General features: G+C 39.9%; 1 protein-coding gene across 1 annotated transcript; it reads right to left on the bottom strand.

Moving 5' to 3' along the window:
* Positions 1-40,393: 40,393 nt before the first annotated feature.
* Positions 40,394-41,994, bottom strand: LOC141787817 (uncharacterized; the record flags this gene model as incomplete). Its single annotated transcript, XM_074666495.1, has 1 exon — positions 40,394-41,994. A coding segment is annotated over one exon (1,572 nt), but the record flags the coding sequence as incomplete, so codon positions are not given.
* Positions 41,995-72,089: the final 30,095 nt, after the last annotated feature.

Raw genomic sequence — 72,089 nt, 5'->3', positions numbered from 1 at the left:
TTAGATGTAAGGATCAGCTTTCTCTGAATTAAGAGTACCAAGGAATCAACATCATAAATCAAGTTTGTAATTCATGTTTTATTTTACAAATTGTGAAAACATACACAAAAAAAAAGGTCGTGCCCGATGAAGCTGTATGAATCGTATTAGAATATCCTGGATAACATAAGGAAAACAGGAAAAAATAAATATATTTGTATTCTTGGAGTCTGTTAATGTCATAGAATTTTTTGTCTCCGTTTAATTGTGGTTGGAAGATATCTCTTCGATGCGATAAGGAGGATCTGTTTAGACTGGACTACCTTGCCACATTCTGGCCTGGTGTCTCACACACACTGTTGTGAAGACGTGACTTTAAGCAACAAATGCGTTTGTTTTGGAATTTCAGGGCTTGGTCACACTGGCCATCCAAACTGTGCCATCCTTCAGCACAATAGCTCATCCTCTATCACTCTCACATTTATCTTTCTTCTGTTCTTCTGTCCTTTTTCTGTCTGACAGTTGGGCTCCTGTGTCCACCATCACTACAAAATGAATCACAGAAAATAGTATTCAGGAGAGAAAAACACAAATCTCTCTTTTCCCTTCTAAACTTCGTCAGCTGGCGTGGTGTTATCAGAGACTTGGATGTGCTGCTTAACCAGATCAGGAAGACAAGAAGTAGCATTTCAAAATAACCCATATTGGAGCTGATAATCTCATTTTAAAATGTGGATTATAACCAGTGGATGTCTGCATAAGTCCCAGCACTATGTTTTTTATGCACAAAAGGTAGATCTTGGGAAGCTAGCTAAACTTTTAGCTACTTTTTTACTTGTTAAATGCATCAAATTAGCTAACAAATTTCCATGTGCCTTTCATGCTTTAACCTGATTTGTTTTGTCTCCCACCTCAGCGCAGGAATCTCTGCACTGGTTTTATTTGTTCTGATCCTGGATCACATGATGCTGAACTCACATGGGTTTGAAACATAATGTTCATGTTTCTCAGTTTGTATGTTATTCCACTTTCTGTGACCTTCATGTTTGTGCGGCTGAAGCTGGAGGCTGCACTTAGAGAGGAAGTCTGCACCCTGATGATAAAACTGCTTTCTACTCCAAACAAACTCAAAATATTCAGGAGAATGCATATGTGTTCTTTGCTGACCTTGGGAATAAATTTGTTTGGTTGTCATTTCATATTTTGGACATCACAGTTAATAAGTGCCTCCATTCTGATTAGTCAAATTATGCCAAGATTGCATTTCTGCTGGCAATTTGATGGATGATTTAAATTGTCTCCAGGACTCTGCATTTTCTCTGAGCTGGAATGTGTTCTCGGATAATAAGATTTATTTAAATCGATTTCGTGTTTATTTCTCTTGAGATTTACTGTTTTGTTTGTCTAATAAATCCACTCCTACAACTTTGTACGTGCACAAGCAGAAGAAGATTAACACTTACAGTGAGACTCTCAGAGATTACAACGGACAAGAGGGTGGTCATCAGATAGAAGACAAAAAAGGGTATCAGAGATTTGGACAAAAACACCTTAAATCGACTTGATAAAGGTTGTTTTTTTTCTATTTTTGTTTTGATCTATATTCTAAGAAGGTCCTGTGTTGAAGCAGTTTGTTTGAGCTTAGTTTTCATAAACCATTTGTGAACATAAGGTCCCTGTAAACGAATGGGGGCTGATTCTAACTAAGAGATGTCCCTTTAAATTAAAAAAACAAAAACAAAAAAAAACATAGATAAATTCACTCAGAGATCTTTAAGTAAAAGGGTGGAAATCTCAAATATATGCAGGTAATGCCACACTTTAAAGACAGTCAAAAAGGAAGAGACACGACTCAGTGGATGACAGAAATCCAGCAATCATAACTGTGACAAGCATGAAACAAGCTCTGTAAATGTCTAAGAGAGATGAAAAAAATATGACAGTTTGTACTTCATCAGTGTGGCATGCAGAAAACCATTTAACAGGCATTTATGCTGCGTTCATGTCACACTGGATTAGCTGTGAATAAAACCTGCTGACTGGGAATGGGAAGTAATTACAAGTGGTAGAATAAGTCTGAAATCTTCAGTGGCTTTAATATTTTCTTTCTACTTGAATTCAAACAAGGGATCAGACATTAAAGACAGTTTTATGGGGCCAGAGGTTCGAGAGGGGGTTGTTTGATATGTAACAAGGGTAATAAGGAAGAAATAACAATGAGTAGACTTTTAAATTAGATTTTCCTCATAGGATCAGGTGGGTAATAAAAAAACCCACATAGCTCCTCAGTAATATAACTGAAAATTTCAAGAAATTATGAGTAATAGATACTGGCTGCATTTACATGCAGTCAATATTCAGGTTTAGATCAATATCCCGGTGTCATTTGAAATAACCTGTTAACATGTGTCAGCAAACAGGATGACTCCTTTTTACATGGTATCCCGATCAATACAGCGATGCACAGACAACATCTTCATGCACAAACAACATCATAATGTAAGGTGAGTCATTTCCACTTCTTCTTACTGGATCCATAGCAACAGCAACAACAAGAACAACAGCAGCAGCATGGTGGACTTCCTATACTCAAAAGACCAAGGTTGTTTCTTAAATCACTCTCTTATTCCCTAATACCTACTCACTATAGTGAATTGGACATAGTGGACTATATAGTCCACTCATTCAGCAAAATAAAACCAATGTTTCTGTGACAGTGACGCAATTACTCTTGCATTGTTTTTTTTCAAACACTGCAAAATGGCATTGATTTCAGTGATAACTCATATAATGCTATACGTATTTTCCACAACAACCAAATATAATAATTTTATGTATAAAACTCTATTTTTTAAATGAATACATAAATACCAACCATGTATTTAAACCTCAACTTATGTGGTATTTGAGAATTGCAGGGTCCACTGAATGCATCACCTGCGATTGACAGTTCAGCGGCTAACGACTGTGCTGCTTGTTTCTGTGCTCGGAGTCGTGAAACGTCTGAAAGTTAAACAGGGAGCTAAGTGTTATTCCTTGAAAGTATGTGATGTTGTTTTATGTCATTAGTGATCAGTAATCATGTAGTACTGCAATGCATGATGGTTCATATTGACCATATAGTGTGCATCTCAAAGGGAATGCTGCTTTGTTTACATGGCCATTGCACAACGGGGTTATTGGTAGTATTCCAAATATCAAATGGGTAACTGACTACATGTAAACGTAGCCATTGTGTCTCTAACGACAAAGACCACTCACTGGAGAAAAAGCCCTTTTATGTGGCCTCTACTGTGATAAATCTGATAACATAACACAAAAAGTCTTGAAGATCTAAAAATGATTACTCTTTGAATTTAAAATCTAGCTGTTTGTACATTAATGTATACATTTCTAAATTCATGGATATTCTTACAATTATTGAATGCGTTTAAGCTTCAATTGATGCTCCTTTTTTGACTGAAACTGTGTATTTTCTTCTCCTCCTCAGTCACACTTAGCTGGCTGTTCACCAATGAGTTTGTTTCTCCTAAAAAAAAAAGAAGCTTTCTCTTGCCAAAGTTACCAGGTGCTTTACTCATGGTGGATTAATGTTCAATCTGCGTTAATAACAAAGCAAAGAGCCTGGTGTAGACTTGTTTTTTCTGAGAAGTGTCTTTCAATATCTTTGTTTATGATTTGGCAATACTTCTTATAAAAATTAATCCTCCGATTTTACACAAGAAGTGTGATTACGCTCATAATTACCAACTTTGGCAGACAATATGGAAGAAAATACAAGCTAAATAACATTGCCAAAAATGTAGCTCCACCATCTTTTGACAGCTGGCTTTTTAATTGACACAGAGTCCACAGAGGTTGTATTTCCTTTATGTTCATTCATTTTTAGTGTTTTTTCCAAAAGAAAGTCTGCAGTATGCTAAAAATAGCCAACTGATATCAGATTGATTTGGGACAATGCAAAGCTAATTCTGTTCGTCTTCTTTTTCTGTTTATTGTGGGTGCGATTACATTTTTGGTTCATTACTGCACCAAAATATTTAAAGTCCATCTGAATCACTTGTAAACTTTTTTTAAACCATAAGTTGATGCTATAGAAGCTTTTTGTCAGCTTCCCCTTTCCAAATCTAAAAACCAACAAAGCATTTTAATTAAACAGGTATAGTACATTCCTAGGTAGTGTGTAGAAGGCGGTTAAGAAACCATCCAGTGTGAGTTAGACTGGTCTGTTGCATACTGAGAATTTTCCTTGAATTATTAGGACGGCAGCAGACATTTACCCACAGCAGATTTTTTTTTTTTTTTTCATGAACTGCCTACTTCATATGCAAATCAGTCAGCACTGCTGATATAGGTGGTTTCAAAAACAGCCAGTCTTTCAGATGCTGCTCCTTGTGTTTTCCTGCCATGATTGTGCTCACCTGTGCCTCGTTATCCTCTGACTGCCTCTGTGTTCTTCCTTATGTTGTCAGTCTGTTGTTTTGTTCCCTTGCATCTCCTTGAGGCCTTGGACACATGTGGCCAGGTGAAAAAAAAAAAAAAAATCCCCTCGCATTTGTTTTTAAAAATTCGTCCACATGTAACTAGGCAGACTGGTCGATAAGTGCGGTTCAAGTCATGCCAAACCCTACGTGGCAGTGTCCTTCAGCTGGAATGTTTGAAAACCAAAAACTCAGTTTCCTGGTGTATACATGAAACCCTAAATCTGGAGTTTTCCAAAATCTTCACTTTGGCTGGAGTTTCTGGAAAACATTTTCCTTGGTGACATCATTTGGCGAAGTGCCTGTTTTCTATGGCTGCCTCCTGCAGTAGCTCACTCTTCTTTGTCCGTTTCTTATGATTTTTTCATCTCTTTTTCATCATCTTTGTATTTGGAGTGGATCATTATTTTGTATGGTTCATTGTTGGTCATGGACACCAAACTTTTTGTGGCGTCAGTGATATTTTTACTACTTTTTCTCCTGTGTTTGTCTGGAGATCCTACATGTAACCATGGCTGCATTGTTTACATGTGAAAATAGCTGTTAGCAGCCTGTAGCATGACAATGCTTACTAGTGTAAGGCCTGATGTCTTCCCACAAGGTGAGGAGAAGGAGGTGAGGATGACGTGTTGGTTCTCGGGTGTGAGCTGGGAGGTGACTACGTGGACCTGTCCTTCCATCTATCGTTGTTGGGAACGTGGGATCTATCTCCGGTGGGAGAGGGGCTGCAGGAGGGCAGAGTGGCATCGTGCTGTTCAAAGACGTGGCTGACGGAGCTGACATCGGACGCCGGCGCCACATTGGAGAGCTTCGCCTGCTGTGGGCAGACAGGATCCAGGAGACAGAGACTGAACAGACTGCTGGGGAGGCTCAGACCTGGATCCTGTGGAGGTGGAGACTGGCTGGGCTGGAGAGTGGTGGACGGGCTGTCGTCATCTATTGTCTTGTGGACCTTTTTGCACTTTCTATACACTTTCTTGCTTTTGTTTTCTTGATTGCTGCTGTGACTTCAATTTCGTTGTACTTTTTACAATAAAAATAAAGTTCTATTCTATTCAAACTGCGGTTTTGTGTGGACTCTGATACAACCGGTTTCATGTGGACATGGCCTGAGTTTTTCTCAGTGTTTGACCATTTCCTGCCGTGTTTGACTTTTGTCTTTTCCTTCCCCTTTAAAACTTCTTATCTGTGCACCATTCTGAACTGTCATTACTCACCGATCACACGCCCCTGTGTGAGCTTTCACTGTTTGATGTATTTACCCGTTGGGTTCAGTCATTAATGTCTCATTGATTCACTTAAGTTGGAATTTTCTTATGGATCAATATGTATAACAAGCATCAGATATTTTCATTTGCAGATGTATGCTTTCTAAAGCTGAATCACTCATTTGCTGATGAAAGAGCTAAAAGCCAAGACAGCTCTCTAGATGAAAATAAAATTCAGAAAACTAGCAAAAAAAAAGGACAACACTAAATTCAGTCTAAATGGAGCTTCAAATGGATTTCCATTTCACCTGGGAGTCACAACACTTCCTGTATTTTGTTTGCTGTCACTCTCTTGAGTCTATTTTTAGAAAAAAAAAAAGAAAGAAAAAAAGAGAATATCTGCTGGAGTTGATTCGTATGTCTGAGCGACAAAATCCTAGATGAAACTATCGCTGAGCGCTTCAAAAGTTTAACACATGAATGCCTTCAAGCTGCAGTGATGAAACGCCGTTCCTTTCTTCGACATGAATGCACTACACCATTACTGACAGACAGAGATGTGACTAAACAGCATGCATTTCCATACAGATTGCATTTGTTTCCGCTCAGCTGCCACAGAGTGAGCAGCTCTGTTATGTAGAGGATAACAGGATGGAGCTCATTTCCAGGTACCTGAACGCCATCTTCAGCTATCTTACTACACATCTCTGTGATACGTGACTCATTTGACCATGTAGAGATGCCTTTCCGTTGTGTGTACATAATCACCTGGCATCACATGTGAGAGCGTGAGATACAAGCCGCTGGAGCTCTGAGAACAGTTGACCTCTCACATCCTCCTGCTCAAAGTAATTGTGGCTGTTCCAATGTTCCAACATCTGACAGTTTTATGTTTACCCTTGAAAATGTTTGCATGCCAAACTGGACTGTGAATAAGCTGAAATATAGAAAACAATGCTTTATGCTTTGTCAGACAAAAAAATTACATTTCTGTCATTCATACTTCAAGAGAATCCAAACCCAGTCCACACTTCTGTATAAAGTTTGTTTTAAAACAGCACAAGCTGAACAAAGAGATGCGCATCAGATCATGAAATACAGCATAAAAAAATTTCACACTTGGACGGTTACAAAAATAATGAGACAATAAAATAATAAAAAGTGTTAACACCAGAGGCAAAGAAAAAGGATTTACAAAGAGAAGCTTTATTCAGAGCCAAAAGCCAACATCTTGAAGTTTTGTCTGAGAATTGAATTAAAACCAGGCAGTGAGGAGGGCAGTCGATCATAAGGAAGACCGTCCGAATCCCAGAGCTGCAGTGAGAAGAAGATTCAATCTTTTTTTCTTAGCCTTGTTAGTCAAGATTTTTGGTAATTTTGTTTCCCCTCTCAGTAACGGTCATGTTTCAGCTTCGGCCAAAGATGGATCAGGAAGACATGGGATAACACTTTGTTAGAATCAGGGTCAGAACAGGTTCAGTACGCTGACAAGGAGAATCCTCGGGCAGTAGTACAGCCTGTGAGGCTTGGGCTGTCAATGAGGAATCAAAAAAAGGTCAGCACACAAGGAATCAAAACTTGAACAACCCTGGAACAACTCAGCATAAACACTAGAGAGTGTACATAACTAGACAAATGTGAAACATGTTTGGGAAGAACCTGGTGAACAGTGGTGAAGGAAAAAATCACAGAAGCTGAAAAAGACAAGAGACAAGAGTTACTACAATTAAACAGGAAGTAAGCCTGAAAGAAAGTACGAAATTGGGCCTGTATGCATGACAAGCCATGAGCCAATGGACAGTTTGTACTAATGGTGAAAAAAAAAAGTTGATTAGCGGTATGCATGAGCAAGGTTGACAGACCAAAGAGCTTTTGCTTAAATGGAGGCAGACCCCACCATTACAGCCGCTTACAGCAGGATTACAGCACCTGTGGGGCTGTTCAAAGGCAGACATCATGCAATACGTTACAGTTTGATGACAAAACATGCCAAGACAGTGGACAATTCTTGGCAAAGGTGGCAGTGTGTAGCCATACGTCAACCATAGATTAAGGAGACACATTCTTTCAGTGAACAGATGAGATGAAGGAGACAAGTGAAGTCTCAAACCGGCAAGGCTCGCTGCCGTCAGTTTTATAAGTTTGAGTCACTTTTTGATTTAATGCGTCTAGGCCCTTCCAAGATGTGTGTGATGAAATGTTGGAGTTCATAAACTGCTTTAATAGTTATTCATCAAGGTACTGGGGCATTACTGCAGCTCTTGTTTTGCAAAACCGCTTTCATATTACTGATTTTATTATTGAGGTTTTCTACTGTGTGCTCAGAAACACCCCACACATTTTCTCTGTTTAAGATCCCCAAACTTTCTCTTTCTCTTTACTTACATGATTGACCCATGGCTAACAGCTGTTTGTGTATTCTTGTAACAAAATTTTCCATTTCGCTGGCTAAAAAAACTTTTCCTGATCATCTCTCAGTCACACTGCTTGCCAAGTTTATTGCTGTTTGTGAGTGGTAGACATGTGCAGTTCGAGTTTGTTTGATGGGGTTTTCCAGGAGGTCCCCCTGAATTATGACGTAATCTGCATCTGCATCTCTTTCATGCTGTAATTAGTTAACTGGTCAATTATTTGCAGTCGTGCATGGGGCTAACGCTGCAGCCAAACGGGCCGTTCCATAACGGAACGTTAGGACTCATGGTCCCGTTTGTTTAATGACTGAACGTGCATTTGGGTCCTGGTGATACTGATAATGATCCCCAAAGGATACAAACAGTTGTGGTAGCAACACAAACACAAGGTTGGAAAGAAGGTTGAAAAGTCACAAGCAGAGTAGAAAAAGTAAATAAGACGTTTTTAGCACTGGAGTATTAAAAAGTGACAGTTAGGGGATGCAATGAAGAAAACAGCAAACCTACACGCCAGAGTGACATGTTATGTTGATCCAACAACCCATTACATTTTCTGCACATCTTTTCCTGAAGAAGAGATAATTCAAAATCTGTTTTGATTTAAGGAGGTCTATTTAATGCATTAGGAGAATTGCTTTTTTTCTTTTTTCAATTTATTTGTTTAATTAAATCTAAAAGAAGAACATACACAGGGGTCTAAAAATAGTCAAGTCAGGTGTTTGTATATTCAGAGGACATTTGCAGTCTATCATTCTACAGATAGCTTTATAGTCCAGTTATCAAAGTGGCGGTAAAGAGGTAGGTTACGGTTAAGATGGATCGGACGGGATGTGGAAAAAAAGCCCCCAGGCTACTTCACTTCCCTTTGTAGGTGTTCCAGGTCAGACCATCAGGGAAGAAACCCTCAGGGCTGATCCAGAGCCAGCACCTGATGGACCTGATGTCCTCAGGACAAGCTGGAGGAAGCTTCAGAGCTTAGAAAGATGTTTGGACTTCTGTGGTATTTCTATCCATCTCTCCTTTCATGTTCAACAGCCTGTCACACAACACAGCATCAACTGTGTCAGGGATGTTTTTGTTGTTTTTGTTAGTTTCTTTTTAAGCTCACTATTTGCCTGATGTCATCATAATTATCACCACAAGACAAAGCCATGGAAACTGCACACACAGCATTATCTGACAGCCTGTGCTTGTGTTGGAAGCTGGAAAAATGTTTGAGCAAATGAATGTGTGCATTGTTGGCATAGGCTAAGTTGTAATGGGGAGACAAGTTGGTGAGGGGATCTCCAAAACCTCAGCTCCTGTGAGTGCTCTTTGGTGAGTACCCACCAAAAGTGGTCCCAGTAAAACAGCTCAAATTGCCAAATGCTAAGAGCATCACACTTGGTTGCATGTGTAGCTGCAGACTAGACAAGATGTCCATCCTGACCCCTGTCCACAGCCAAGAACACTTGCAGTGAGCATGTGTGCACTCGACCAGAGAGCAGCAGAAGTGGGTGACTCAGTGAAGTAAGACAGTGTTGATTTGGTCTCCAAACTCCCCAGATGTCAGTCCTACCGAGCATCTGTGGGATGTGCACAACAACCAAGAACAATACAGGGAGGCCTGAGCTCGCAGCTCACAGGGCTTAAAGGATCTTCAGCTAAGTCTTGGTGCCAGATACCTCAGCACACCTTCTGAGGTCTGAGGAGTCTCATCGGGTCAGGGCCCAAACAGCAGATGCCACATGATACCAGGCAGGTAGTCATAATACTCCAGCTGACCAGTGTGTGTTTGTTTGTGAGAGAGAGCAAAGGGAAGCTTGATTCGAATTCTGTGTGTGTCATGAACGCTTGACCAATAAAGCAGGTGGTTCTGACTCACAAAACCTAGATGAAAAATAGATCTGAAGAACGCTGAAACAATTTCTTCAATATTATATGCTCCCCTTCTTTTCAGAGATGACTCACATTTTGATATCTAATTCTGCCACTGTCTTTTTCTCCTTGGGCATCTCACCTAATCTGTCTGCTCCATGCAGCTGCTCTAATTAAGTCTACATCACTGCAGTGTTTCAGACGACTAAGACTCATCCTCCCTGTCTGAGTTTCAAAAGGCACATCACTCCCTGACCTGTGCAGAAAAAAGGGAAAACAACTGGATAAGTGATGCATAATAAGAAGTGATGGTTGTTGTGATGGTTCATTTCCTTACTTCACTTCCACACATTCATTCTAATTATGGAGAAGCTGTTTCACCTTCTCCTCCGTAAGGGTTTTTTGGTGTCAGGCTTCCTGTCGGAGCTGCCTCCTCATGATAAAACAGGGACGGGGGCCAACATTCCTCATTGCCAGAGAGGCAGCAGATTTATCAGATGACACACGCTGAGCCAAACAACTGCAAACACACTGCCAAGTTAGCTCTAACAAGTGCTTGTGGACACATTAGCTTAGCTTTATCACACTATTCAGAGCTTTAATGCCACAAGGCAGACCCAGGATCCATTCTATGTAAAGAATGCGGTTTCGTTATTAGTTCTAACAGGAATATATAAATTAAAGAGAGCTTTGCCTCAAAAATAATAGCTTAGGATGCTTGTTTTGGGACACAATGGCTCTCCTGCTATAAAAGCTGGGCAGGCTTTAGCCCCTTGCCAAGCTTTGGCTAAAAACAGTATGAAAATAGCCTGGCTGCTCCGGAGCTGGCCTTTGAGAAGGGGTTATATGAGGCCATGCAATTAGTTGGTTTTGTTAATTTGGAAGCTGAAAAAAACATGTTCATTTTCTGCAGGCAGTAGACCAGTTTAATTTTCTGCATCTGGAGCAAACATGACTTTTGGTTGAACCCAAAAGAGAGGATTAAAAACAGGACTTGAGGAGCTTCTAGTTTGTGGTTTTCTAACTTTTATTTGAGCTATCTATCTATAATTCAGAAAAAATAAGTATAGCCTTATCATGTACCTCGTTTTATGATCAGAAATTAAGTCACAGATGTTAAAGTTACTAGACAAAATATGAAAATAGTGTACTAAAAAGAGAAATAAAAGGCCAAAGAAGCCAAAACATGTGTTGCTGATCTGTAAAAAGTAATAATGATGTATCTCAAAGTATTTTTAATACAGTATGTCACTGTATTGGCATGTTATTATAAAATCTCAATTATGTGTTAAAGCTGCACTGAGAACTCATATCAACATGACTCATCTATTTATCCAGCACATTATAGTTTTGAATACCAACATCTCTCTGCATTTCTGACTGCTCCACAGACAGAAAAATCAATTTTCCAGTTTTACTCCTTAAATACCAAAAGCTCTCTTCAAACGCAGAAATGACGAGATAATTCAAAAACAAACGGGATTATTGAGATTGATTTAAATTTCTGCCGTGTAGATTTTTAATCAAAAGTTGACTCAGGAGAACAAACATGGAGGCCTGTAATTTTTTAATTAAGCACAAAGATGAGGGAACAGGATCGCTGAATTACTCCAGAGTTATTACTAAACATTTACCAACAAATCAGAGTTTCATTTGCACACCAGACACTATGCAATGATATATGTTCATATATTCATAGCACAAAAGGTAAGGTGTTTCATGTTTGGTAAATGATTTCGTAGCTGTAACACTGTTTCTCAGCAATAATAAAAAAGTATGTTTGTTTAGGCACTCAAACATCATCACTGTTTCAGTCAGTTTCATTTCCAGCTCCTCACAGAGGCTCTCAGGAATTGTAATATTTTCTAACTTAACAATGAAATACAAGGTGCACTGAAGTGCTACAGCGTTTATCTGATTCCTGATCAGTTCAACCTCTCTGAAGAATTGATCCGTGTTGGTTGGGAACTCGTGTGTGTTATAGCCTTTAAGGGCTTTTTCAAGCAAAACAACAATTCGATTGTGTGTTTACTGTCATGGTTTGGACTCTTGTGTTTATATTGTTTATTTTCGGTATGAGCAATGGGATTGTTTTTGTGTTTCTTTTCTTTCTTTTTTGTGTGTGTTTGTGTGCATGTGCTGTGGGTAAGTTTTGTGTGTGTTTCTGTGCTGCAGTGGCTGGTGAAGGTGTGGCGTGTGCATCTGTGTGTGTGTGTGTGTGTGTGTGTGTGTGTGTGTGTGTGTGTGTGTGTGTGTGTGTGTGTGTGTGTGTGTGTGTGTGTGTGTGTATCTGTGTGTGGAGGTGTCTTCTCTAACGACACACAGCTGTCTCTCATCAGTGGCAATCAGTGGCTGCTCTGAGGCTGCAGCTCTGACTCCTGGAAGCTGCCGGTTTGTGCCAGCTTCCCAGTGGTATAAAGGCGCTCTCTCGTGATTGTAACTTTTCATAGTTTTCCAACTCTCTCAAAAACTATTTTTGCTCATCCTGCTTTCCTTGTCCCCACTGCCACCTTACAATGTCTGGAAAAACTCTTTTTTTAAAGGCCCCTATTGAGTCACCTTAGTTTCTGTAATAAACTGCCTTACCTCTTAACAGGGAAAGGTTACAGGGAACTGTTGGTTATAACTAGCAGGACTATTTTTTTATGAAGTTGGTATAATGAAATTATGCAGATGTGCCTACAATAGACCCAATGTGAGTAGGGGATCTCTTGTCTCAAGGTTCACCTGCCACATCAGCATGTACAATGTAAGAAAGAGTTTTTTTTGTCTCCAGGTTCACCTTTTACATGACTTATCAATATGCAATTCCACACCACCATATAATCTGCACTGCTTACAGTTGATGGTCTCAGAGGCTATGTTCGAGGTCACAATTATGCTATCTTGTTTGTCACACTGTATATATACCCTGTTAACCTGAATAAAGTTGAGAGGGTCGGAGGACTGAACCAAGCACTTGTTTGCTGTATCTTTTCTTTCTCCCTTCGATCAAAGATTTGGGCTTGGCCCAACTGAGAAGCTTCTGTTTAACTTTTTTACTTGGGCTGGGCCCAACCTACAAATTTCTAGTATAGCATTGGCGGCAAGGATGGAATCCAGAGCGTCATTTTCAGACCATGGACTGGACAAGGAACTCAAGGCTTCACCTAGCGCAACTAAGTCATCCTTCTTGCTGCTGATGTCAGCTCTGAAGAAGAGGTGGGAAACCAAGACTTCCTCACCAGTTGCTGTAGTCGAGATACTGCTCCTGGATTCCAGAGAGATCGAACCACAGCCTTGCTAGCCTGGTCCTCAGGAGCATACATTCAGGTTTCAGAGAACTGTACCTGGGATTGGCATCAGACAGGAACTCATAGGACTAGACCACAGCCTGTGTTAGAGGGATAGTGGAAACAAAACACCAAATAAAACTGTATCAGATGCACATTATATCATAAGCACAGCATGGTCACTGTCTCATTAGCTTAAGTTGTATCATACTAATTATACACAACCAACCAATTACAAACTGCAAACATGGTTCACCACAATGACTTCAGATCAATAGGCAGAGTTCAAACTCAACACAAAAATGAATTGTTGGAAACATTAATTCATCTTATTTAGCCTGAAAATGTCTCTGAGTTCTTACTTCCAGAGGGAGCCTATCATCTCTTATTTAAAATATGTTTTCACATAAATCTGGGACACATTTTATATCGCTTCAGCTCCTTGTTATGTTCCAACAGCTGCACTTGTGTTTCCTATCGCTGTTTTTCGGCTAATGGATAATTGTACCTTCCTTTGTCATAAGAGGGGAGGGAGGCACTTTAAAATGCTAATTTCCGTTTGTTTCTGCTGAGTATTAAAAACCACATTCAATGTGACTTCCTATTAAGGATAAAATCTGTCACCACTGTGTTTCAGCCTTTTCTGCAGCTCAAAAGACAAAAACTCTCCCAAGTACGGAACTTAAAAATAGGCACTTACAGAGACACAGGACACCAACACCACACTTCACCATTTTATTCTTATGATTTATTTATTTATTTTTTCTATGATATAGTTTTGTTCAGAGGTAAAGCGGTAACTTTTCGTGTTAAAAATATATAGTCTGTAATAATGTAGAATTTTTTTGGATGCATACTTTGGATGAGAGAAACCAGACTTCTGGGAATTTATATTTTAAACCACCTAGAAAAAATTGTTGATGTGTCCAAGTTTGTAACACAAACAACTCTATGTCTGATTATGTTTGTGTAAAGGTTAAATTTGATATTTTTATTTATTTTGTCAACTGTTGAAGCAGAATAGCTGTCTCAACCATTAAACCAAACTTGTGTAATTTTAGTCTTTATTTTTCAGTGTGAAGTCCAGCAGCTATCCTCCACCAGCTATCTCTAAACACTCATTAAATTTACAGAACAAACACATTATACAAAACTTAATTAAACACCAACAAAAAATGTGTTCAGACAATGAAATAAGCCCCCAGAAGTTAGTCTTCACCTGAACAATTAAATCTCTTTTCCTCCTAAAAGTAGGAACTCATATTTATATATTATTGTATTATATATTAATATTTTATATTATATTGTATTAAATATTGCTGTGTTTAAAAGTCCTTCTATTTATTGCTTTTATTAAAATCATCATCACTCTCTTATTTCAGTGTCTAATTTGAGACCACAGCACAGCGTGGCAGCTAAGTAAATTGAGTTTTTTCCAGTAGAAGTGCTTGTTTTTCATCCTTCCCAGTTGAACTCTGACCCCAGAACCCCCAGTGGGTGAAATTGAATTGTTACTTTCTCTTTCTCTCAACACACAGACTCCTGCCTGCACGTCAGAATCTGCAAATGCTCTCACCCACTCTGCACAAAGGTCAAGAAGTCATTTCCTTCTCGAAGGAATGTGTTTCTCGCATCACTATTTTTGCCCTAATAAACAATTCCTCCTACTGCTGCAAACATGAGAGGAGAGTCAGTTTCTCCTGCCTTAATTTACACAAGGAGACATCTCTCTGCAGAGCTCTGACTCTGTCATATCAGTGACAAAACAAGCGTTGGAGATGTTTCATGCATTAAGTGGTTGACCTTCTTTAAGCTGTACTTGTACTAAGGGAGTTTTATTTAATTCAAGTACAAATTCCTACCTACAGCTCTTCATAAATCTTAAGCTATAATTAAATTCCCTGCACAATATGCATAATTATCCCAAAGCTATTTTTACAGTGTTGACGCTTGAACCTGCAAAGCATATCTACATCTGATTAAAATGCTCTTGACTTTTTGATGTAATAATTATACCTTTCAGAGAAGTGGAAAGCTCACTGGAAATTGGATTGACATTTCTGTATTCACCTGCTCTACTTCAGAAGTGTTACACAACAGGAAGTTTTCAGTGAAATCTGAATATAAGGAGTCAATATCTTTCCAAGAAGTCAAGATAAAGAGCACCTGTGTCTATATGATGGGTAGCAGCTGTGGGTGAACCATAGTTATATATTGGTTGTCTTTCCAGTAGCTTTGGTATCAGGACCATAGCACAAGTAGTGTCATTAACCCCCCAACCAACACCTGACCCTGGCCTTCCTCAAATGGCCATGTGCATGGAGCAAAAATAGCAGAGGACATGGGCACCGAAGCAACTTTTTTAAAAAAAAACAACATAAAAAAAAGATAGAAACAAAAGAAAAAAAAAGTTTTCTAAACCCATTTTCCACGATCCTGGTATCCATTAATCACATTTCTATATTTACAGTACATTATATATACTAAAGTCACTCATATGACACAAGCAAAATTCAAGGTTGAATTTGGTGTTTCAATAACTTCCCCAACCAATCTATGATCCCATTAATAAAAAAAAAATTATGCTCTTTGTAAGAAGTTTTGTATTGCTAAACGCTGGATAAATCTGAGGCCTGAAAAATATGTTGATACAACAAAAGGGCAGTGTGTACATTAGATAAGAAGACTAACAAACCAAACAGCCTCAGTTTTTACTTACCATAAGGTAAGTATGACTTTTGGTCCCAAATTGTGAAATGTGAGGTATTCTTCATTTTATCCTGAGAGATTAATTGCATTTTACTGCTGGTTAACTGAATTACTTGAAAAGTCTAACCTGAGTATGCTGTGTCTGATTATAAACTCTGTTCGAGAGGCCGGCAAACTGAGGCAACGCGAGAAATTAAACCATTGCAAAACTTGCAGATTTAGCTGCTTGTCGTGAATAACACAGAAACAAACAAGCAAAGAAGGAAACAAAATAAACATAGCAATGATAGACAGTAAGATATGAGTCATCTTGAGTTTAGCATTAAATAACATGGAAATAAAAGGTAATTACAAAAGCACTCGGAGAGCGCAGACCTCCGCCAAGCATATTGTGATTGTCATGCAACACTTTAGTCCTACTTTAATGTTATACTCCCTTTCAGCAGACTGTCTGCTACAATTTGTTGTTAGTTGCAGGTTTGTACGATAATCTGTTGCCTGACAGTGTTGAAAATTATGATTACCCAGTACATATTTTATATTCTGGATCTTAGTATCCAAAATATTGCCACGATCTGGATCGTACTTTTACATCAGTCAGAAATGATGGTGATCTTGTCTTTCATTGTTTTGCAAAGTAATCCGACTAATTATTGTGGAGTTATAGACACATGGTGAAAACGGCCCTATCTCACAATGGTAAAGAATCCTCTAAAAAAGTCCTGGATCCAGGCGGTAATCCAGATTGCCGCCAAAATTTAATCAGTTCTTCCCTATCCAATTTTGAGCATTTCCTGAAATTTTCATCAAGATCCACTCATTAATTTTTGAGTTAAGTTGTTCACAGACAAACAAACAAGCAGACAGACAGACAGGCAGACAGACAGACAGACAGACAGACAGACAGACAGACAGACAGACAGACAGACCAACTCTCCCAAAAACATAACCTCCTAATGATGCCATCATATTCCCATTGTTATGAATTTGTGAGAATCTCATTTCTGCTAAAGAATCAACCAGAAAATACCGTGAGTGAGAACAGGTAGTCTATAAAAAAGCAAACCTGCTCAGTGTTAGTTTGATGAGACTAGTTTGACATCCTGTAGACACTGGTTTCCCAGACAGAATCCTCTGAATTCTCTGTCAGAGAAGATGGAAATAATAACATCAAAATAAGCTCAGTTAACAGTGACAAGAACAAAGAGTCAAACAGTTTGACATCATCTGTTTTGACAAGAATCTGATGTTGTTGGTTTTTCATTACATCCTCTCCTGCCTGAATACCTAAACATGTATTTTCTTTAAAGTGAACCAGTGCCCATCAGCTGATGTGCATCAAATATTCCCCTCACTTTGATCTGTGTTGTTCAAAAAGCTCTATCAGGGAAAGCTTAATTTTTCACAGTCAACTACATCAACCTGTCAAGCAGCTGTTTTCATGCTTGGCTCTTTCTTCAAAGCCTCAGAGGGGATTTATGCTCTTTAACAGATGCTTTAATGGTATCATTTTCACAAGATATTTCATCAAGCTGTTTACATCTGTAATTGTTCAAAAACTGTACACAGTGTTCAAACCTGCACAGGTGTCTGAAAAATGTTTGTTAAAGGTATACATTCATCAAGTTTGGTTTGTGTCATTAGATTCTTGTAATCTGTCATTAAATTAAAGCAACAAATTCAAATTAAGAAAGATCATAATAAAGATGTCATGGAACGCAGAGGTGCCAGCTGCTGGCTTTGATTATTTTGAGTTACGTTTCTCCATTGATCTCTTCTCTGTGTGAAAGGAAAATGATGTTTTAATGGCGGCTGTATAATTAATGATGATGTGAGTAACCACTTAAAAAGTGATGATACGCCACCATCATCATAATTACTGTGGAATTCCACTGGGAGGAGAGGCCGGAGTAAAAAGAGACGGCGCAGTTTTAATGTGATATTTCATTATTTTTTCTTTTTTTTTTTTCGTACACTTTAATAACGTTGCAACACAGAGGAAAATAAATTGGTCTTCCTTTTAATATGTTCAGATAAACAAAGTGTTTATAGCAGACACCCTTGGGAGGCTTCTTTCTCCTGGTTCACAAAGCCTCAACAATTAATTCAAGTCGTGTTCAGAGGTGCACTTGAAGAAACAAAACACCTACAAACAATAGTTAGAATAATCGCCTCATTAAATGAATGCACTGTTTATAAGTGGTGTTTATATATCCAGGAATAGATTACTGTGGCTCTTATATAAAAGAAGTTAGTAGGAACTCTCTACACAGTCACTGTGATGGTGTCCACACTCTGTTTTAACAGCTAGGCTCTTTTTTTTAACTTAAAAAGTCTTTTTTAATGCATAAATAAGTTTCACAGTGATGGACAATAATGACACTACTGCACATCTAAATAGAAGATTTTACTCTGAATGTCTCAAGTGATGCTCAGCCAATACATGAAGAGTGACACTGTTCAAACCAAAGAACCAAGGGAATGAGCTGTGAGCTAAGCATTCAGGTGCAAGTTTTTTTTTTTGTTTTGTTTGTTTTTTGTAAACTAAATCAGAAGAAGGTAAACAAAGAACTTTGTAAATGAGTCTCTGATCTCAGGTTGGAATATTGTTAGCAGTGTGACTGTGTTATGGGTAGTTATAGCTCAGTGCAGATAGGACCAGTCAGTGGTTGGAACCCTTGAAAAGTGGTGTTGCATTAACCAGTGATCAATGGACATTTAGGTTTGGTAGTTCACTGGTTCAGAATACATTTTAGGATCATAAAGAGTTTTAAGCTCTGGTGGAGCAGGGCAGGCTGAGGCCAAAACAGCAGAAGAATCCGGGGTTTGAAGTGATCATGAGACACAGTATGAGACTGAGAATTAGCAACAAAATCAGACCCCAACGTCCAATGTTTTCTCAAGAAAAAAACTGCTTGGCCACAGTACAGCATGGCACACTGTGGGCTCTGATGGAGTCCGGTTGTGGAGCCTGGATATATATATATATATATATATATATATATATATATATATATATATATATATATATATATATATATATATATATATATATACTGCAGGAGTTTAATAAGTGGATTGGTCTCTCATGTGAAGTTGATTGGAAGCTGGAAAGGAGGTGAGGGCCGTGTCCTGACAGGCATGGACGGACCATGTGGGGAAAATACAGCACACGCCAGGGTGGGAAAACAACTGAAACACTGTAATAAAGGAGGAACTATGACATGTACATGAAGCCAGGCATGGCCCATTATGTTTAACAGTGTTCTCCTTCAAAAGATATGAACAATAAAAAAAAGCTGCCTCCTATCTCTGTGTTGTAGCACAATTTGAAGTACATTTTAGGTACTGGAAATGAGTCCTTGACATTGTTTATTTGGACTGAAAACTGTTTTGAAAAGCAAAATGATGGACATTTAACCTACATTTAAACATGAAAAACACTGTGATTGATCACATTTTTAAAAAAGTATATTGTTTGATGGCTTTAGCATTAAGTTATTGTATGAGCTGATTACAGCAGCATGCAGCCAAATGCTAAATTATTTCTGGCTCGAATCCCAGTGTAGGCCTCTATATGTGTAGTTTGATTGTTCTCCCAGCATATGGACTCTTTCCAAGTACCCAGGCTGCCTCCCACAGTCTGAAGAACTGCTGGTCAGGGTAATTAGACCAAATTAATTTAAATGGGATGGACAATATGGATGGATGAATGGATGAATGAACAGATTTTATCCTCAAACAATCAAACAAATGACTGATGAAACTCCCTTTAAAGTTGAACTCAGTTTGATGTCTTTTTCATGCATAGTAGATATACACTGATGTAAGCTGTCTGGACAGTCTAATAGTTGGATTTTATGACTTTTCATTTATATTATTGCAGTCTTTTTTGTATCATTGCAACATAAATTTCACCCAGCATCTATGTCATGACTGACATAAATTTAACCTTCAACATCTTTGGATAACCACAAAAACAAACCCTAGAAAAAAACAATGACAAAAACAAAAATAAGAGAGATGTCATGTCACAAAGTGAAGGGAGCTGCTTTCTCTCCAGGCAAATACTTTATGAAAAAAATAAATATAAAAACATGAAGAGAGAACCTTCTGAGCATCAGAGTTTCATAAAGTCAGTTTGACGTCACCCAGTCTGCACTTATTCCCCGGTCTATCCAAAACAGGAGCGCACATATCATCCTCCATCAAACGGCTGTCAGAGACAAAAGTAGGAACAGGATGTACTTACAAAGAAATACAATTCTTGGCAGTAAAAGAACCTGGCTGCCATGTCATTTCAAGAAAATGTTATTTAAAGCAACTTGGTTTGAAATTCTGACTTTGGTGCCCCAGGGTCAGGTCTGCTGCAGACAGCTCAACAGAACACACCAACCTCGGCCTCCCGAGGGCCCGGCTTTTGTACACTCTGCTGTGGCTGTAGCCGAGCCAAAGTCTGCCGCTGAGTCTCCTGAGCTGTTGGACAGACTGTGTATCAGTTTATAAGAAGAGGACACAGCCTAAAGCTAAGTCAGGGCAGATATGCTTCATGAACCTGCCAGCAGGGGGCAGCTCCACAGATGAGAAAAAGAGGACCTAGGAAAATGGCCTGAAAATGACTGAGCAGCAGATTAACCATCACTGGTGAATGATTTTAGCTGGTTACAGACTGAAATTAAAATGATGCTCTGTGTATTTTTATTTTTAATTTGGGTTTGGGTTAGAGTCCCAATTATTTTTATTAAAATGACCTCTTGATAAAAGTAGCTGGAAACTAACCGGCAAGGTTGAGTATCCTCACACTTGTGACATCTGGCAAATCACCAGAATAATAGGACTTCATATCAAGATGCAGCAGAACTAATCCATCATGGCAGCCATGAGACACTGGAGAGTGAAATCAACCTGAACCGTGACAGGTGCTGAGGTGGAGGTTAACTGAGGGAAAAACCCAGTGGAGAGGGAGAGACATATAAATGTGTTTACTTTATTTTATTAAGCTTGGTATCAAGCTTTGTTAATATCGACTTCCTCGCTCAAGCATCCTTTAATGTTACTAATAGTAGTGCTGAACTGCACTGCATAGCATATTGAAGATAAAATGTTATGTAACAAAAGACTGATCAGATCAACAAGGATCAGAGTTTGTTAATTACAGATGTGATGGTTTCATGAGCTTAAGATGATGTCAGTGCGTAAACAGAGAAAGTGTGCACATTTGTGTGCAGGCATGAACAGCAGTGTTTCCAAAGAATCTCTTATGTGAATTACCTCTGTATTTTTTAACTTCTGGGTAGTATTTCCAATGTCCCCCAGAGTCTATTAGCACTCAGTTTCAATTAGCAGCACCCTAATGGATGTTGACATAGAATCTACTCCATTTGCAAATTCAGGAAGCTCACTTCTTCACACTAGCAGGAATCTGTCGTTGGGAGCAGCAGCAGATGCTTTTGAGATTCAGTGCGACAGCACAGAAACCAGATGGCCTGTAGAGTCTGACCCACATCTCAGGAAGTAAGAGGCGATGGTTAGAGGCTCCAAGTCGTGACAGAACTTGCAAAGAGCCATTCACATTCAAAGCAAGCAGCACAGCAGGCTCAGCCACAGCACTGACTTTATTGCCTTTCCAATTACCTGCCTGGTACTGGAAGTAAAATTGGACATTTAGTGCTTGATTGAAGTAGAGATTTGTCTTAACTTGTTCAATCTGCTTTAAAAAGTTTCAGGAAGGTTGGGAAATGCTGTGAATACTTAAAATGCATATAGCTAAAGAGGTTCAACACCAAAAGTTACCACGGAGCAAGAAAAGACAATCTTTGTGACCTGTAAAATAAAAAAACAGGTCTTTCCACAGTTTGTGATTCCATGAAAAACATTACAAAAGTTGGCATGAATCCTTTAAAAACCTTATAAATAAACACAAGACATACATCAATCAACACTCTTAATACTACTGACTTCTTTTTTAACTCATCTGCGTCTCGTCTTTGTCACCGAAAAAAGGTTATTCACCAGCATTTATCCTCTTAAAGTAAATTAACCCAAAGAGGGTTTTGAGGGAGATAAATTAGTACATTAAGTATTCTACCAGATGTTTACAAAATAGAATCAAGAAATTTAAAACCACAGAACTTCAGCTTGTTAGCCTGAATGTGTGAAAAAAAAAAAAAACCTCACTGCAAGAAACATTCATGTTGAAGAAAGTTTGTCGAGCACTTTTGAAAAACTCAGCTGTGTCAGGAGACTGAGGATTTGATACTGACAGCAAATGAGGGTGAATCAGCTTGTTAGCACATGGTGGCATGTTCAGTTTTCTTCATGTTAAACATACAGAATAATCAAAAGCAGAGGAAAACCAACTGATATTTCAGACTGTGAAGGGGCGACACTGTGAGGGGGCATGGAAAGAAATAACTTTTTAAAAACATGTCCGTCTGAAATCAAATTTGTGTGTCAGACTGAATTTTAAATGACACAGTAATGGGTTCATAACATAAGCTTCACTTGATATGTTTAAAATCCTCTGATGAAGTTTAAACATCCAGTCTACCACTGAACCAAACTCGTCCCTCATTAACTCATGTTATCCACTGTGCTTTCTCCTTCTGACAGCCTCCAACACTGTGACAAACACAGGCAGAGAATCTAACAAGTTATTTAGGCAATCAATTCAGAAGGAATCAGATGAGCTGAGGATGGTTTTTATTCAGCCATTATAATGATTTTTTTCTGCCAGACAAAGAGGTGTCAAACCAATCTGCAAAACAACTCTCCATTTGCTTCTTCCATCAAACTGCGTACCAAAAATAAAAAGGAAGAAAAATGGAAAGAAAAGACCTGGTTTTCTTTCTGCGCTGGTTATCAGGTTGAATTTTTCAAAGAAATGCACTGATCCAAATCTGTGCTTCAGAAAAAATACTGCGACAGAAATGTCATCAAGGCTCCTCACTATATGAACAAAACATATGAAACAGCAAACTGGTTTTTATTTCATGCTTCAAGAGCTATCATAATGTTTGCAGGTTTGCACTGGAATGAAAGATATCCGAGACCAGGATAAAATGCAGTCAATGGTTTGCATATTGAGATTTTTTTTTTTTTTTATTGGTTTCCCATTCCAATCTGCATAACGATTATCCAAAGGAGTTAAAATCTACTCTCACCGATCACTGCTGCTGTAGCTCTGACAGTGAATTTAGATGCAATAGATGAACACAGCTTGGTTGTAACAGAAGCTGATAGATTGAGATGCTATATTTGGGGATCATTGGCATTGACATTTATTCACACACTGACAATGACACAAGGAGTAATCTTTGAATGATTTCTTCTAGACAACTGACTCTACTACCGAGCCACACCCTCCTGTGATTTTCAGTTTTTGTACTCCAGGCAGTGTTGCAGTTGTAGTGCTTGAGCCAGGGACTTGGACTGGTTTGAGTTCAGCCCTGATTTTCAGGACTTTGACTACAGCACCAATAATAACATTTAAGACAGAGAGAGCTAGTATCACATCAGACTCCCTTTTTTCATCAGGTCTACCTTAATTCTTGGTGGCATAGATTCAACAAGTTGCCGGAAACAGCCCTCAGAGATTTTACTCCGAATTGACATTATATCATCTCACAGCTGCTGCAGATTTGTTGACTTAACATCCATGATAAGAACATCTTGTTCTGAGATGTTGTTCTTGGCTGACTACATATTGGTGTTAACAAGCTTTTCTGGAGACTTGAAAACAAGGCAATGGGAAAGTCCATTTGCTTTGTTTTAGAGACTTCAGAATAACTATGACCTGAATGATTGAGGATCTTTACAGGGATTATTTGTTTATTAACAATGACAGATGCGCGTGCAACTTGGGTGCAGAAGCACTGTGTAGGTTTGTAAACTGACATGGAGGAGTTAACCACCAAAAAGTGCATTTTTAAACTTAATATCATCACTTATATGGATGGTAATTAACGGCTCCCAGGTTTGTGAAATTGCAGTGAGATTGCAGAAGAGGTCAGGTGGACAGACGTTTTTAGAAATCCGGCATGCACCCAGAGAGCAATTTAAATACACAACTGTCACTTGATGCTCATGACTGCATTGTCCGCGGACATTTACCAGGCTGTGACATACCAGGACGTAAACATGTGTCAATAAATTAGGAACCCACCCAGACCAAAAAAGCACACAGACTGCTGAGTCTGAGACCCGTTTCATAATAAAAGAACCAGAAAACTTTGTCCAGAGTTAATTATTTACATGCAGAAGTCGCTGGTGTTTCAGTGTAAAGTGTGACCCTGTTAACTGGTGACTCTCGGCCATTAACCACTGATACTAGTCACCAGTTAGCATGGTCGCTATTAACCCCAAAACACCGGTTGCTCTGTGACAGTCAAAACTTGATTGACGTTGTCTCTATTGTGTAGTCTCGTTTCTAAAATCTGAACACAGAAAAAACATACATTTTTATGCTAACAGCTTGAATTTAGTGTTGAGAAAACACAAACTTGTCTGAATGAATTGAGCTAAATGCTACTTCTGCGGTCAAGATACGTGCACATCTTTATGATGCCCTAGACTGATAATCCCTCTATATGGACGTGTGAACAAGCAGTTGAACAGGTGGCCAGTGATAGTGCATAAAAAAGGCTTTTAATTTTTATTTTTGATTTTATTTTTTATTATTTGATTTTTTGTAACATTGTTCAGATATAGCGTATTTTGAATAGAGAGCAGTATGGACCACACATTTTGCCCCTAAGGATTGTATAGTTATTGGTGGAGAGAGCACATGTTGGAACATGTTTAATTCTCTACCTTGATGTCATGTGTATATTCTTAACATTTCAAACCAGATTTCCAGTCGCATTGAATGTAACAGGGTAGAGGTGATTTCTAAGCAATATGGCCATAAGTGACGACAAACACAGTACTTCAAAGCTGTCTTGTCTGCACCTGCTAAATGTGTTTGAAATGATGCTGTCTGGTAAATCTGTCATACATGGTTGTCATGTTCTCTTCACACCTGCTTGTATGGCACATGTATAGATGCCGACTGAATGGACTCCACTACTGTCTGCAGTCAAGTGCACTGCAGAACATCTTTGGCTCTGACTTGTTATTATGAGCCACACTCAGCCACTATAATCAACCTGCGGCTCTGGGTCAACTCAATCAGTATGACTGACAGAGCGTCAAGTGCTACAAAAAAATCAATACCTCTGCTAAATGATGGAACTGAGTAGGTGTAGAATATTAGAGGATTTCATGTGCAGTTAGCTGTTTACATTTCTCAAAATGTCAGCGGTAAATCATCCGTTTCTGCTTCTGCCTCCAATCATCCTGCTCTTTACTCTCCAGCTCCAGCTATAGCATGCCAGCGTTTCTCTGCAATCTCTCATGTACCTGTGTTGTGTTTCCTGGCAGTCTCTCAGCCAATCACAGGCTGAGATGTGCTTGTACGCACTCACACTGCACAATAGGCTGTCCTCATTACCCAGGAGCATGGTGTGCAACGCAAATATTGTACTTGAGGCAATTTGTATTAACATATTAGAGCACATCTTGTACATTTTACAGTGCGGTTCTTCACAGCTCATTTCCATCCCTCATTTCTTGGCTCTCACATTCAAACTGAGCTTTCCCCTTGGCAGAGCCCTCTGCATACAACATGACACTGAGAACCAGATTGCTGTGATGTACCTCAGAGGAAATCACGAGCCTGTCCCGACGGGAACGACACTGTCAGAATAATGATCACTCAGGCAGTACATGTGGCTGCTGGATCATATCTGTTGTCACTTTTGCCTATAGAGGTCAATAACTGACTAGCTATAATTAAAATCTAAAAAGTACAATCCTGTTTGTTCATACAGTGAACAACTTCAGTGGAAACCACTTGGTTTTCACTTGAGATGAACGTTAAAGGACAAAGTTGCGTTTGGTGATGCTAAGATGTGACCTCGGCAAAGAATAGACTATTATTATTTATCTTTCTCTTCTTTTCAAGACAGCCTTGTTGTGTTTCACAAAGACTCACTCTGTTGTTCACTACAGAATAAATGTTCGAGTTTGAAGTGTTTTTGAGTTTTAAATAACATGTTTTGTCTTGTGTTTCCCACAAAGTGCATTCATTGTTTCACACAGTACATTGTATAAAGCAGTGAAGGTCACTAACAGCAGTTCCTACCGAGACACACATACAAAATATTTGAAAAAAAACATGGAGGGCTTCAGTTTTATAAAACAGCATTTTGATAAATGAGCTATCTTTATTTTTTAAGACATTACCATTATGAAACTTATTGCTGTAAATTTTGTCCTTATTTATTATTACCTGTCTTTCTTACAGATATTTCTTTGTGAGATGCTTCATTCTGATTGGTCAAAACCCTTGACAACAACAAGAAGAAAAAGTGCAAGATGAGTAACACTTGCAATGTCACTCATAGATGCTAGAAAAGAGAACTGGACCATTATCTTTGAGAAGTCTGCTGTGAAAATGTCATGATTATTATGTTGAAATGCTGATTAAGCATCTAAACAAATGTTCTTCTACTTTAATAAACTTTTTCCTCTTATTCTTATTCTTCTGTATGTTTGCTGCTCCTTCAGATTTTGTCCAGTTTTCACTGTTCAAATTTTTAACTATTCAACTCCTTCAGGGGATGATTGCTATGACTTTTCTCACCTCTAACCCTCATACTTTTTGATATATTCAGTTTTTTTCTGATAAAATTTCACTGTTTTAGCAACACAAACTTTCATAAAAATCGCTGCTCTCACAGTGCCTGACATCAGCAGCCAGAGTGAAGAAGGCTGCCGCTGAAACGTTAGAACTTTCTCAAATTATCATAACTTCCAAAATCTTCTCTCTAGAAACACAAAAAATACATCAAATTGTTTTTATGGCTTCTCCTGCTACCAAAAAAGGGAGTGTTTGAGTAAAAGATTTTACTGTTTGGTCCAAGAATGCCTGAATGTGAGACAAAACGTCTTTTTCCCGTAACCTGCTCTAATGTTATTTCTGACCTATTCCTTCACTTCAGCTTCATTTGTAAGGACTTTTTCAGCTTGCTGTCCTGCCCTCGTTTCTGGTTCTACAGACATGTAAAACACATCACTGTGACAGGAGATTCTGACCCTACTTTTTGCTTGTTCATCATCTGTTACAGACAGAAGTCAAACGCCTGCAGCTCTCCACTGCCTAATGGAAACCTTCCATCCCACAAAAAACACATGCATGTGTGGTTGTGTGTGGGTGCTTTTTCTGTCACTTACCCTTTTACATGTACTAGTTTACTGATACTACCATCACTACTTCAGTTGTTTATAACAACATAACCATAACTCCCTTTTTGACGAACTCTGTGTGCTCCACTATTTATACAACTTCTTCCTCTTGTTCTTCTACTTCACATCTTATACTATTCAAACTACTACTACTTCAACGTCTTTTTCTTCTTCTACAACTACTACTACTACTTTAACCTCTGTATTATTTTTACTATTTCTTCTTCTTCTTCTTTTTTTCCATTCCACATTTTCAGCTCTGTTTTACTGCATTTAGCATTTTTTCCCATTTTCCTTCTTTAGCTTCAGCATTTCAATGCATTTGCTGCAAGGAAATGCAGTTTTTCTAGTTGAACTGTCATGTTTCTTTTCTGATTCAGGAGCTAAGGTAATCTAGAAACTGTCATGACTTTTCACTTATGTCACGTTTATACTTCTACTACTTTTTTTTAGTTTGGTCTTGTCTTTTGTTTTTCACATCCTGTTTTATTTTGAAGAAATGTCTCTCCAGTTGTTTTAGAGAACTTCACATTCGGCCTTTGTGATTGTGATTCACCCTCATTGTTTCCTCCTGTGCCCCATCACCTCGCAGATAGTCTCAATCTCCCTTGTTTTTTCCAAGTGTGTTTTCAGAGGTCAGAGTTTTTGATCTTAAGCCATCTATCAAGATTTATTTTGTTTTGTATAACTGAAACAACTTAACTTCTTGTTGTTACTTGCACGACCTAGTTTTTTTTCTATCATTGCTGAGATTTTTCTCCTGTTGCCAGCATTTAACCAAGCTTTTCATTTAATACTTTTGAACACTTATCTTTTATACAGAGCCTTTTTGTTGTAACTTTGAGTTGTGTGCCTGGGTCCTTGAATTAGTTCTTGTCAGATTAGTTGATAATAGATAAAGCCTTTTTATTTGGATGCATTTAGACTTGTAACAAAGGTCAGTGTCTTAAGAAAGAAATAATGAGAGGATGTGTTTGTGTTAATCCTCTTTTGCTATTTTCCTCTCCGTTATCTCCCTATAGGCCACACGAACACCCAGTAAATCTAAAAAATGTATCAAGCTGGAGGGGTCCAGCTAGATTATATAGAGCATGTCATAAATGTTTAATGTTCTCATACTAGCTGTATAGGCTGTGGCCAGTGCATTAGCTGCTTATTCTGTGTCACAACAGTGACCCCGGTGTTTGCTTCATGTGAAAGATTAATGGAAAAAGGACATAACACAGTACATAACATGTCAATCACGCCCCCATATAGGCCATAACAAGTCCTCAGTGCATTTCAGCTGTATGTTTCCCTGAATATGAAACAATGTCCTGATATTTCCCTTGAAAAATCAAGGGAAAATAAGACACACTGACAATGTCTGTTCATACCCTAAACTAAAACTAAGAGTTAGAAATGACTGGACCAAGAAAATGGTTGGAAAACATTTTAAAGGCTGTCTCAAAATATAACTCCAAGAGTAAAATGTGAAGCTGTGTGTTGTCACACAAATGATTAACGATCTACAACTTGAGGTTAAACTTGTTTAAAAATGTGGGAAAAAGCACAGCAGGAGTTCTGCCTCCACTTGCATGCCATATGCTTTATAGAATATGAGAGTAATGAATCATCCAAATGGAGTTACTCTGATAAATCGTGTGGGTTTTCAAGCTGACAGAGACAGTAAACTAAAATTTTTTATGTATATTTTCCAGACGGAGCGTATGCGTGGTAACAGAGTAGAGATACATGAGCAGAGGAGAAAACAAACGGCATGTTTCCAGAGAAATGGTCTGACAGCCACGGCACATTTAGCAGGATTTGTCATTCCTCAGGCAGAACCCAAACAAAGTCAGAGGATAGTTCTACCTTTACAAAATTAGGCTGGATTGATTAAAAAAGAAAACTCACAGAAACTAAAGTAAACAATTGAATATAAGCTGTGTGTATGCTGTTGCCAAGGTGCATCCATGCATTTCTCCCCCGGCCAGCAGAGGGCGACTCCACTGATTAAAAAATAAGTTCATTTCTTCTCTTGGTTAACTTTTATTTTCAATGGTTATTCATGATAACTGCTTGTTTTAATCTTCTTTGATGCAGTGTGAAGTAATTTTTTTTTATTGATTTCACCTGAGGGGCTCTAATGAATGTTTTCCAGTGATTGAACTCCCAAACACCGTCGTCACTGATGAGGCAGAAATGTTATAATGTTTGTCCACTCTCTACATCAAAGAGTTACAATCACCTGCAATTAATGGATTCTAAACAGTGGTTCATGACACATTAATGTCTGAGAGTGTTTTTAATCATTTGAGCATTTGATTTTAGACCCACACTGTTAAGATAATGTCCTTGGTTTGTCTTTTGAGCTCTGTGTCTGGATTTACTTGTGTAGCTTGAGTTACTTTGTTTCTTTATTCTGTATAATTCTTGTCTTGTGTTTCTATGTGTTTACTCTTTGAGTCTATAGTTCTTGTTCCTTGTGGTTTTGATTTGGTTCATGTCATGTGTAGGTATTTTTGTTATGTGTTTTGGGTTTATCTTGTCTCAGTCTTTAGTTTTCCCTGTGATTGGTTTAGTCCTCCTAGTGTTTCCCTCGTGTTCCCTTGCCCCTCATGTGTTTAACCCATGTCTCGTTTCACACCTGTGTTTAATTACTCCCCTGTCTATTTAGGCCTTGTACTTACTTAGCCAGCTGTTTTCAAAAACCAAGCCCCCCTATCCACCATTCGTTTTTTTTTTAAATATATATTGTCCACACGCAGCAGGAAAATCCGCCAATCAATGCAGCTCATAGCATGCCAAACCAATATTTGTCAGTGTTTTTCCCACCCTAGACCTGTGCAACCAAAGAGTTTTCAGAAAACATTGTTTAGAATGACGTAAAGCTGTGTTTTCATGTGAATGACAGGGCAAAACGTATAAAAATATATGCGTTTTCACAGATACCTGGCTACATGTGGACATGGCCATAGTCTCACTTTTTTTTGAGTTCCTTGTCAGTTCACTGTGTATGCTGTCATCTCCTGTATTTGCTGTTCCCACATGTCCCTCATGAGTGTTACCAGTGTCCTTGTGGATTTAGATTTTTATTATCTGTTTTGGATATCTTTTATTTTTGGACTTTAAGCCTAGCTAAATTAAACCTGTTTTTGTTAATCTGAAACTGGGTCCTCCACCTCCTTGCCTTTCCTGTGGATGCATGACACCACACAGTCTCTCTTGGTTTTCTGTTGACCCATTAACCAGTATAAATATAAATAAATCTCTAACAGGGTTCAATCCCACTTTCTTTTTAAAAGTTTTCTTTCAGTGAGAACTTTTCCAACTTCCATAACATAGTTTCACTCTGGTACAGCTAGGGCCCTGAGGACTATTATGTCCTCTTTTTAGCTGTGCTGAATCCACAGTACAACTCAGCCATGGTTTGGTTTCAAAGCTCTGTGGACATTAAGGACGAGTAGAGAAACAGCAAAACACTTAAATTAGTGTCATTAAAACTAGATGAGTCCAGGTAAGAAATCAGAAAAATCCAAGTGGTGTTTAAAATGATTTAATCCAAGATTGAGTCTGAGGTGATGCTCATATGTGCTGCTCAGATCTCGGCACAATTAAAACATATTTACTTACATGCCCTGACAAGAAAAATGAAAAAAAAAAAAGATGTGGCAAATTGTACGTAGCCCCACTCAAAGGTGTTGCAATCCAGTTCAAATCAAGTTTTAGCTCCTCAGTCTGGCAGCTGAAATCGATCTAACACCTGAAAAAGCCCACCAAATGTTTTTCCTTCAGAGTAACTTAATAACTGACTGCAGAATCAAACCTGGCCGCTTAGTTCTGAATCTGTGTGGTTTTTGTTTATTTTTTACAGCAGGCTCTAGGTAAGTGACATCAAACACTTATTAAAAACATTAAAAACCAGTCATCAAAATCATCAAGTCATAATTAACAAATGAAAATAAACTCATCTGTGATAAAACTTAAAATGCTCTCATGAGTATTTTGTGAAAAAAAGTGTGCCTGTAATTATAAGGCTATCATTTCAGAATAAAGATAATAGTAAAAGTAAAGTAATTTCAATAATTAAATAAGAGAATTGCATCAGTGGAACTTTTAGCAGAGACATATTTCTTTTCGTTTTATTATATGATGCATATATATATAACAAACTTCCCTGCTGCTTTTAAATAACAAAAAACACAAATGATTATTGTTATCCCGGATAATATATACCATAAAATCATAGTTTAACATAAACATCCTGTGGATTAAATGGGCAGCACAAAGTCTGAGTTATGGTTTTCATAAAGCAGCCTCTCTTTGCTGTGTATGACCTCGCTCAGGTCCCCAAAGTGAAGTTTTATGTTGGCCAGTTGTGAGTTTTAACTTCTCACTGGGGTGAGATGACAGAAATGCCCTTGAAAGTTGCTGAGCCAGAAGTTGGTGTGGTTGCTATAAAAGTTTGAAAGTTAATAATAAAAAAAAATCCTACTTTGCTTTTTTGAAAAGTCCTCTGTGTCCTCTGCGAACAGGGTTTAAATAAAGGATAACCACCTCAGCATCACACAGTCTGTGTTTGGCATTATTTTACTCTTACTCACTATTTCTGTTTTACTCACTACACTGACGAGGACAGAAGTGACAGGAGGAAGAAATTGTTATTATTCCTTTAATATAAAGGTTTGACTCCATCTGTATGCATCAGCAAGTTGTGGTGATTCATAAATGTCTAGTTAAGCATACTGGTCTCTTATATCAGCCTGTAATGTTATTTGTGCTTCAAATTAAACCCTTCTGCATTAAAATTTCAAACAGAATCTTTAACCAACTTTTAACAATCATGTTTCAAAAATGAAAAGAAAAAAGCCCAAAGTGAATGAAGCAGCTGCTGATCGGTCATACCCCGAGTATAGAAACACGTCCAGATGAGTCGGCCTGACATATGATGGACTGTGTGGGTGTGTAAGTACATCTGGCAGTGCTGCTGTCAGCCTTGCTGAGCAGTCTGAAAGGACATGTTAGCATCCCTCCAGCTGTCTGACATGCTAGATGTTTGCTAGCTGGCAGTAGCTGCCTCTCATAATGAATAGTCACCCTGTAATCAACAACAGCATGCCATGAAAGAGCCTGCATCAATGGGTGTTTGCTAACTGTAGTTCAGGCTTGGTATGGCATAGAGAGGGACAGACAAAATGTGACAATGCTTGTCTCCTAGGCTGAAGAATAGAAATCATCACATACCAATATGCATTCAGTCAAACATCTATTCACACTCAGAATATTTTGAAAAAAGTAAGATCATGCTTTATTACATATGCTAGAAATGTCTGCTTAAGACTAACTAAAAAAAAGCTTCTGTGAGGAACATTTAGCAGATAGTAAATCAGACTTAAATGAACACTGGCAACGTTTGGATTCAAGTTATGGTCAATATTCCAGTTTCTGAAACATTTGGAATCACCTGTTTACATGTGTGATCAAACTGGTTTATTCCTTTTAACATGGTATCCCGATCAAAACAGTGAAGCACAGACAACATCTTGACGCATGGACAACATCATGACACAATGCGTGTCATTTCTACTTCTTCATACTGTATCCATAGCAACAGCAGTAACAACAGTAACAACAGCAGCATGGTGGACTTCCTGTACCCAAAAAGACCAAGGTTCCTTGCAAACCAAACATGCACAGAACACAAATTAATGTTCCTATCAATGGGGTTATCCTGATAAGTGTTTACATGACAAAATACTCGGGTCAGAAAAGAAGTAACCACGGGGTGTTTTTAAAAAAGGGTCATTGGTGTTTACATGGCTGTGTGCAACCGGATTATTGCTAATCCAAATTTGAAAGGATCAATGACTGCATGTCAACAAAGCCACTGATGCCGCCATAGCAGTGATTTTCAACTGGAGAGCCAAGACTCAAAAGTGAGTAGCTTACCTTTCTTCAGGTGTTTTAGTTTAAACTAAGACACAGATAATTAAGTGTAAAGGATAATATTTCCCCCTCTAGCTTGTTATTTTGGTTTATCAATCAACCACATACTCACCAAGCCAAAAAAGATGTTTTATTTTTACAGCAGAAATAAACATGGTGGTCTGGTTAAAAGAAAAAAAAGTCTTAAGTTTAAAAACTACTTCCTCTGATGGCGCAGAGGATTTTTACTCAGTAGCTCAAGAGGTATTAAGACGGCTAGTTAACCTAATCAGAGGCACAACTCGCTTGACTGAAAGGTGAGTTAGTGAGGTGGCTTAGAGCCGGCCCATGGACTATGTCCATATATCAAATTCCTATCTCTTTTCATTCATTCATTTTCCGAACAGCTTGTCCTGTTCAGGCTGGAGCCTACTCCAGCTGTCATTGGGTGGGAGGCAGGGTACACCCTCGTCGCTAGTCAGTCACACAGGCAGACAAACATCCTTTCACGCACTCATACCTAGGGACCTACGAATTTAGAATGATTAATTAACCTGGTGAGCATGTTTTTGGACTGTGGGAGGAAGCCAGAGTACCTGGAAAGAACCCACACGTGCACGGTGAGAACATGCAAACTCCACACAGAAAGGCCCACCGGCCAAGCTGGGAGTTGAACCGGTGACTTCCATGCTGTGAGGTTGCAGCGCTAACAATTGTGTCACCCTGCAGCCCCTCCTTCTTTTCATTAAATAAATTTGAGAAGTTGGGCTTCTTCCTCCTCCTTCCTTTGGATCACAGCTTGTCATCATGGAGTAATGAGCTGTCCTCATTCAGTTGGCCTAGTGTTTTCTAGATTCTGACTACCGGGCTAGTAAAAGACAAGTCAAGGCAGCCTTTATCCTCTTTGCTTACTGCTTAGGTTTACCCACCATTCAGCCAAATCAATTGTGTCTGTGATCATGTAAAACATGCAATCTCAATATCTACAAATGTACAAGTAGTGAAAAAAATTACCCAACATAGAGTATGTAAGGAAATAAAGGACTGAGCTGTTCACAGATGTTCATTTTTTATGTAAAGATGTGCTTTGTACAATGTGTGTGGTTCCAGGGGCATTACCCAATAGCTTCAAGTGGACATTCAAGGAACTGCAGCTTGTTGTGCATTTCTGCATTGATTTCACACTTCAACTTCATCCTCCAGTAATTAAAACAAAAGTTTGAAAAGTTAAGTGAGCACATTGCTTTACACTTTTAACCCTAACTTAGTTTAATTGCTATGTATGTGACGTTTTTCATATCCCATTAGTCTTCTTTTCTACCTGTAGCATTTTTTTCCTCTAGATAATGAACAACATTCTTCAGGTGTTATTTCTGTGTCATTATTAGGAGTCAAATGAGGAGCTATTTTTTACACACGGTGTTTCAAAACTGCAGCTTCCACTGAGCTCAGTTCCTCTCTGCAAATTAGTATCTGCAGTAATGGCATCACTTAGAGTCTGACCCTCAATCCCAGCAGGTACAATGTGTTGATTTTTAATTGCAACTACAGCTTGTTTGGTAAATCTGCACTGCTGATATGATGACAGTTTGGGGTATTTTCCCTCACAGCATTATATTATCTGCAATTTTGGCTTTTCTTGAGATTAAGTAGTGTTCCAAGCTTTCCTGAAAATATACAAATCATTTGACGAGTCTTGTGGAAGTAGAGGTCGTGTGTCTGAGGAGAACCTCACTGAATGTAAAAAGGAGAATGAAATGATATTGTTTGACTTTACAAGATGAGACAATCATAAAATTGCCAAACAAACTGCAAAGCAATCAGGAGGATTCATACCTGCTGGGATCAGTGAACTGTGTTTTCCTATAAAATATAACAAGCAAAAATCCATACAGTCAGTAATTGGATTTCAGGGGAGGTGAAATTAATTAAGATACTCCCATCTACTCAAAGCGAGATGGAAAACAGAGATCTGTGTGTAGAATACCAGTGTGTGTGTGTGTGCACAGAGTGAGCACATGAGTAATAATTCCATAATGGCCATCTCACTGTCTTGCTGTGTGACATCTTAAGTGGGGAAGGAAAATTAAAATTCATGTAGAGATAGTGATATTATGCTGCAGAGCCAATTGGATTTGAAAGTCATTTGGGTGTGTTTATGACCGCAGGAGGATGTCATTGGCTTGGATGTGAAGAATAAGTAATTTTGCAGTATCACATCCAATTTAGCAAATCTACTTTGTTCAAAGAGCGCACCTCACTTGGGCTTTAACTTTATCTCTCATGGTACGGCACCGGTGGAGTTCATGAATTTATTACAGCCTCAATCTGATCTTTGAGTAATGTGATAAAAGTTGAATACGTGGAAATCAGAAGAGTTGAATGGTTGAGGAATCAGGCTGGATTGGAGCAATCTGGTGTTAAAGGGAGGGAGAGGGGGTCTGCAGCTACAGCAGGACTTTAAGAGATAAAGGAAGTCAAATCTCTAAAGGTGCAGGTTTAAGGGAATACCAGATTTATTCGGAGGAGGGTTTAAATCTCTACATGATTTCCTGCTATCTTTCTTAGCACAAAGGTGAACCTTTACAAAGTGTATTATATACATATCATGAATCATGCACATTAAGCATGACGACTCCATAAAAATCACATGTGTGGTTAAGCACAATATTTCTTCAAGCTTTCACTTTCTGAGCAGCTTTCTCTCAACGGGACTTCTGAACCCAGCTGCAGGGATTTTCTCCCCTCTAGCCACAGGAGCTTTAGTAAGGTCGGCTACTGGGCGATAGGGCCCGGCTCGAGGGTGGTGTACCAGTTAATCCCAAATGTGTTGGATGAGGTCAGGGCTCTGTTAAGTCAAAACAAGTTCCTCAGCACAAAACTAGAGAAGCCTTATCTTGGTCCTGGCTTTGTGAACGGGCGATGCTGCCATGTTTAAAGCCAAATGGTGGGTTGGGACCAATTGAGAAAAGCCCCTTGCAAAAAGTCCATAAAAGTGTGTCTGGAAAAATAGACTTTAGCAGCTCAAAGGAGACAAACTGCTTTTTACGAGTATATATATAAATAAAGTCAAATGTATGAGACCTTCTGCCTATTATTTGAGATGTATTCAAAATGTTTCAATGAAAAGTTGAATGGTAAAGGGTAAGATTAAGAAAAATAAACAGACTCATATGTGATCAGAACTGTATCAATCAACATAAATTAACATAAAAACACATGCTGAAATACACATAATAGCTGCTCTGATGTGACTCTATGGTCTCTGAATCAAATAAACTTTGGTTTTGTAGTATATACATTCTTAAGATTGAAATACCTTTCACACATCAAACATTTTGAATCCAATCTGAAGTTTTTACTGACCTAAATGGTGGTCAGAAATATGTTTGACACAGCAACAGCTGTAGCTTCTAAACCTGACACACCTTCACTACTTAATCCAAACACTGAAGTTCCTGCCTGAAATTATTTAAAAGGATCATTTCAAATCAGAGACCTTACATACATGCCAGATTAAATTTGAGAATGTGACTGAAATTAAAGTCCTGAAAACGACATTAAGCTCATGGTTAAGTAGGAGTTGTTACATTATGCATTAGGATGTTTGTAATGGAGAGCCTGACTGACAGGAGGCTGAGGTGGACAAAAAACATCAGAAAGAAAAAAGTGCTTATTAAACTGTTCTGTCACTGAAAACTGATGTTTTGTTGGTTTTGGATACAAAATTATTTTTATACTTATCTAAAAGTGATTCCTCGCACGCGCAGCTGGAAATAACAAGGTACCTATTTCGCAAGTGTAGCACTTAATTTGAGTGTATGTTTATCTTCCTGTTTTTTGTCTTTACTAAAAATTCCCTAAAGAGCAGTTACGCTTACACTCATAAGAGGTTCCCAGCAATAATAATATTAGCTGAGGTTATATATTTTTTTAACTGTCGATTTGGTCAACAGTGAATGACTGGCTTGCATTCAAGCGCTGAGTAAACAATTTAAAGGTCCCATATTCTGCTCCTTTTCTGCAGTTTCATATGGTTGGTTGATGTCTACTTAAAATGGTAGTTCAATCAGGAAAGACTAATAAGGAAGAGAAGACAAATAGTATGAGTGACCAATTTTAATGAAACAGATAAAGAATTGATGAGTGAAAAAGTCTTTGGCGCTTAGACCCCGCAGGAAGTGATCGTTTCAGGAGCATGAGGAATGATTGATGCTCCCGTGAACTTCCCCCCGGAGCCTAGACACTGGTGGTGGTGAAGGAGTGAGATGCTTGAGTTGAGACTTGAGGGATGACCGAGACCTGATGGGGTGGTGAAGGGGTGGAGGTGGGTTTGAGGACCTTTTCGCTGAATGACAGCTGACCGGCTGCAGAGAGAGAGAGCATATTTAAATATGACAGCTACGACGGATTGGCTGAGAGAGAATAGGTGACTGACTGTGATTGGGAGAAAAAGGAGATGAGAGGTGGAGTTATGAGGAAGCGGTTAAAGACAGAGACAGAAAAGGGGCATGCCAGGAAGATAGTCTTTCTGATTGAACTTCCGCTAAGCTTCATTTCAATCAGGAAAGACTAATAAGGAAGAGAAGACAAATAGTATGAGTGACCAATTTTAATGAAACAGATAAAGAATTGATGAGTGAAAAAGTCTTTGGCGCTTAGACCCCGCAGGAAGTGATCGTTTCAGGAGCATGAGGAATGATTGATGCTCCCGTGAACTTCCCCCCAAGATAAGGTATACCATACCTGAAACTTGACGCTAAACAGAAAAAGAGACAGGAATTAAAGGACATCGAAATTTGCAAAGTGAATCACAATTTATGAAATATGAATAACACTGCGGAAGAGAAGTGAAGTGATTCATAATGAAAACGGACTGGTCAAGGATTGATTTAGAAAGAAATGACATTGATAACAAATTGAGATAAGGCAGCTAAGGAGAAAACAAGAGAACAGGGAAGAAAAGAGAAATCAGCCAAATAGCTGAAAGCGCTGCTGGAGAGGAGATATCACTTGGAGGCTGAGAAACAGTTGCAGATAGTAGAGACAAAATTAAATAAATATTAACCAGAAAAGAAAGACGATCAATGTAGAAAGGTAAAACGAATCAGCCTGGGTTGCTGTGATTAGCAGTTGACGGAGAGGGCATATGAGCCAAATGCTGTAAAATAGTTGATAATGGCAAAGAAGAACAGAATAGTATTAGCCGGAAAGATGAGCGAATGCAGGTATGAACGTAGGACAGTTTGCCGGATGTTATGCGACCGCTACTAATGTAGTGGGTATACAGTCGGACGCTGTGAACAGCAGCTGATAAAAAGGACATTTAATATATTAGCAGGATGAGATAGACGAATAGAGATATGAGAGATAAGGATAAACTGGAAGTGTTGAAACAACTGCTGTTGTAGAGGGGAAACCAGTCGAATGCTATGAGAAGCTGCTGATAGAGAGATGATCAGCCGGATGCTGTGAGACAGCTGCTGGTGGAGAGGAGAAACCAGTCGAATGCTATGAGAAGCTGCTGATAGAGAGATGATCAGCCGGATGCTGTGAGACAGCGGCTGATAGAGAGGAGAAAACAGCAGAATGCTGGGAGACAACTGCTGATAGAGATAGGATCAGCCGGATGCTGTGAGACAGCTGCTGATAGAGAGATGATCAGCCGGATGCTGTGAGACAGCTGCTGATAGAGAGGAGATGATCAGGCGAATGCTGTGAGACAGCTGCTGATAGAGAGGAGATGATCAGCCGGATGCTGTGAGACAGCTGCTGATAGAGAGGAGATGATCAGGCGAATGCTGTGAGACAGCGGCTGATGGAGAGAAGATGACAGCAGGATGCTGAGAGTCAGCTGTCGATAGAGAGAGGAAGTCCAGCCGAATGCTGTGAGACGCTGCTGGTAGAGAGGAGATGATTAGTCGAATGCAGCGAGACAACTGCTGATAGAGAAAACGAACAGTGTGAAGTTAGCTAGATAGTATAAATGAATAGAGATATGATAGGCAGGGGCAGAACAGGAAGTTGAGAAACGACTGATGATGGAGAGGAACCAAGCCGGGTGCCGTGATACGCTACTGATGAAGAGGCAATGATCAGTAGGAGGCTGTGAGACAGCTGCTGAAAACGAAGATGATATTAGTTGGAGAATAAAATGGAAGAATGTAGGTTTATATATTATTATTATTATAATTATTATTATTTATTTATTTGTTTTAAAGGAATGACGACAGAGAAAAAGTAGATGAAAGTAGATGGCGGAGATTTACGACAGAACATCAAACTTGTTAAAAATGAGTGAAAGAATGACCACAGAGTAAACTGCACCACCACCAGAGAAATGAATTACTTACGAATCAGGGTTTCAGGGATCTTTGAGCCTCCAGAATGGAGGTGGAGTCAGGACGAATGTACGAAGTATAAGCAGAGGAAGACCAACGGCCCATCTGCTGGAGTGAAGAAGACGGGATGCCTTGTGCTGCTGCTGTAGTGGCAGCACCTATGCGAAATGAGTGACTAGAATAATGAAGGGGCGAGAGTTTACATGAGATGAGCACTTTTCTGAGATGAAGATTAAACCAAGTTTTCGACATGGGATTATTATCAGGGGTGAGAAAAAGAGGAGAAGGACCAGCAGCAGATCTGAGGCGTAAATATTTAACCATAGCCTTATACGGGCAAAAAGGAGAGTCGATTTGAGAGATGATTATGGAGCATGCACCTTTTGCTTTTGAATGTTTGAGGAAGAGATTATAGTGTCCAGGAGAAAAAGTTAAATCGGAAAAGGAAATATCTACTGAGGGGTTGAAGGCAAGAGAAGGAGTGGTAAATTCACTGATTCTCAAGAATCCGTAAAATGCGAGTAAAAACACGCTGCTTAAAAGTGCATCGACATACGGGGAAAATAAACCTTCATGAAGAACAGACAAAATTCGATGAAGAATGGAAAGGGTAATGGGTCTTCTATTGTTTGGCTTAGAGGGAAAACATTTCGAGATGCCCTTGAGCAAAAGCTTAATTGAGGGGTTTGAAAAAAGGCTGGGAAAGGAGGGATCATGACATCTAATGTTGAACTGAATACCAGCGAGCAAGCCACGGATGTACTGCGGCTTGAAATGGCGAACATCGGAGCAGTAAGTGATAAAAGCGCAGATGTTTATGATGTGAACAGGTTTTAATGGAACATTAATGTTGAAACAAAAAGTTGCAAAGGTGATCCAAGCAAAATCATACAATTTTAACGTGGAAGCTGCTAGCCCTTTCCTCATATAATATCTTGCGGATAACAGAAACGGGGAAAGAAGGGGATTAACTAATACAGGGCCAGCTCGTTCAGAGAGGGGACAGGTGTAGGTTGAGTATTGGCATCCGGGCAGAGATTCCGGAAAACCTGAAATTTGAAACGGGACAGTGAGTCAGCAATGGCATTAAATTGACCAGGCACGTGGCGAGCGGTGATAATGAAATTAAGATTAACTGATAACCAGGTGATTCGCCTCATGAAGGGCATGATTGCGCAGCTGGAAGAACGACCTTTGTTAATTATCTCCACTACGGCTTGATTATCGCAGAGCACCGCAATCCGTTTACGATGCCAGAGATGACCCCAGACGTGGCATGCTACGGCGATGGGATAGATCTCATAGAGAGCAGAAGAAAAATCTAGCTCTGAAAAAGAAGGGGGCCAGTGATCAGCGAACCACTGGCCTTGATAAAACCCCCCAAAACCTACGGATGGGGCCGCATCCGTGAAAAATTGAATGGCGTCGGAAGAGTGCACGATGTCGTCGTAGAAGAACGAAATGCCGTTCCACTGATCTAGCAGCTCCGACCAAAATTTCAAGTCGGAGCGGCAGCCTTCGTCTAGCTCTAATTGATCGTGTAGATTTGGGACGGAGGAGGCCAAATCTAACAGCCTAGAAATGAAGGAGCGACCCTGAGGAATAATGCGCATTGCGAAGTTAAGATGACCCAGAAGAGACAGTAACTGCTGTTTTGAAAAGGAACCTGAAGATGAGAGGGACTGACAGATGCTACGAATGCGTTCGAGTTTCTGCTCTGGAAGAGAAGCTTTCATGGCTGAGGTATCGAGTGTGATGCCTAAAAATTCTAAAGATGTAGCGGGGCCTAAAGTTTTCTCGTCAGAGAGAGGCACGCCGAGCTTGTTAAACAGCTGCTTTAATTTAGTCAGGGAGGAACAGGAGTTGTCATGAGGGGGATCAATGAGCAGAAAATCATCCAGAAGATGGAGCACTGCTGGGAGTCTGATGTTATTTAGCAAAATCCAGCAGAGGGCCTCAGAGACAAGATTAAAAATGAAAGGACTACTCCTACAGCCGAAAGTAAGTCTAACAGCAAAATAAAATTTTTGGTCCCACTTAACGCCGAAGAGGTGCCATTGAGAAGGATGGATGGGGACGATTTTAAAGGCATCGGTGATATCTGCTTTAGATAACCAGGCTCCCCTACCGGCTATTTTTATTAATTTGATGGCGTTGTCCACGGTAGAATAATGCAAAGAAAAAGGAACGGGAGGAATGAGGCTATTGACGCTCATAATGGGGCCTGAGCGCGGAGCTGACAAATCGAAAATGAGCCTTTTCTTGCCAGAGTATTTTCTGGTGGCCACACCTATGGGACTGGTGCGAAACACTGGAAAAGGAGGGGAGTCAAAGGGGCCGATCAAGTAACCTTTATTGAGCTCTTTCCCTAGCAGCTGAGTCACAATATCTGGTTCATTCGTGGCGGACTGCAAATTTTTTGAAACAAAATTAATGTCCGGGAGGGCGACGACGCCCACACGAAACCCTTGAGACAGTCCGGTGAGCAGGTGATTAGTGAAAGAAGAGTCAGGGTGATTTAACGGTTCTGCTGCCAGGGCTTGAACGTTTAATGGAGTAGATGGATGGATTTTCAGGAGTTTTTTGAGTTGCGCCGGTTTGATTGCTGAGCGCGTGCCAGACGCGCTGGGATCAGACGGCGGGGGCACACTGATTTGGGGTGCGCATCCTTGCACGCGCTGCAAACGTGGAGAAAAAAGCAGTCTGGGTAAGTACAAATATTCTCATTGAAGTTATTGCATATTGGCTTGTTGTTGAAAAACTCCACCTTTCTACCGCGTTTGTCAGTCATAGATGGCGCCGAAGGAGCACTGGAGGAGGAAGGATCTGCCGATCGAGAGGCTTGATGCGTGAAAGGCAGCTGAGGGCACAGGGACTGAGGGTGACCTAAATTGCCGCATAGGTGGCAGGACACGGCCTGGGAGCCCCCGATGAGCATGATGAGGATCTCAGAATCTAATACTGACCAGTTAAGTAGCAAATTGGATTGAGAAATGTGCAAAGCAGCCTTGTTAGCGAAAGCTTTGTGGTATTGATAGAAGAGATTTTTTCCGTATCTGATATTCAGGTCGCCGATCAGTGCTAGATAAGCATCTAGTTCTATTCTACGTTCGGGATAGACAGCACAGATGACATCTCTGTATATCCCGAACGCTACGAGAAACTCCCCTATGGAGAGATCTCTGGACATACGGGGATCGGATGATTTAAGAATGACTGACACATTCTCGTTAGAAGAGATTTTTGAATCACACTCTGGAGATGGAAGGATGATGCTAACCAGGTTGACGTATTTACCTTGCAGGATTTTTTGTCTAAGACTCGGAGAAATGTTTGCTGCTGTGGGAATGTAAGGCCTACCTATCATGGGAGCGGGAACAGCGGATGCCAGACTTTGAGGTGGCGAGACTATTGAGTTGTTAATGGCCGGCAGAGAAACAACAGACTGGAGCGAGGGAGCTGAAGCAGATTCTACGCTCCTGAGACGAGAGTCAATGTTTTGGACAGATCTCACCAGTTGTTGAATGTTAGATAGAATGATATCCTGGACAGCCGCAGCATGAGGAGCGGCAGCTGCAGCAGCAGCGGCAGCTGCAGTGCCAGCAGCAGCGGCCACAGGAGGAGCGCCAGCGGCGGCAGCAGCGCCAGCAGCAGTGCCCACAGGAGGAGCGGTGTAGACGCCATCGGCAGCAGGAGGAGCGGCCGCAGCACAAGGAGCGGTGCCGACGGCAGCTGCAGCAGGAGGAGCCGAATGGGCGGCGGGAAACTCGGCTGGGTTTGAAGCAGCGGCAGAAGCTGCTCTAGAAGAAATCCTCTTTTTCGGACGGATGGTGGCCGCAGACCTGGATCGCTTACGCCCGCGGGAGGACACTGAGGGTCCGGCAGCTTCTCCGCCTGAGGCTGAGGAACCGTTGGGAGAGCCGCTGATAGACACCAAACTTGCCAGCTCCTTTAGCTGAGACAGCTGAAGCCCGGGGGCTGGGGAGATGCCGCTAGCTTTTAGCTGGGAGTATAAGAACTCATACTCGGCTTGAGCGATACGAACACTCCGGCGTTGCGCTGAAGAGGACTGGGCTGCTTCGAGCAAGAGTTCGCCAGATGGATTCAGGTGCTCCAGCATGGTATCAGAGTCGGTGTCGGACATGATGCAGCAAGCGGCAAAAACACAGAGAAACAATACGAAAGTAAGAGCCATACGATTTGACACGTCACCTTTTCGCTGAATGACAGCTGACCGGCTGCAGAGAGAGAGAGCATATTTAAATATGACAGCTACGACGGATTGGCTGAGAGAGAATAGGTGACTGACTGTGATTGGGAGAAAAAGGAGATGAGAGGTGGAGTTATGAGGAAGCGGTTAAAGACAGAGACAGAAAAGGGGCATGCCAGGAAGATAGTCTTTCTGATTGAACTTCCGCTAAGCTTCATTTACATGTTTTGGTTCAAAAAGTCAATAAATCAAGCACAGCAGCATTGTTTCCAGGCTCTCATAGCCCCTCTGTTCAGAATGGTCTTATTTAGTGGGCGTGACCTTCATATGTAAATAAGCCTCCGCTGATACCGCCCGATCTACCGCGTCACTGAGAGCGGCGCCACGAGCTCCAAGTGCACAGTGTTTAGAAAACAGTGAAGCTCTTTTACCGTAACATTACAGGCTGAAACAACAGGCTCACCACAGCTAAAGTTAGCATCCTGAAGCTAACACAGAGACACGGGGGACACTGAGGAAAAGCTCTTACATCTGCTCCACAGCACACAGCATTTAAAATTCACACATTTACAGGGTCCCAGGTTTGTTGGCGGATGGTTAGTAATGCGCCTGGATTCGGGACCAGTATATTCGCTAGCTCTCTGTTGTACTGTCCAAAGTTGGAAAAGCAGTTGGCCGTGAAATGACTAGCACACACATGCACAGTTTTACTAAGTGTAGCTGGCACATTGCCTTGATAAATGAACTCTAGCCACTTAGTCTTGTCTTCTTCTGAGATGGGAAGTTTGTGCATGGAACTATGTGGCTGTTTACAGCCAAAAACAGCCACACTCCTCTCCCCGTTGCTGAAGAGATTTCTCTCCAGCAGCGGGTAGATGAGTGGGCGGGGGTATTTGTTCTGGTGGACCAATCAGGTCAGACTTGCTCCTGATTGGTCAAAAAAGGGAAAAAAAATAAAAAAAAAATAAAAGGGGACACGCTGACGTCAGCAAACCCCGGAAATTCCAAACCGCTCGTTTTAGGTCAGGATTTCAGGTTCACAAGCACAACTAAATACAGGTTTTGTCATTAAATATCACATTTTGTGGGCTGGGAGGAAAGCCAAAGACCCACTAATTTAACTAAAATACTTAATAAAGTGATTTTTGCACAATATGGGACCTTTAAGTCATGACTGAGTGATGCCACTGGTTTGAACAAAGGAAATAGAAAAAATAAATTCTTCAATCAAATAAATTTCCTTTTAGCTTTTTCCTTTTTAAGGATCACCACAGCGGATCACGTTTCTAATTCATTTTTGGCCAGTTGATCTGATGCAAGTTTTACGTTAGATGCCCTAACTGACACAACACTACCCATGTATCCGATCTTAGGATCTGCATGGTGACAACACTGACTGGAAAAACCCTCGGTGGTTGGGGAGGAATACTGCTTGACAATAGCAATTTGGGGTTCAGTGCCCTGTTCGAGGACACTAAGGCACTTAGCTGCAGGAGATAGGCTCAAACTACAGCTTCAACTCCTGCCATTGCGTCACAGCCACCCCTTTTTCAATCTGTAAATAAGTTGTCTGTAAAATTCAAACAGCCACCCTCTCCACCTTTCTAATGTCCAGGTGAAGTCTGGTCAAGCTGTGACTCTCCTATCAGCCTGCTGACCCAATCTACAATCCAAGTATATCAACAGTATTTGTCCTGATTCATAAGAAAATGTCGATGGAACCCATCAAAATTTGACGGGAATGGTTTCCACATTTAGGCACAGAGATATTTCTGATTTATGTGTAATTAATACAATCTCTATCAGTTAGTCTATTCTGCAACCGCCTGTCTTGGCTCAACTCATCTCTCCTCTACCTGTCTCTTATTGTTTTTACATTTTGGAAATAGATGAAAAACTGAGGCACAAAATAAAATAAACAAACATGTTACAGGCTGGCTGTAATTTGCACGGCTGGTCTATCAAAGAGAGGGTGAGAGACGAACAGCATCTGAAGCATCAGGCTCTCTATTATTCACTAATGTGCCTCTAATTTCCCAGAATGACTGAATTTCTCTGAAGGTGCACTCAGGAGTTCTTTCATCTTTTCTTTCTGAAATATGTCAGAAAATAAATTCTGGGAAGTTTAAAAGCAGATTTGAAGAAAAGAGGAACATTTTTTAATATTTGGCCTCTACTAAAACAAGATCTGGTGATCCATTAAAAACTGTTTCCCATCCTGAAACTACATGAACTGTTACTCTGTACATTCCTCTTATCTGAACATGTATAATTTAAGCAATCCATTTGAATCTAAATGTAACACTTTCATTTCAATTCACTCACTTGCTGCTACAACTTTAAGAAGGCGATTTTATATTATATGAATACATATTTTTTGTGGTAATTAAGAAAGTTTTTTTTTTCTTCTGTTCACACACAATGAATGTAGTTTACGAGGCCATGAATTAAAACTGTGAATAGACTGTGTCCATAGCTTGTTTCCTTCAGCCCTCTGACCACTCAGTGAATAAGATAATGGGCATTTATCATCAAACATGTTTTGTTTCTCAGATTGTTTGAAACCAAAATCCAATCATCCCCCCCAAAAAAAACACATGGAACACCAAGCTAAATAGCCCTGGAACAACAGCCTAGAGAGCAAACTAATAGCTAAACTTACATCATAGATGTTACGGACAACATACACCAGATGCCAGTGCTGTGCACGTTGATTTACTGTAGGGCAGATCAAGTGGGAGGGGGGGAGGTGTGGAGAGAAACTACCAAAAAACAGTCAGTGAACTTAAAAACAAAACAAATGGTGTCAAAACCAGATTGTAGTGTATTTATCTTGACTACAACAACAAACCAATATAATGAGCATAGCCAGATCAGGAGTAACAATTTGAGGTTTTACAGCCCAACATGAATGAAGAGACACTCATCAAGAGGGACACATGGGAACTCCTCAATCGTATGACTCCAGCTGTCTGGCATCCCTGCAAGGTGCCATACTGAACACACAGTTTGGGTGAGACGGCACTGAGAGGAGCCAGACTGGAGACTCATCTGGTGTATTCCCAACGTAACAACTTGCATCATTTATGTGACAATGTTTTTCAAATAATTCTTAACACCTCTCCTTCCCGCTCCATCTCTCACTCTCCCCATACACCTCAACAGCAAACACTGCAGCCAGTATTATAAATAGCAGAGCACTCCTCTGACTTAATTGAAAGAATGCATCTTGCTCTGAGTGAGTCTTGGCAAACGTGTCTTTAATTAAGTTTGATATAATTAAGCTAAACAAAATACTCATAGTTGTTGCTGACCACTAGGGGATGCCCACAATTTGAGAAACACTGTGTTAAGACAAAACATTCAAAATTTCTTTATTATTTGAATCATCAGATGAAAACATGAAAAATAATTGGGTTGAGAAAAAAACAGGCCAATATTTGAGGTCAGAACCTTGATGCAGTTATTTCTTTTCTGGCTGTGAGATACTTTTTCAGTTGAAAGGTCTTGTGTTCTCAGGTACAAAGAAATTCAATTTCATTCACTTTCAGTTTGGAAGCTTAAAACATTTCACAAGGTCTGTTCATAAACCTGAAACTATCTCTGAGGCTGGTGGAGAAAATGTGTCTTATTATCTTGTCTGGTTTGAGTATTTGAACAGAGCCAAGTGGTTGAAACATCCTCTCAAGCAATGCCAGCTCTGGATAACGTTTCTTTTTAAGAGGCTGAGTAAATTTTTTTAGGTGTTGACAGAAACTACCAGAACTTACCACTCTGAGGACATTAACTCATTTTTAATGTGCACTTACTCATTTTTAATTCTCCTGATTGTTCTTCTGCTTCCTGACATCAAAAGAGACTACACGTCTACCCCAGCAGCTGCAGGTTGCATTTATATTACAGTTTTTTAAGATTGCTTTAACACATTTCACAAAATTTCCCTCCATCTTTCCAAAACTGTAAACACAGCACACTTTTCTAAAGCTACTTAAACAAAAACACACCTTCTCTCTTTAAAATTCAAAGTGTCACTCCAAAACAGCTGCTCAAAGCCTGCAAAAAATAAACACTATACACATCATTACACACTACGACTACACAACTGAAAACACAATGTTTAGTGTGTGAGAATGTTCTTTTTTTACAACTGCCAAAGCACATTTTTAGAAACCTTATAGTATCTGTTCTCAGAATATTAGGCATTTGTAGATGTGTGTTTCATATGAGGAGTAAATCTACAGAATACACAGTATGTACGCTACTGCACTGTATCACAGCTCACTGCAAACACTACAGAGGATATAATATAATATAATATAATATAATATAATATAATATAATATAATATAATATAATATAAGACTTTATTGTCCATTGGTTTAGAACACAGTGGGTAATTGCCTTTGGCATCATGATCGCCAGACACAACAACAGTAAAAACACAACAGTAAAGCTCACAACACTAAAAACACACAAGTCCATAAATACATAAATAAATAAATAAATAAATAAATAATCCACTACAATTCCACTACACGCATAGGTTACCTGAAAAACAGCTCATAGTTCATTCAAGATTTTTTGGTTTAAAATGTTCACTGCAGAAGGAACAGATGATCTTTTGTATGCCGCTCTCCTAACTAGAGGAACTCTGAGCCTCCTTCCTGATGGCAACAAAACAAACTAAGGATTGAGAGGGCAGGTGATGTCACTGTATATCACAAGAGCTTTTTTGTTATGTAATGGTTGTATACGTCCTAAAGCTGCATCTGCTTGCCCCCTTTTATTTTACTGGCTTGGTTAACTACCCAGGTTAGCTTGTTCCTGTGTCTGACTGAGAGGTTCCCACACCAGGAAATTAAGATAAAAGAGAAAGAGAGAACACTCTCAGTGAGTGACCGGTAGACCATGGCCAGGGTTTGCTTACTGGCATTAAAGGGATAGTTCAGTTTTTTTGAAGTGGGGTTCTATGAGCTCTCTGTGACCACTAAGGACAATAGATACAGTAGAAAGTTGTCTCCTCTCCCTCAGTAAGACACAGACTGTAATCGATGGTGACGAGGAAATAGACGCTAACAGGGAAAGACCGTACCAAATTCAAAGGCTATTTTCTTTGCCTACAAAAACTAAAATCAAAAAGTAATACCCCAGTTTAAGAGTACGCTACATAAAATGGTTTTTTTAAGTGCATTAAGTCTTCGGAAATATAAACATTTATCCGGACCTAACTAACTGGTCATGTATCCTTCCGCGCAGCGCTAGTGTGCTCCGCCGCCCCCCCTTTCAGCTATAAGGAATGTAAACAAGCTATGCTTCAGGCGCTGGTTTTAGCCTCGTGTAGGTTTGATCAAGTATCGTTATTCTTTTGTTTGTACTGTAAGGATTGTGAGGCAGCATAGGACATTTAAAAGGATTGACTATGACAGCGACGGTGAAGTTCCATTCACTTTGGAACCAAAAGGATACCTGTATGAACCGGAGTACACAGAAGAAGAGCTGCTACAGATGGCGACTGAAAGGAATAGAGAGGAAACATCCACGGACATTACAGTACTGACTTGTATGTACTCTACTGTAAAAAACATGCATCTACATGGGAAGAAGCATCAATAGACATATTTTGTAACATAGCAACTGAGATGAAATCAATTGTACTTCACTAATCTGTAAAAATCTATTTTAGTGACCATCACAGTAACACAGTATTGTACCTGTTGTGTTCTCTGAATGCCAGATAATGGTAGCCACTGAGAATCTACTCAGGTTTGGACGGGCTCTTTGTCCTGCTTCAGTCATTGTCTTGCCATGGACAATGACATGATCAATGAGTTTTGCTCACACCTCATATGTAATGTTGTTGCAAGTTTGTCTTCCTCTCCCTCAGCTGAGCTTTGAGAATTTGAGCAGTTTTTTTGCAACTTGTGTTTTAGCAAGACACAATGTGTTTAGATTTTTGAAAAAAAGAGGATTGTGTCTTCATGTGAAACGTGTTTTTGTTTTTGGCAAATGGGGGCTAGTTTTATTGTAAGTGTAGAGGACTGGTCATTTGGTTTGGAGAATACCTTTTTGTGTTTCAGCAATTGGGAAAAACTGTATAGGCATTACAATAAAGTATAGCGTAGCATAACACATTTCTATAATTTTCCAGAAAGACCCAGGAACTAAACATAGCTCTGAGTAATGAACCTCAGTACAAGGTCACATATCACAGGGCTGCTGGGACTTCAGACGGCTTGTATGATTTAAAATCTCCCCCATGCTGCCTTAAAGGTAAACCCACTTAAGAAGAATTCCTGTTCCTCTGCACATGGTAAATTGCTTATTTGATGCATTGCATTCATACTCGGGGAAGTTAATGAATTAATTTCGCTTTGTTTACTCTCTCAGGCTGATAGCGACTTCTAAAGTTGTTTTTGCACTTTATGAACTGACCTTGGGAAATACCAACTCTTATCCTGACGGAGTGTTTTAAAGCACTGCTGACAGTCGTGTTTTGCACTGCAGTGCTAGTATGTGTTTTTAAATCACTCTAAAAAAACTTTTTTTATCTCATAGTTTAAGACTTACCCTCCCTGGAGATTCACTGACCCCCTTTCTTGCTCGTGTTGCCACATCCACCAGGGAACATGTTTCCCCTACAAGCAATTTCCTCCTTCTTAATGTTGTTGCTCAACTCTTTGCAGGTTTGTTGGTACAGCAGTAACCCTTTACATAAACCTAAGACTATACTTTTCAAAATCATTCCTTGAGTAATTTACGCCTACTTTCCGGGGGTAGCTTGTGCACTGTAATTGTGTTGTGCATTCTCTTTAAGCAATTCCATTTTCTCCTTGTAATGTTTGTGCACTGCTTGAATCAATACACCAGTGGCTCGAGAAGCGAAGGCACCAGGAGCCGAGGCTTTACCTTGACTTTTTTGTATTCACAACAGTCTGGACTACAAATGAGATGTGTGTTTGCATCTCTGACGAATTGGAAAACATTCTCCCTTCACATTAAAATCTGAGTCATAACTTGGATGTTTGAAGATAAGGGCCTGCAGAGTCAGTGCAGAAGATCAGAGAGTAAATTTAGCTTTGGAATGATCCCTAAAAAAAAGTGTGTTTACACAGTTTGCAGGGTCATGCCGTCTTTGTGATATATGAATCTTATTTATCAGAAAGCATTAAGTTGGAGTGATCATAAACCTTAAAGTAGAAAAGATAGATAAGAGGAATCTTTATCAGGGCCAGGAGATAAGTCTGGATTCTTTTCTGACATGTCAGAAGAAAAGATGTTACAGCCATAAAAATGCTCAGGAGGAACTTCTGATAAAGTTTGTTGAAGACAAGTTTTATTAAGACCATCAAGAGAAACACTGAATCTGAGTTTATCAGAAGAAAAACATGTTTTTAAATTGCTGGCAGCAAGTTGCCAGTGATTTACTGTAAAAGCATGGACTGTTTTTACTGTAGCTTCACTTACCATATCAATACTGTAGTTTTGTCCCCATAATCGTTTGCTGTTTACAGTAATTTACCAAAACAAGCTTTACCAGTAAGTTACTGCAGATTTATGATAAAATGCTGTTCAGATAAGAAAAACAAACAAACAAAACTGCAGTGTATGACTTATGGCTGAAATACACCAGATGCGTCTGCAGTCCGTCTCCGCTCCAGCATGGCAACAGATCAGATAGGTTTCCATTTAAGTCAGTTTGCCAACTTACACTTGGTCCGTTGTGTTACATTCCGTCTGTGTGGCTGGTCTGCCATGTTGCAGGTAATACACAGTCATCCTATTTTCACTGGATGTGGAGCTGTGACCCATAAATTCAGCGTACGGAAGATCAAGCAGAACAGGAAGTCAATAAATCCACTGACTTTCAAAATGAAACCAACCGTGTCAAAATCAGTACATTTGAAGCTTGACTACGGCGACAAATGGACATAATGAGCAGAGTCAGATCAGCAGTCAACAGGTTGGAGGTTTTGCAGCCCAACGTTAATAAAGAAAGACTTATCAATAAGGTGGGAAGCATGGGGACTCCTCAGCTATCTGTCAGTCATGCGGCATGTCAAACTGAACGTGCAGCAGTTGTGAGCTGACAGGTCAGTTTTCATGTTGTTTTTTTTTTTTTTTTTTTTTTTTTTTTGAGTTCACTATGTATCTTATTTTGTGATCTCGGTATCTTTGTATTATGTCAAGTTTAACTTCCATAGTTCTCTTTCCTGCCTTTTCAAACACATACGTGACTTTTTGCAGGCCTTGCCATAGGCATGCTAAGACGTGCGGCTGTAACCCCAAGGTGTCAGCATGCTGAAAAACATCAGTCAGTATTGTCATATTTTCAGGCTCACTAAAAAAATTGGTTCTCAGTGCAAACTTTTGTGTCATCACAGTAATGTGTTTTAGTTCTGAATGATTTCAAACAATCAAACATCTACTGTCATGCATGGACTTTCATGCAATCAGCAAATACATCTTCAAGAGACATCATGTTACGGTTTGAAATCAGTTGTTTAAATTAGGACCCAAAAGCAAGTGGAGGCAGAGGAAGCAATTTAGTGATTTTATTTAACAGTGTGGGGTGGTGAGGTGTGACTCCTTTGAGATCCGGAGTGAGAGCTAGGCAGTGAGACAGAGTTTGGGCGGAGCTGCAGGAGGCTTCTTCTTCTTCTTCTTCTTTGTGGTGTTTAATGGCGGTTGGCCACCTTAGAACCTACAGGAGGCTTGAGGAGGAACAATAATAATCTAGAAAACTTGAAACACTTAGAACTCCAAAAGTCAGCCCATGTACTCCTGAAGCAGCGGGAATACTCTGGCACCAGACTGAAGTCTCCACAAAGAGTAGGTGCTGGTGCTTAATGAGGATGATGAGCCACAGGTGCAGGAGAGGGTGAGCTGCCCAAACTCTTGGGGGAGAGGAAACCAGGAGAACTTCACACAGAAAACATGAATCACCACACATCAGCTGCCCTCTAAACAATGCATCTCTTGCGAGTTTGCCAACATGAAACAGAGCTTCCTCCTCAGTGTCTTCAAGAAACCTCAGCTTGATGTTCAGTCATCTGAACAGGATATTTTATACTTCACATAGACAGTTGGACTCCTCTGGTTCTTTGGCGTCTATGCACAAGGCACAATGGATATTTAAAGCTTGAACACAGTGGGTTGGAGAGGATCTGACGTCAAACACAGTGAACATCAAAGATAAGTATGTGCTATATTTCTATTTTCTTGCTGTTTTGCTGCTGGGTCATGATTGTATTTTGTATAGAGGATACTGTCAAGTCTTCATTGATTTCTGTGGGCCTCATGGTTGGTGGCTTACTGAAGCTTAGGTGAGGGCATGCCAAGATTCTTTGCACTTCTTGTTTGTTTGGGCTCTTTCTCATGCTATATAAACTGAGTCTGTGGGCTGTTGAACAAACTGTGAAGTTTAATGGTGTTGAGAGACTTGGTGATTTCTGTATGTGCCATGCTGTAGGCTTATGATTCATTCATTTGGGCGGATCAAAGTAAGCATGAGAGCAAGTTAGTAGTCAGTCATTCATTATGCTGTTAAAAAATTCCATGTGTGGTCACTGGGATGTGAAAAAGTCTAATGCTCATCTGGCTGCTTTCCTCTGGTGTAAGGTCTGAGTTTTGTTTCTGGCTATGCTGCAGCCCGTTGCTTTCACCCACCTTCTGCCAAACTGTCATTGTCACCCAGTGTGTTCATTCTCTCAAGCCTTGTTTTTCTTGAGTTTGCTTGCCTGTTTTTTGTACTTTACTCAGATCTTTGGGTTTGGGTTTTGTGCATTAGTCCTTGCTGGATTCTTTCTGTGTACAACCTGTAACTGTGAGTAAATAACCTTGCCTTTTTTCCTGTACCTGAGTCACAGGTTTTGATTGATTTGAACATTCATATCTTTCCAGAAATACAATATTTTTCCTTTGTTGACAGTAGACATAACAATTCTATATTCTCGGCAAAATTGCACAAGCACTTCAAATGAAAGCGAATCACTCTTTGCCGGTATTGCATCAACAGTCTTGGCAAACCTCTGTCATGTTTCTGTGCCGTGCCCCTGCCTGCTCTCTGTCATCGTTCCCTTTACAACAGGCAGCTCTGTTGATGTTCAAGGTTTAATTTGAGGTTTTTTTTGATAGTCTAGTAATCCCCAAAGGAGAAATTCTGCTACAGTACAGGGCCGCTGGGATTGAGTTTTTTTTCTTCTTTTTCAAGGACACTTCAGTGGACTGAATGTTTGCTGTCATGGGGATTATTTAGGTTTAGACCTTCATATTGAAGGACAATGGCTCTGCTCATTGCACTATCATGCTGCACTACTTTCATCCTAATGCAATTTTGTTCCTCATTTGGCAGGAGAAAGCAGTTTTTTTGGACATTATGCTGTTGTGGTCATACAGCGGACGTGATACTATCCATACAAACTATAACAGATTGACAGCAAACACTCATCTAATCCATTTTGATGACTTTGACCTCCATCACATATTTGGGCAGATATCCAAAGGCAGAGTATTTTTTTTATTTTTAGCTACAGAAGGTTATTTAGAAAGCTCCAGTTGGCATAGAATATTTACATTTTGACACATTTTTCAACCCATGCCCCTGGCAAAGGAGAGAAGAGAGAGTTGCTTTTTATTTCTTTTTTTTTTTTCAACCTGCCACTTCCATGCTAAATATTCTTAACAGAAGAAACGCAGGAATCTGTGCTGAAAGAAACACATTTCTCCAGACTATACCTTTTTATAGAACTGTATTTCCCTGCTCGCCTCCAAAATGGGGATTAATTGCTTCCAACATAAAACATTTAAAATGTCCCAGAAAAGTCTTGAGATGGCCATCGACTGAGTGCTCTTTGTTTACTCAGTGGGGGAGACTCTCATGCTTGTCCTTCAAGGTTTTGCTACATTTTCCTTTTTTGGTGTTCTGCATTCATCCAGAGTTTTTAAAATCCTGCATTTAAAGCTTGTTTTTTCTACCCTATGTTGTGCTCCACGTCTTAACTCACCCTCTCCTGCCCTTACTTTGTTGTTTACAGATCTAAACTTTTAAACTGGATTCAAAAGGTTTTCACAGATAACAGTGTTGATGCCTGTTTGTTTTTTTAAAAGCCTTTATAAATAGTGCTTTCTTAACTTTTGGAGGCTTTAGTTTAACCTTCTAGAAAGTTTTCACCCATTTTTTGTCTCTTGCTGACAGACATGAGTTGTCGGGCTGCGCGGCTGCTTGAAAACTAAGTGACACATTGGTATTCAATGGAAGGAGTCAACGGCGCATCATGCTTGTACATCCAAATTCTTTATTTGCTGTTGCTTTCCTGAGCAGCTGATGTTGGTTTGACCTCCTGGCTTTTATTGAAATTTCAGACCATGCAGCTCTTCAGGGTCAGAATCAGAATCACTGACTCCTACACGCTGTTTTTATGTCTTATCATGCTTCATCTGCATTATGAAACACACAGGGTGAAGAGAAAGTGGCTTTGCCTCTGATCTGCTGTTGTAAGTAGTAACAGAGGCAGAGTTATGAAAAGACAGGGGTTTATGTTAATGTCAGAGAGTACTTGGTGCTCTTCCTGTGTGTATTTACTCTATAGGTTTTTTTTTTTGCAATGCAGTCTATAGTTTAATTTGAAATCACACTGGGACAAATATCACACCATGGCAGGGTTTGATTTTGTAAGTTCAAAAGTGCCTGTGATGGCACCGTCAAATGAAGTGGACATTTCACTTACTTTCCAGTAATTCAACACAGGCTGTTTGTTGTCTTAATGAAAAGTCCTCTGTCTATGTCTGGGGTCTTCAACCCATATACTGTAAATAGAGTGGACAGCGTGGCTCCGCCATTTATTATTGTACAGTTTTGAAGCCAAAATACCGCCGTCTGAAGCGCCACCATTGTAGCAGTTTGGAGCCAGATTCTGCGCAGTAGAAATGATGAGGGACTCTGGGAGAATCTGAGTGGAACTGGGTGACAAAAATAATATATATATTTTTTTCTTTCGAGAGTCAAATCACTTCATGACTCTACCTCCCGCCATATTTTACGATCCTTGAAAAATATACACGAGAACGGCAGCTGTCAATCATCGTTAAACGTTACATAAAGCCTCGTTTTTAACCTCGTGTAACTAATGAAAACGAAACTTTTCAGAAAAAAAGAGGACTTGAACACAAGACAGCCAAATAATATCTTCAAATCACCACAACAACCAGACGCGAGAAACATTTCTGCGAGGTGTAATATTTTTTTAAACCTATACTGCAGCCAGCCACCATGGGGAGCAGTTTATGTGGAGACCTCACTTCGAGCTGAGCAAGGATGTCCATTTTTTTTTTTTCACAGTCTTTGCTTCAACCCAGGACCGAGGTCCACCTTAGTAATGTAGAGATGGCACAGGGACCCTCTATTGTATATAAATGTTATATAATATATTGTTTGACATTAAAGTAGGCCTGGTGACACGTATATATGTACGTGCAATACTCAGTCTCAAAAACTCAATGCTAAGCTATTCAGAAAATACACAGGTTCATATATCGTCTATTTTCATTTTAATTTTTAGTAGGGATTAACAGATAGGCTATTTGAAATTTATGCCAATTTACCCAATTAACCAGATACATCATGGACCCCCTACAGAGCCCAGACCCCCTGTTGAAGACCTCTGGTCTATATAGTATGTGAATCAAGCACTACAAAATGTTTAAAATGAGCTCTAAACAACAAATCTGAAAACGTCTATTTAAGTGTGTCTCTTTAAATCCAAATGAACTCTGATGACTCCGTACCTGTCTTCTCTAGCCTTTGGTAATGACAGAGATTGAGATCAATGGTGTGTAGGTTTTTTGTGCCTGTGTAAGGCTTAGCTCTCACATTTTTCCACTTTATAAGTTGTAAGTAGGGATGGGTTTTACATTAGATTACTGTAGGTAACATTATGTAGACGATAAATAACATCCAGCAGGCATTATTGTCATTACTCACTCTGTGATATCACAAGTTGAGCAGATTCGGGGGAGAGAGTCTAAAGGCCCATTTATGCTCAACGTTGCATACAGATACAGATGGAGCCTTCTGTTCATGCTCTGAATTAATTTCCTCCGTATTTCTGCACGTTTCCATGAAGCTCACGGATACCGACCAAATGGAGCAGTACCACTGGAAACCACGGGGGCAGTGTTGCTGTTACTCCACGAAACAAATCTTTAGTGGCCACTGACCACTGACCTAACCTTTGGTAGTTGGCACCACCTGTGCTACCAAGTAACAACAACAACAAAAAGTTTTTGTTGATTCCTGAAGTTACAGGATTGGTGTTTAATGTTGGTAACACTTTACTTTAGAAGTCTGCAAATTTCATTGCACTTATTTCTTTAAAATTACCCCTGAAATTTTATTAGAAATTTTATCCGGAATTGGTGAAAATTAGCACATAACCTCTAGCCAGATCCTGTTTTGCAGTGCACCTGTACTCGCAGTGTCTATCACAATCAGGAAAGGCCAATTTACACCCCCACTCTTAGTGAATATCACATCTGAAGCCTTCAGTTGTATCATGTAAAACATTAAAGGCCCAATCATAAAGGTTCATCATTTTGCATGTGATCTCAATTATGCATATTAACAAACTCGGTACCAAGGAACTTGGTGAAATTAAATAACAAATAGCTAACCATCAACTGCTTATTGGGAAACTGAATTAGTCACTCAACATTTCAAAGGTAATTATCAGAGGAAACAATGAACCTAACTTCTGTATTCAAGGACTAAGCAGCTATTTATCACCTGCTTCTCCGGAAGTAGCAGAAACGTTGGGATACTTTGAAAAAAAAATGTGGTGGTTTGTGATTTGATTTCAAATAAATTATTTGCTAATTGTCACCTTCTTACCTTGCAATTTGGAGACAGTCACAGTCAATGAATGCTCCAGGCAGTTTCATCAAACACATTCAAGTGTTATAATACAAGACACATCCCAGGCTGAACAGATCAGTCTCCACTCAGTCCTGGCTGATTAACTTTAATGTAGTGCATCTGTTAAAAGTTTGGTTGTTTTTTTTACTCCTCTCTTTATCCCAGTGAGGTAAATGAAGTAAGAGCTGGCAAACATCTACTCTAACTAAATTTAAAGTATCACTATCTTTAGTGCCAAATGATTATAATATGCCTCGACTGATGTACCACACTGCATTGACCGTGCCAAGTCATTATTGAGTAATGCTGTGCATTGTGAGAATCTAATTTGTAGCTGTTGTTTTTGTGAGTTGGCCTGAATGGAAACATTATTGATGAGGTGGAGCGGGAGGATCCCAGAGGACAGCTACACATGCTGCTCATTGAACCTGCAAAACCACATCTTCTTACCATTATGCAAAAAAACATCCACATGATTGTATCCGTCAAATTTCAAAACAGGGAGCGCTAACAGCAGCAACCCTGAAATAATGCAGAGTAAATGTTACAAAGAGATGAGACAGGTATCAAGGAGACTTGTGGTTATTTTCACACAAATTGTTCCTCATGTTTTCTTTTAGCCAGCGTGTAGATCGACTGTTTTCAGTGTTTGTCACTCCACTGTAGAGCTTTTCATTCCTGCATTTTGCCAGAAGCGCTTTTCTGAAATACACACACTCACTACCCACCGCCCACACAGAGCTAAAGCAAGCTCCCACAGTGAAACCTAAAAAGCATTTAAGGCAATAACACTCACTCTGCAGTCTTCCCGTATCCATAAATAGCAGCATTTAAATGTTTACCACGCCATGTTAGCTCACCACTGTTGTCCTGTTTGAATACAATCAATACTCCTGACCTGACCAAGGCTGATGGAAAGAGCTCATCAGCCTCATTCTCCATGTATCCCACACACAATTACCCAGCTGATGTGAATTTTTTCTCTCAATCAGCAGGGTGCAAGGATGAAGGCTGCATCTGTTTTTGAACTATTTACGTCAGAAAGGTCTAGTGGTAATTTTACAAGCATGGAGATAAATTCAAGTTAATAAATTTCTAGGAAAACTGATGTTGAGAGGATGCACTGCATCATGGGTTTGGATATAACCTTTTCGAGGAGGTCTGTTTATTTTAGGGGTCAGTGATGTTTATGACTTTTTTTCCCCAAGTCTCTTAGAAATACCACAGCTGTGAATGAGAGTCCTGTTGTGCAAGAAATAGTGTATGCACTTTGGGTTTCTGCACCTGGCAGGGGGCATCCTAAAGATGCTCAGTTAGTGTTTGGATTTAGAGAGCAAGAGGACCCCTCCAAGATGACTGTGTACTCCAAAGCCAGCGTCTCTCAGCATGCGCCGTGGTCCAGTTCTAATGATTTTGTTTTGGAGGCAGCCCTATGCGTAACATTTAACATTTACACCAATTTAAGCCTCAGTAGCTCTCCTGTTGGACTATTAAGTTATCCTTCATTTCCAAATAAATTGGTGATCAGCAGTTAAATTGGAGGAATCCCCCCTCTTATTTTTTCTTTTTAAATAGTCTTGATACTGTCCCTCTGGTATTCCTTGGGTAACTTTACATGAGTTACAGCTCAAAGAAAAATAAATTTCTATTCTTCTCACACTGGTGCCTTAGAAAACCTTTAATTCAGTCTTTTTTTGCTGCTGTCTCTTTCTCTCTGTTCAAACTGCAGTTGAAAGTGACCTGAATCTGATTTTTCAGCTCAAATGTGACCCATATCTGCTTTGTTTTTGGGTGCCTAGACTAGACAGCACAAGCCGCAATGAATCTGACATTTTTTAAATGGATTCAGGCCACTTTCAAAATTGGCACTGAATAGGGTTAGTATCAGATTTTTTTTTAATGCAGCCTGAACAGCCAGGTTGCATTTAATATAACTTTGGCGTCATTCTGGAGCAGAAAACACACTTGATGAACAAAAACATGGGAGAAAGAGGAGATGGGAGGGGCAGAGGTGAAAGTGAAAGTAAAACTTGTAAGTACTAGGGCTGGGATAATATGCCATTCTTGTGATTCAATTGTATTACGATTTAAATTGCAATTCTTAAATATTTACATTTATTTTTTTTTCGATTGTTAGTTTGCTTTCTTAACACCGGACGATAGGAAAAAGTCAAACAATGATGATAATGTCAACAGACTATATCAGGAGTCTTTTTTTCCCATGAAATGCAGTGAGTGGGATGTGAACGTAGCCTTTAAGGCTTTCCACTGCACAAACCTTCTTCACTCTGATTGGCCGGCCTTCATGAGGTCAGGGGACTTGGTGTTTGGGACCTGTCACTCGGAAATCTGTTTTTGTGATTCCCTTATCATTTCAGCAAGTCTCATGAAGATCTCATGGAATTGATGCACTATTTTTCTTATGTAACAGACTGTTTTAAGCAGTTTACAGACAGATTTAGGGATTTTATTCAACATGTGAACATGTAGTGATTTTAGAATTTGCACACATTTAGAATAGAATAGAACTTTAATGTCATTGTAACAAGGACAACAAAATTGAAGTCAAAGCAGCAATCAAGAAAACAAAAGTAGGAAAGTGTATAGAAAGTGCAAAATGGTCCATAAGAAAATGGATGATGACAGCTTGTCCATCATGGTCCGGTCAGCCAACCTCCACCTCCACAGGGTCCAGGACTGAGCGTCTTCAGTCATGCTCCATCTCTGTCTCCTAGATCCTGACTGCTCACAGCAGGTGAAGCTCTTCCAACATAGCGTTGGTGTCTGATGTTAGCTCCGTTAGCCATGTCTGTGAACAGCATGATGCTACTCTGTACTCTGGGATATCTTATTGGAGATAGATCTTACGTTCCCAATAACGATGAATGTAAGGATAGGTCCATATCGTCACTTCTTAGCTCTCACCTGAGAGCCAGCATCTCCTCCTCTCCTCCTTCTCCTCACCTTGTGGGAAGACATCAGGCCTTACACCACTTAGCATTGATATGCTACAGACTGCTAACAGCTGAGTTCACACGTAAACAATGCAGCCATGGTTACATGTAGGATCTCCAGACAAACACAGGACAAAAAGAAGTTAAAAATATCGCTGAAGCCATAAAAAGTTTGGTGTCCATGACCAACAACGAACCATACAAAGTAATGATCCACTCCAAATACAAAGATGACGAAAAAGAGACGAAAAAATTACAAGAAACGGACAAAGAAGAGAGAGCTGCTGCAAAAGGCAGCCATAGCCAATAGAGTGGCGCCTAGCAACAGTATGAGTATTGTACGAGCATCTAGCATTGTTTCTTAGTATAGAATTGTTGTGCTGTTGTTTCATATTATACCCTAAGTGATCACGATAGGGTAAAATAAAATGTCACATGAGAGAATAATTTATTCATTTTATATGGAGGTTAAAAGCTGAGTGTTAAAACGGTTTAAAATGTATAAATACAACACAGAAAAGAACACCTCACCTTTGCTCATTTCCAAAGAGAGAGATGAGTCTGCAGCATGAAACTCCCGAGCTCAAAATAAACCCCAAACCATCCCTGAGAGGAAATGAGTCTCTTCTGCTACCATGTGTCAATGTCAGAACTGTACCCATCTAAGCAGGCTGCCCTACAAAGTCAATCTCCATAAAGAACTGCTCACTAAGTGTGTGTACGTGCATGCATGTGTGTGTGTTTACTTGCATCCATGTCTGCACATTTAGAGAGTGACAGTGTGGTAATGAGGGAGGATGTCAGTGGAGAGGCTGGCACTGATGGGCTGTCACTGCACATCGTCTCAAGGTCTGATCGGCATCCCTGGTCTCATGTCTCTTCAGACCAAGTGATGAGACCTCCAAGGACAAGGGGGGAAACTGCATGTCACACAGCGAGGTGCTGATTTATGCACATGTAGTACTTCAAACTGTGTTTGTAACAGGAATTCCCCAAGAAGATTTCCATTGATCTACTGCAGCCAGTCAAAGGGAGAAACATGCAGGACGGTGAAAGAGCAAAAATGAGCAACATGGGATAATTTGCAAAAGGCAATTACAATCAAGTCCCCTGTGAGAGAAAGAGAGTAACAGAGGAGGTGGTGTGTCGTGTAACATTCCTATTAGTCCTTCCTTTACTTCAGGTTTTTATTCAACCTCTTCGTCTGTGTCCTCTTGAATTCACACTGTTTGGACTTCACCTTACATATCAAGCCACAGATTTCTTTGCTCTCTGAGAATCACATCAGGTTCTGCAACAAATTTTTCTGCTATCAGTTTTCAGTGAAAATATTGGCAAAGCCATCTTTGATCTGCATGTTTGAAATCCTGCAAAATCTGACAGACATCAACAGTCTGACTTATAGGCAGCAGGTCCTTGAAGTTCTGGAGGATTGAGGATCAGACACATCTGGTTTGTCTGGCACATCTCGCGGTTGCCAAATTGGATTCAGTTTGAACATCTTTGGATTTTAGAGCAAAATAGTTTCAGTCAGAAAATGGTAGACTGCCGACTCCAGGTGAGGGGGAGAGCCTTTGCCCCATGAGGAGGAGTTCATGTATCTCGGGGTCTTGTTCATGAGTGAAGGGAAAAAAGAGTGAGAGATTGACAGACAGATCAGAGTGGTGTCAGCAGTGATAGTGGATGCTATACCAGTTCGTTGTTGTAAAGAGAGAGTTGAGCCAGAAGGCAAGGCTCTTAATTTACTGGTCAATCTACATTCCCACCCTCACCTATGGCCACAAGCTGTGAGTAGTGACCAAAAGGACAAGATTGCAGATGCAAACGACTGTAATTAGCTTTATCCAAAGGCTGTCCAGGCTAAGCCTTAGAGAAAGGGTTTGGAGTTTGGACATGAGGGAGAGGCTCAGAGAAGAGCCGCTGCTCCTCCACAATGGGGAGCCAGATGAGGTGGTTCAGGCATCTGGTGAGGATGCCTCCAGGACGCCTCCCTGGGGAGGTGTTTTAGGCATGTCCAGTCGGGAGTAGACCCCAGGGTAGACCCAGGACATAGTGGAGAGATCATATCTCTTGGCTGGGCTGGGAACGCCTACAGCAGGGATGTCAAACTTGTGCCATGGAGGGCCAGGAGACTACAGGTTTTCTTTCCAACCAAAAACTTCACCAGCTGGTTCCACTGATTAGTCCTTGCTCTCTGCTTGAAGGTGAGGCAATCAGTGGAATCAGCTGGTGGAGTTTTTGGTTGGAAAGAAAACCTGCAGCCTCTTGGCCCTCCATGGCATGGGTTTGACATCCCTGGCCTACAGGAACTGGTGGAAGTGGCCGGGAACAAAGGCCACTGGTCTTCGCTGATGGCGTTGCTGCCCCCGCAACCCAGATCCAGATAATCAGTAGAAGCTGGGATGGAAATAAGTAAAAAAAAACCTTAAACTTGTCGTCTTAGTCCTCCAGGCCACTTTCTTTCATTGCTTTGTGGTTCAGCTCAGGTGCTCACTTTTCCACTGTAGGAGCCTTCAGTGTTAGACTAAGGTAAGCATAGTAACCCTGCACACCAAACAGCTCCACAACAGCTCTACTCAACAAACCGTGACGCACTGTGTGCTCTGACAACTTTCTATTAAAACCAACAGCTTCAAGGAAAAAATGTTCTTTTGCTGTTTAATACATCCTGCTCACCAACAGGTGCCGTTCAGAAGTATTTTTCACACACATCAGCTGTCGGCAGTCAAAGCGTTGTGCCTAAAACTGCTCAGCATGGGCCTCATCCACAAACATTGAGTATGCACAAATTTGTGCCTAAATCGTGAATACAAATATTTGACTCACAAATCTGTGATTCATCAATTTTTTCTTACTTGATTTGTTCTTACTTTGCGAACAAACTTAGAATCTCATCAGAGCATGCATACACACAAGTGATGATGACCAATTCTCTTAGAAAATGTAAACACATACTTTTAACTAAAATCATGATATATTTAGACTTTTTTAAGTTGAAATAACAACTTAGATAGAATTCAAAAATAAAAACTGTGAATTGACTAAATGTATTGAATAACTATGAAATTGATGCATAGTCACCCCTATTATACATATAGTATTAAATCTTAAATTAAGTATTTAGTTTTACAATTCAGACGCTGGAGAAGCGGATGTGGAGGTGGGGCCTCCTATTACACCACCAAACAGATGCCTTTTTATGGATGAACTGGGGCGTGGTAATATGCTGATTGCAGGTTGTGAGTGCGCGCCTGTCAGTTTAGAATGATTCTGATTTACTGACATACAGATTGTGATGAGAAGAAAATTGGCTGGTGCACATGTCATGAGTCTAACGGTGATTTTGCGTAAAACGGAATTTGTGCATAGAGGAAGAACATTTCTGCGTATTTATCAGTGAATGAGGCTCAATATGTTAAAACTTAAACAAGTGGTCCTGCTTTGTTGCCACTTGTATTGATGATGGATGAACTTACGAGGAGCCTCCACATAGGAGTAAAACAACAAATAATACACAAACTGTCAAAGTAGGGCTCCTGTTTCTTAGCATCAGTCAAGATGTGTTTCAGAAGAAACTATTTCTTATCAGGGGAGACAAGTTGATGAATTAAAGATAAATATTTACCTCAGACACGATGTTCTACTGAGTTCATGCTACAGTGTCTGGATCTTGAACTCTTCAGGGAGACAAGGTGATCAAAAGGTTGTCTGCATTGAGCAGCAGAAAAATCTATCCCCTCATGGAGCCCAGATGATGATGTCATCTGAGGAAGATGCAATGAAGGAGGTGAAGAGACTGCTGAGGCAGCTGATGAGAGGGTGGAGGGATGTGTATAACAAGGACATGTAAGAACGGGAGGAAGATGGGATAACAGTAAGGGTGTGTTACAGAGCTTTTTGATGGATGTGTGACCTGATGATGAGAGCAACTGATGATTTCTGCAGACGTGAGTGGGCATGGAGAAATAAATATGACTATGTGTCAGTAAATCAGTTCAAATTGGTTATAGTTAAGTGTGTTTGTAATGCACACCCCTTTGTAGCCTGAATCTTCATACTTTAAACTTTAAAGTAAAGCAGCATAAAATATTGTCGTTTTTTTCTGTGGTCAGATGTCAGAAATTAAAATCTACTGTGGACACAAGTTCTGCTGGATTCTGACAGGACCATGACAGTTTCAGAGTAACCGGTGTTTTCGAGTTAGGGGTGGCCATGATAACAGGTGACCTTCAGCCAAAATGTGCCAGTGATTGATTGAGGCCTTGTTTCGAAAACGCTAAAGCGCACTGAAAGTAATCTGTGTTGACACAGAAACGCTAAGGGACTGAAAATACTGTAGTAAGCATACAAGCATGAAGTTGGCGCTATACCTGTCTTGTCCAGAAGTGGCTTTTTGTAGATCTCCACCAAAGTAGAGTTGGGCTGAACATCTGGTGTATTGGTGAATACTTAGTGCAGAAGTGGTGCAACAAATGTACATTTTGTTAAAAGACAGTCAGCGGATCGAGCAGCACAAGCACAACATGGTAGACCACGACAAACGTAAACACCAAGGGGCAACATCCGGTTAGTAAAAATGAAGCCTATGCAGAAGTGCTAAAAGTCGCTGTTAATCAAGAATCCACATGATGCTGGCTACATAAAGACCAGAAGTCACGTACACACCCAGCCATAAAAACATACTTTTACGGCATTAAAAAGCATATTTACAGCCTGGTTCAAAAAACACCTTGATCTCACTATCTGCACACATTGTACAGTACAGTGAGACACAGCTCATGTCACGTGACCGCTGAGCACCCTATAGCTGCTCGAAGAAAAACTAAAAGCCAGCGTCATAGTGAATGTGGCTGTGACCATTGATTGGCTTCATATCAGGGTTTCAGGAACAGACGGGTGACTTCACAGATGCTTCGTCCATGTTTTATGCAGTCTATGGTAACAACGGTACTCTTGTACTGTTATATGTGCATTTTAGGTCGGCTAAAATGCCATTTCCGTATAAAAGTGAGGCAAAAACGCAACAGTACACCCCAAAACTGTTATCGTGAAAACGGCCCCTAAGTTATGATTTCAAACCACCAACCATGCAAACTCGCAATCCTGAAATATAAGATTATACCATGATATTTGGTGTAGTTCTCTCTTATGATATCGTTTTTTTGGCTCCCTTAACATGTCCCAGGTCTCACGGGTAGCAGTCTTACATTTCTGTTGTTGGCTTGGGAAGGTTTCTGGTTTACTGAAATACTTTGAGTCTTAAACTTTATAGTCTGCAAACTTCTCAAGAAGTTGGGAGTCAACTATCCATCATCAACCATCAATGTCATTTTGAGTAAATGTGTGTTCTTTAGCAGTAAACTTCCTTGCACTGCTTGACAAACCATTGTACTCCACAGTGCTTTGTTGCGCTTGTCTGACCCCTTTGAGCTTCATTTTGGAAATTACATCAGGTTAAAAAAAGTATACCTCAGTTTAATTTTCATTACCAGCATTTGACATTTAATAAGCTTTCATGTCACCCAGTGTGATAATAAAAAGGTAAAACCGACTCGGATCACTGTAATTTTGGAAACCCTGCAGAACGGATTTAAACTAATTGGATGAGCTGATTTTTTCCCTCTCTTTCTAAATTAGGTTTTTATGTGAAGTTCTGACTTTGTCTCTAGTCCAACCCTGAGTCCCACTTGGTAATTATATGCATAATCAAAGCTGAATTGAGTCCAAGCAGAGTCGAGGGTCACAGAAATCTTTACTGAAGGCTAAGAGAAACTCTGGAGACCTTCTTGTAACAACAGCGGCTGACCTTTTCAAGGATTATTTCTTCCTCCTATTCAACCCTGTACTCTCAGGTGGACTGTCTCCTCTTCCAGCAATTTACCAAAAAACCTGGTGGTGGAAGTTTCGCCCGTCTGGTCAATCCATCAAGGGATACTCGGGAGGACTGTGATGGAGGATGAATAGCACATCCAGCACAGCTACATCACCTCACAATGACATTACAACAATTTGTTCAGCTACCCTGAGCTGTGGCAAAACAAAACAAAGTCAAATGAGTCAACAAAACACGTCTCCTGGGAACAATCAGACACCAGGAATGAGTCCGGCCAGCTTCCGTGGCAAAGCTCCAGCCTTCCTCTCAGTCTCTGTCTCTCTCTCTCAGCTGAAGGTCAGATCTCAGCAATTTAGTAAAACTCTCATTAGTCATCAACTGAGAAATTTTGTATCTCAGAAAAACTCACATGTAAACAAATCTAAAAAGTTGTGTAAATCAATACTCCATGTTTTCTGATCTGCAACATGAAGAGGGGCTTGATGATATTTATTCATCATTGGAAACACTGAGTCACACTGAAATTGAAATGCATCCCTTTTGATCCTGTGACTATTTGTTTTGGCCAAAAATTGCCTCTTAAAGTGTTTGTTATGCTGTTTTTCATAATTTGAGTCATGACACTCTCTTTTAGTCACGATGAAAACCATTCTACGAGGAAAGTCGATCTTTCTTTACAAAACTATGACATTGTCTGAATTGTAGCATGCATCTTTGAAAGACACGATGCCCTTTGAGTCTTTTCTTCTGAGAAATCAATTTAGCAATGCTGCATATAAATACAACACAAGACCAAACCACAGACCCTGACCTCTTTTTGTTGCATGATGAACACATTTGACACCATGGTGTGGCGGAATAGAGTTGAGTGTGTTGCCACAAACCTTTTATGCAGAAGCTGTTGGGATTGACAGCAGCATGTTACAAGTGTCTGTAAACCTCAGGTTAGATAGAAAGTTTTAGCTGGTTTCTAAAGCCTTACCAGAAAATTTTAATCCATTGGTGGTTTGGTTTTGATGCCTTGAAGTCCAGTGTATCCAGTTAGCAATAGGAGCTGAAATAGGAGTGTTGGGTTTGATTTCAGTCAGATAGATCCACGTTAGCTGGAATCAGTTTTCTCATTTCTCATTTCAGAAGTCTGTATCTCAACATGAATGTTTTTCAGTCATTGTTGATTGTGTTTAGATATGACAAGAGCAATGAAAAAGTGAATTGCAGATGTCTGTAAACAACTTAAGATGCAACAATCCATCTGAATCTAGAATGGACATTGAAAATCTTTACCTTAATTCCACATCATCAACTTGAAGATGTTCTTTTATTTTGAAATTCACATAACATGCCTGTGTTGCACAGTTTCCAGTCAGGTGTGCCTGCTTATCTTTCACTTTAAAACTTTTAATCAGCTGTGTTGAATTATTTTGCATCTTGCTAATAACTAGTAACCTGACACACCAGATGGACAGTTTCATATATCCACCACGGGAATATTTCACTAGTCCATCTGGGTTGCGGCTCTTCGGATCTGTTTTCAGAGACAGGACCTTCAAAAAGATCTGCAGCTGGTGATTGGACGACCGTTCTGATTGACACTCACCAATCCACATCAAGCCACGGTATGATGTAGCTTACGTGCGCCGCTACTGAGAAACAACAAACAACTACAGGAACATAAGAAACAGCTGTGATAGTGGCGTTACATTACAGCTGCCGTTTCTGTTAAGTTAACTTAAGGGCCAGTCAGAATTTAGCCGAGTGAAATCATTGGTCGATGGAGCCTGGCAAGATAGAGCTGCAGGATTTCAGAAACTGAATCAGGGAGGTCCATCTGCTCTGCAAGGTTAAATAAACAAGCAAACAGACAAAACCTGTGACATGAAAACAGCCACCAAAAACATGTTGCCAACATTAGCATTCCCGCAGATGCTGTGTCTTATTCATCTATTCAGACCAACTATTTTTTCCTACACAAAAGATGAACTTTTATGTCTGAGTGATGTTTATGTAAAAATATAATTCCCAAAAGGAGCTGATGAGATGCTGTTTACAAAAGAAATACAATAGGTCAAAAACAGTTCAGCAATAAATTCTCAAAACAGTCCGTTCGCTAGTTTTTAATAAGAAATTTGTCTTATTGTCCAAAATGGATCAAAGGCTCTAGAGCTGAAATGAAAAAAAAAAAAAGGGTTTGCAGATTACGTCATTTCCACAACTATTGTTTTGTTGAAGAGTTGATGTAATTTACTGTGGTGAAACTACATATTTGGCCCTTGACGGTGCAAACAGATGATCTGCTCTGCCATTTTTGGAGAAAAAAAAACACCTTATAAATTAAAAAGAGGACAAATAAATAACAAAACATGGCTGAAAAAGTCACACACCATTAGCACAATGATCCATTTAGGTCTCAGGAAATGAAGCTTGCCCTGGTTCAGCTTCATTCAGTTGATGGTTTCAGTCAGGTACAAAAAAGGGATTGATTTTTCTTTTTTTTCTCCAGTTGGTGTTAGAAAAAAAAAATCCAGTGGCTACACACCCACACATCACATCTTATTCAGCTGCAGGAGATAAACACTTTACTGCACATCTGCCCATGATAATCCACTGAGAGAAAAAGTGAGAACGAAAAATCATGTTTTATTCAGAAGTACGTGCGAGAGAAGATGTACAGTATTTTGAAAAAATGTTGCAGACAGGTGTCCATGCCTACGGTAGTATGAGAAGAGGGAGTATAGGCTATCAGATCAGGTTATTAGGCATGTGAAAGAGAAACAAAACACCTTAAACTTCAAAATAAAAGCTGCCGATGGAACGAGGAGAAACTTTCCTCTGCCTTTGAAGCATAACAAGAAAACAAATCACTGTCTGAACTGTTCCCAGACCCTTGGAGGTTTACTAAGAGCAATACTCAAAGTGGCAAAGGAAATTAATGGTGTTAATGAGGCAGGTTACAGGAACGGTCTTTTATAGTTGAAGGTGACCTCTCTAATCAAACCCAACACTGCATCCCTCAGAGGATCGCTGGCTCCAGGATTTCAGCGAGGCTCCAATCTCTTGAGATTCCAGTTTGTCTGATAAGGCACCTTCTGATAACTAATGGAGACTGGAATTAGCTCGCACGTCTGTTGTGAGGCATGGTTTAGACAATACACAAGTCTGAGGTCTGGTTTTCAAAGGAGATACACTTTCTAGAAATCAGGCTGAAATCAAAGACGTAATATATTTGTTATTCACGGTGTGAGTCTTAATATAAGATTTGCCAATTTTCGTATTCTCAAACATACTTATCTTGCATTTGGCTAATCTTAGCACAGTCATAGCTTATTTCAGCCTCTGAAAGTCGTTAGTCAGTGCTTGCCGAAAAAGACAGTCATCCTGTCTTTCAGATTTTAAAGGTTATATCTAAATCAAACCAGACTGTAGAGTATTTGTTCAGTCATTCTGTTTTAGGAGATGACAGATGGCATTGTAGATTTTACTCCCATACCCAAGAGTGTGCAGCTTAACATTTACATTTCACAAATTGAGTTTGGTCCTGTAAGAAGAATAGTAAGTGAGAAAGGGAGATACTTTGGTGTAAAAAGCTGAGAGCACACTCAATATAATGTACCTCCCTACTGTCTGCTGCAATAAAAACTGACACATCCAGTACATTTTGGATAAATGCATTGTTTATTGATTTCTGACACCAAACTACTAACAGAGCGCTTGTACCAAAGATGAAAAATGAATCCACACTCCTCTCGTTTATCTATTAAATGGCATACTCCGTTCCCAGGATAGGAAGGGGAATTGCACTGCTGTTCCTGTTTTGTGTTTATTGATTAGTTCAAAGAGCCCGAAGCGGTGAAATCCTCTCCTGTTTCAGATCAGCTGCTTTTGAGGCAAACCTTTGTAATCAGATTCAATTCATTTCACAAGACCATTGTGACTTTTTCAAGGCTTTACAGCTGCATTTATTGTGTTCCATACAAAAGGAAATGAAAAATCACAAACATGAAAATGAGTTATGTGGCTGTAGTGAAATACTTGTTTTGTTTCCTGATTTTTATTTTTCCTCACAGAATGTCGTGCTTCATTAAACTCCTTCCCTCAATACTGAGTTATCCCCCCGGCCTGATGCAGGACCTACATTGTGCAAATTGAGGCTGATACTGACCCAATTTTTGAGTCACGTGATTTATTTCACATGAAGTTGGTCTGAATTTTTTGCCAGATTGCATGTCGACTGCCATGCAGAGAAGAGGGCACAAGAGCTGATCATGGCCCAATCAGCTGCTCCCAAGCAGTCCATGAATTTCAGGCAAATCAGAAAAAGATGATCATCTGAATGTTTTCTCTTGCACAGAGAAAGCAAAGCCACAATTGGCTCTGTAACCCCAGGGCTTTTGTTTTTCTGGATTGCACCGATGAATAATGGCAGACAGCATCTAAAAGCAACAATAACACAGTGCATGGTGTGGACATTTCTAATAGGGATGGTCATTTCAGGCAGAATGACTATTTGCTCATTCGAATAGTTCCCCCTGCAGACAAAACACAATAGATATCTATTTAACTACTGTGCAAAGTTGTGGGCTTGTTTAATGTTTTGTTTCTCTCCAGATCTGATTTTAGGTTTTTGTGTGCCTTCACCAGTCCCATGGTTTTCAGTCTTTTTAGGTTTTAAGATGTGCTGATACAACAAAACCTTCCCATCTGTGGATGTTGTAGGTACCATGCCTTATTTTGCATCTTGTAGCTTGCATTTCTATTTTTGCAGATATCTTCTGACCATCACTCAAAGTCTGGCCCTGGTTCTCATTGTCAGAGCAGCGTGACCTGATGTTATACGTGCATGTGAATTTCCAGAGTTTGCACAGATTATCATAGAAATCACAGTTTAGGGTGAGCGACCCTTTAAAACTGCAGCTTTTTAATGGTCTTTTATTTATCTATTTACTTATTTTTTGCCTTTAGAGAAGTAACAAATCATTCTCAGGGCCTATCACAGTGTTATGTAATTTGCATGATGTGATCGACCCTGGTACAATGCTTTATTGCCTTTGCTGGGAATTTGTCATGGGCTCACAGCACTATTGATCTACCATAATTACAAAACAGCAGGCAGTCAATAATGTAACCTGCCATCAGATGGAAATATGTCGAGCACACTTACAATAGCTTTCTCTGCATAAGGAATGGGTAGAAGAATCTGAAGTTTGACTTTTCCCCTTCACACTCTTGAAAATAACAAAGTTTAAAATTCACACACAGTGTTCCCAGGCTTAGATGCAGTACTAACAGCCAGAACTTGACCCTTTAAAAGAAAATGGAATAAAATATGACTTTCTTTGAGAATTTTGATTTCATCACCTTCTTCATCGAAACAGAATCCCTAACTTTGGTCAGAATTTCAGATCTCTCACAAAGCTGCAGCCTGGGTTTGGTACACAGGGGGCCGAATTTTATGAGAACTGTTTAATTTATAGAAACCAAAAAACCCTGAAGACTTACCTTTGAGAATGCATGACCCATTTCTCTTCACTAAAGCAATGTGAACCTTTCATATAAAAATCCCAAAGAGAGGCGGTGTGTGCCCTAAATGCAGAAGATGATATAATGTTTCCATCTGTTTAACCTGCACAGATTAACTGGCTTGATCCAAGGTATTAAAACCACACCTGAAAACACTAAGCCTTCCCTTCCTGCAGGATTTTCCTGCATTAGACCTCATTTCAAATCCAAAGATG

Source organism: Halichoeres trimaculatus, unplaced genomic scaffold, assembly GCF_033239565.1.
Source record: "Halichoeres trimaculatus isolate MK-OKI-2021-1 unplaced genomic scaffold, fHalTri1.1 fHalTri1_scaffold_3, whole genome shotgun sequence".
Lineage (NCBI taxonomy): Eukaryota > Metazoa > Chordata > Actinopteri > Labriformes > Labridae > Halichoeres > Halichoeres trimaculatus.
This window is presented reverse-complemented; position numbering and strand designations above follow the sequence as displayed.